This window comes from Equus caballus, chromosome 26, assembly GCF_041296265.1.
Source record: "Equus caballus isolate H_3958 breed thoroughbred chromosome 26, TB-T2T, whole genome shotgun sequence".
Lineage (NCBI taxonomy): Eukaryota > Metazoa > Chordata > Mammalia > Perissodactyla > Equidae > Equus > Equus caballus.
Window position 1 is genome coordinate 3,773,816 of NC_091709.1, and position 72,089 is coordinate 3,845,904.

The window sequence follows — 72,089 nt, forward strand, 5'->3', positions numbered from 1 at the left end:
ACCACGGGCTCGACTCGCCGGAACCATTGCCGGACATGCAAAATCACCTGCCGGCTACGCCGAACCACTTGTCGAACACTCCGGTATCACGTGCCGGGCATGCCGGAACCACCTCTCAGAGGTGCCAGAACCACATGCCAGACACTCCGGAATCACCTGCCGGGCATGCCGGAACCACCTGCTGGACATGCCGGAACCACCGGCTCGACTCGCCGGAACCCTTGCCGGACATGCAAAATCACCTGCCGGCTACGCCAGAACCACTTGGCGAACACTCCGGAATCACCTGCCGGGCATGGCGGAACCACCTCTCAGACATGCCGGAACCACATGCCAATGACACCGGAAGCACCTGCCGAGCACGCCAGAACCACCTGCTCGACTCGCCAAAACCACCTTCTGGACTGGCCAAAATCACCTGCCGGCTATGCCAGAACCACTCGGCAGACACTCTGGAATCACAGGCCAGGCATTCCGGAACCACCTCTCAGAGCTGCCAGAACCACATGCCGGACACTCCGGAATCACCTGCCGGGCATGCTGGAACCACGTGCTGGACATGCCGGAACCACCTGCCGGACATGCCGGAACCACCTGCCGGACATTCCGGATCCATCGGCTCGACTCGCCGGAACCATTGCCGGACATGCAAAATCACCTGCCGGCTATGCCAGAACCACTTGGCGAACACTCCGGTATCACCTGCCGGGCATGCCGGAACCACCTCTCAGAGGTGCCAGAACCACATGCCGGACACTCCGGAATCACCTGCCGGGCATGCCGGAACCACCTGCCGGACATGCCGGAACCACCGGATCGACTCGCCGGAACCATTGCCGGACATGCAAAATCACCTGCCGGCTACCCCAGAACCACTTGGCGAACACTCCGGTATCACCTGCCGGGCATGCCCGAACCACCTCTCAGAGGTGCCAGAACCACATGCCGGAAACTCCGGAATCACCTGCCAGGCATGCCGGAATCAACTGCCGGGCATGCCGGAACCACCTGATCCACTCCACCAGAGCCACCTGCTGGACATGCCGGAATCACCTGCCGGACATGCGGGCACCACCGGCTCGACTCGACGGAACCATTGCCGGACATGCAAAATCACCTGCCGGCTACACCAGAACCACTTGGCGAACACTCCGGAATCACCTGCCGGGCATGGCGGAACCACCTCTCAGAGGTGCCAGAACCACATGCCGGACACTCCGGAATCACCTGCCGGGCATGCCGGAACCATCGCTCAGAGGTGCCAGAACCACATGCCGGACACTCCGGAATCACATGCCAGGCATTCCGGAACCACCTCTCAGAGGTGCCAGAACCACATGCCGGACACTCCGGAATCACCTGCAGGGCATGCCGGAACCATCTCTCAGACTTGCCAGAACCATGTTCCGGACATGCCGGAACCACCTGCCGAGCTCGCCGGAACCACCTGCTGGACACGCCAAAATCACCTGCCGGCTACGCCAGAACCAATCGGCAGACACTCGGGAATCACATGCCAGGCATTCCGGAACCACCTCTCAGAGGTGCCAGAACCAAAGCCGGACACTCCGGTATCACCTGCCGGGCATGCCGGAACCACCTCTCAGAGGTGCCAGAACCACATGCCGGACACTCCGGAATCACCAGCCGGGCATGCCGGAACCACCTGCTGGACATGCCGGAACCACCGGCTCGACTTGCTGGAACCATTGCCGGACATGCAAAATCACCTGCCGGCTACGCCAGAACCACTTGGCGAACACTCCGGAATCACCTGCCGGGCATGGCGGAACCACCTCTCAGACATGCCGGAACCACATGCCAATGACACCGGAAGCACCTGCCGAGCACGCCAGAACCTCCTGCTCGACTCGCCAAAACCACCCGCTGGACACGCCAAAATCACCTGCCGGCTACGCCAGAACCACTCGGCAGAAACTCCGGAATCACCTGCCGGGCTGGCTGGAACCACCTGCCGGTCACGCCAACATCACCTGCCAGCTACGCCGGAACCACTTGGCGGACGCTCCGGAAACACCTGTCGGGCCGGCCGCAACCACCTCTCAGACGTGACAAAACCATGTGCCTGAGATGCCGGAACCACACCCCGAGCAGACCGAAACCCCCTGCCAGACCCGCCTGAACCACCTGCCGAGCACACCGGAACCACCTACTCGTCTCGCTTGAACCACCTACCTGACACGCTAAAATCACCTGCCGGGAATGCCACAACCACTTGGTGGACACTCCGGAATCATCTGCCGGACATGCCAGAACCAGCTCTCAGACACACCAGAACCACGTGCCAGACTCGCCGGAAGCACCTGCTGAGCATGCCTGAGGCAAATGCTCGACTTGCAAGAAACACCTGCCAGACACGCCAAAATCACCTGCCGGGTACGCCAGAACCACGTGGCGGACACTCCGGAATCACCTGTCGGGCATGCCGGAACCAACTCTCAGACGTGCCAGAACCTCGTGAGGACACGCCAGAACCACCTGCCAGACAGACCGGAAACACCTGCTGGACACGCCAGAACCACTCGGCAGACACTCCGGAATCACATGCCAGGCGTCCCGGAACCACATCTCAGAGGTGCCAGAACCAAATGCCGGACACTCCGGTATCACCTGCCGGGCATGCCAGAACAACCTCTCAGAGGTGCCAGAACCACATGCCGGACACTCCGGAATCACCTGTCAGGCCGGCCGCAACCACCTCTCAGACGTGCCAGAACCAGGTGCCTGAGATGCCGGAACCACTCCCCGAACAGACCGAAACCACCTGCCAGACCCGCCTGAACCCCCTGGCGAGCACGCCTGATCCACCTGCTCAACTAGCCGGAACCACCTTCCTGACACGCCAAAATCACCTGCCAGGTCTACCAGAACCACTTGGTGGACACTCCGGAATCATCTGCCGGACATGCCAGAACCAGCTCTCAGACACACCAGAACCACGTGCCAGAGACGCCGGAAGCACCAGCTGAGAATGCCTCAGCCACCTGCTCGACTCGCAAGAAACACCTGTCGGACATGCCAAAATCACCTGCCAGGTATGCCAGAAACACTTGGCGGACGCTCCGGAATCACCTGTCGGGCGTGCCGGAACCACCTCTCAGACTTGCCAGAACCATGTTCTGGACACGCCGGTACCACCTGCCGAGTATGCCGGAACCAGCTGATCCACTCCCCAGAACCACCTAGTGGACACGCCAAAATCAACTGCCGGCTACGCCAGAACCACTCGGCAGACACTCCGGAATCACAGGCCAGGCATTCCGGAACCACCTCTCAGAGGTGCCAGAACCAAATGCCGGACACTCCGGTATCACCTGCCGGGCATGCCAGAACCACCTCTCAGAGGTGCCAGAACCACATGCCGGACACTCTGGAATCACCTGCCGGGCATGCCGGAACCACCTCTCAGACTTGCCAGAACCATGTTCTGGACACGCGGGTACCACCTGCCGAGTATGCCGGAACCAGCTCATCCACTCCCCAGAACCACCTAGTGGACACGCCAAAATCAACTGCCGGCTACGCCGGAACCACCGGCTCGACTCGCCGGAACCACAGCAGGACATGCAAAATGACCTGCCAGCTACGCCAGAACCACTTGGCGAACACTCCGGAATCACCTGTCGGGCATGCCGGAACCACCTCTCAGACTTGCCAGAACCATGTTCCGGACACGCCGGTACCACCTGCCGAGTATGCCGGAACCACCTGATCCACTCCCCAGAACCACCTGCTGGACACGCCAGAATCACCTGCCAGCTACGCCAGAACCACACGGCAGACACTCCGGAATCACCTGCCGGGCTGGCTGGAACCACCTGCCGGTCACGCCAACATCACCTTTCAGCTACGCCAGAACCACTTGGCGGACACTCCGGAAACACCTCTCGGGCCGGCCGGAACCACCTCTCAGACGTGCCAGAACCATGTGCCTGAGATGCCGGAACCACTCCCCGAACAGACCTAAACCACCTGCCAGACCCGCCTGAACCCCCTGGCAAGCAAGCCTGATCCACCTGCTCAACTAGCTTTAACCACCTTCCTGACACGCCAAAATCACCCGCCGGCTACGCCAAAACCATTTGGTGAGCTCTTCGGAATCACCTGCCAGGCTGGCTCCAGAACCACTTGGCAGACACTCCGGAACCACATACCGGTCAAGCCAGAACCACCTCTCAGACATGCCGGAACCACATGCCAATGACACCGGAAGCACCTGCCGAGCACGCCAGAACCACCTGCTCGACTCGCCAAAACCAACTGCTGGACATGCCAAAATCACCTGACGGCTACGCCACAACCATTTGTTGAACACTTCGGAATCACCTGCCGGGCTGGCTGGAACCACCTGCCGGTCACGCCAACATCACCTGCCAGCTATGCCAGAACCACTTGGCGGACACTCCGGAAACACCTGTCGGGCCGGCCGGAACCACCTCTCAGATGTGCCAGAACCACATGCCGGACACTCCGGAATCACCTGCCGGGCATGCTGGAACCACGCACTGGACATGCCGGAACCACGTGCCGGACATGCCGGAACCACCTGCCGGACATTCCGGAACCACCGGCTCGACTCGCCGGAACCATTGCCGGACATGCAAAATCACCTGCCGGCTACGCCAGAACCACTTGGCGAACACTCCGGTATCACCTGCCGGGCATGCCGGAACCACCTCTCGGAGGTGCCAGAACCACATGCCGGACACTCCGGAATCACCAGCAGGGCATGCTGGAACCACGTGCTGGACATGCCGGAACCACCCGCCGGACATTCTGGAACCACGGGCTCGACTCGCCGGAACCATTGCCGGACATGCAAAATCACCTGCCGGCTACGCCGAACCACTTGTCGAACACTCCGGTATCACGTGCCGGGCATGCCGGAACCACCTCTCAGAGGTGCCAGAACCCCATGCCAGACACTCCGGAATCACCTGCCGGGCATGCCGGAACCACCTGCTGGACATGCCGGAACCACCGGCTCGACTCGCCGGAACCCTTGCCGGACATGCAAAATCACCTGCCGGCTACGCCAGGACCACTTGGCGAACACTCCGGAATCACCTGCCGGGCATGGCGGAACCACCTCTCACACATGCCGGAACCACATGCCAATGACACCGGAAGCACCTGCCGAGCACGCCAGAACCACCTGCTCGACTCGCCAAAACCACCTTCTGGACTGGCCAAAATCACCTGCCGGCTATGCCAGAACCACTCGGCAGACACTCCGGAATCACAGGCCAGGCATTCCGGAACCACCTCTCAGAGCTGCCAGAACCACATGCCGGACACTCCGGAATCACCTGCCGGGCATGCTGGAACCACGTGCTGGACATGCCGGAACCACCTGCTGGACATGCCGGAACCACCTGCCGGACATTCCGGATCCATCGGCTCGACTCGCCGGAACCATTGCCGGACATGCAAAATCACCTGCCGGCTACCCCAGAACCACTTGGCGAACACTCCGGTATCACCTGCCGGGCATGCCCGAACCACCTCTCAGAGGTGCCAGAACCACATGCCGGAAACTCCGGAATCACCTGCCAGGCATGCCGGAATCAACTGCCGGGCATGCCGGAACCACCTGATCCACTCCACCAGAGCCACCTGCTGGACATGCCGGAATCACCTGCCGGACATGCCGGCACCACCGGCTCGACTCGACGGAACCATTGCCGGACATGCAAAATCACCTGCCGGCTACACCAGAACCACTTGGCGAACACTCCGGAATCACCTGCCGGGCATGGCGGAACCACCTCTCAGAGGTGCCAGAACCACATGCCGGACACTCCGGAATCACCTGCCGGGCATGCCGGAACCATCGCTCAGAGGTGCCAGAACCACATGCCGGACACTCCGGAATCACATGCCAGGCATTCCGGAACCACCTCTCAGAGGTGCCAGAACCACATGCCGGACACTCCGGAATCACCTGCAGGGCATGCCGGAACCATCTCTCAGACTTGCCAGAACCATGTTCCGGACATGCCGGAACCACCTGCCGAGCTCGCCGGAACCACCTGCTGGACACGCCAAAATCACCTGCCGGCTACGCCAGAACCAATCGGCAGACACTCGGGAATCACATGCCAGGCATTCCGGAACCACCTCTCAGAGGTGCCAGAACCAAAGCCGGACACTCCGGTATCACCTGCCGGGCATGCCGGAACCACCTCTCAGAGGTGCCAGAACCACATGCCGGACACTCCGGAATCACCAGCCGGGCATGCCGGAACCACCTGCTGGACATGCCGGAACCACCGGCTCGACTCGCTGGAACCATTGCCGGACATGCAAAATCACCTGCCGGCTACGCCAGAACCACTTGGCGAACACTCCGGAATCACCTGCCGGGCATGGCGGAACCACCTCTCAGACATGCCGGAACCACATGCCAATGACACCGGAAGCACCTGCCGAGCACGCCAGAACCTCCTGCTCGACTCGCCAAAACCACCCGCTGGACACGCCAAAATCACCTGCCGGCTACGCCAGAACCACTCGGCAGACACTCCGGAATCACCTGCCGGGCTGGCTGGAACGAACTGCCGGTCACGCCAACATCACCTGCCAGCTACGCCAGAACCACTTGGCGGACGCTCCGGAAACACCTGTCGGGCCGGCCGCAACCACCTCTCAGACGTGACAAAACCATGTGCCTGAGATGCCGGAACCACACCCCGAACAGACCGAAACCACCTGCCAGACCCGCCTGAACCACCTGCCGAGCACACCGGAACCACCTACTCGTCTCGCTTGAACCACCTACCTGACACGCTAAAATCACCTGCCGGGAATGCCACAACCACTTGGTGGACACTCCGGAATCATCTGCCGGACATGCCAGAACCAGCTCTCAGACACACCAGAACCACGTGCCAGACTCGCCGGAAGCACCTGCTGAGCATGCCTGAGGCAAATGCTCGACTTGCAAGAAACACCTGCCAGACACGCCAAAATCACCTGCCGGGTACGCCAGAACCACGTGGCGGACACTCCGGAATCACCTGTCGGGCATGCCGGAACCAACTCTCAGACGTGCCAGAACCTCGTGAGGACACGCCAGAACCACCTGCCAGACAGACCGGAAACACCTGCTGGACACGCCAGAACCACTCGGCAGACACTCCGGAATCACATGCCAGGCGTCCCGGAACCACATCTCAGAGGTGCCAGAACCAAATGCCGGACACTCCGGTATCACCTGCCGGGCATGCCAGAACAACCTCTCAGAGGTGCCAGAACCACATGCCGGACACTCCGAAATCACCTGTCGGGCCGGCCGCAACCACCTCTCAGACGTGCCAGAACCAGGTGCCTGAGATGCCGGAACCACTCCCCGAACAGACCGAAACCACCTGCCAGACCCGCCTGAACCCCCTGGCGAGCACGCCTGATCCACCTGCTCAACTAGCCGGAACCACCTTCCTGACACGCCAAAATCACCTGCCAGGTCTACCAGAACCACTTGGCGGACACTCCGGAAACACCTGTCGGGCCGGTCGGAACCAACTCTCAGACGTGCCAAAACCTCGTGCCGGACACGCCAGAACCACCTGCCGGACAGACCGGAAACACCTGCCGGACACGCCGGAACCACCGGCTTGACTCGCCGGAACCACCACCGGACATGCAAAATGACCTGCCGGCTACGCCAGAACCACTTGGCGAACACTCCGGAATCACCTGTCGGGCATGCCGGAACCGCCTCTCAGACTTGCCAGAACCATGTTCCGGACACGCCGGTACCACCTGCCGAGTATGCCGGGACCACCTGATCCACTCCCCAGAACCACCTGCTGGACACGCCAGAATCACCTGCCAGCTACGCCAGAACCACACGGCAGACACTCCGGAATCACCTGCCGGGCTGGCTGGAACCACCTGCCGGTCACGCCAACATCACCTGCCAGCTATGCCAGAACCACTTGGCGGACACCATGGAAACACCTGTCGGGCCGTCGGAACCACCTATCAGACGTGCCAGAACCATGTGCCTGAGATGCCGGATCCACACCCCGAACTGACCGAAACCACCTGCCAGACCCGCCTGAATCACCTGCCAAGCATGCCGGAACCAACTACTCGACTCGCTGGAACCACCGACCTGACACGGTAAAATCACCTGCCGGGTATGCCAAAACCACTTGGTGGACACTCCGGAATCATCTGCCGGACATGCCAGAATCAGCTCTCAGACACACCAGAGCCACGTGCCAGACACGCCGGAAGCACCTGCTGAGCATGCCTGAGCCAACTGCTCGACTTGCAAGAAACACCTGCCAGACACGCCAAAATCACCTGCCGGCTACGCCAGAACCACTTGGCGAACACTCCGGAATCACCTGCCGCGCATGGCGGAACCACCTCTCAGACTTGCCAGAACCATGTTCCGGACACGCCAGTACCACCTGCCGAGTGTGCCGGAACCACCTGATCGACTCCAGAGAACCACCTGCTGGACACGCCAGAATCACCTGCCGGCTATGCCAGAACCACTCGGCAGAAACTCCGGAACCACCTGCCGGGCATGCCGGAACCACCTCTCAGAGGTGCCAGAACCAAATGCCGGACACTCCGGTATCACCTGCCGGGCATGCCAGAACAACCTCTCAGAGGTGCCAGAACCACATGCCGGACATTCCAGAATCACCTGCCGGGCAAGCCGGAACCACCTGCTGGACATGCCGGAACCACCTGCCGGACATGCCGGAACCACCTGCCGGACAGACCGGAAACACCTGCTGGACGCGCCGGAACCACCGGCTCGACTCGCCGGAAACAACCCCTGACATGCAAAATGACATGCCGGCTACGCCAGACCACTAGGCGAACACTCCGGAATCACCTGTCGGGCATGCCGGAACCACCTCTCAGACTTGCCAGAACCATGTTCCGGACACGCCGGTACCACCTGCCGAGTATGCCGGAACCAGCTGATCCACTCCCCAGAACCACCTGCTGGACACGCCAGAATCACCTGTCGGGTACGCCAGAACTACTCGGCAGACACTCCGGAACCACCTGCCGGGCATGCCGGAACCACCTCTCAGAGGTGCCAGAACCACATGCCGGACACTCCGGAATCACCTGCCGGGCTTGCCAGAACCAGCAGCTGGACATGCGGGAATCACCTGCCTGACATGCCGGAACCACCGGCTCGACTCGCCGGAACCATTGCCGGACATGCAAAATCACCTGCCGGCTACGCCAGAACCACTTGGCGAACACTCCGGAACCACCTCTCAGACATGCCGGAACCACATGCCAATGACACCGGAAGCACCTGCCGAGCACACCAGAACCACCTGCTCGACTCGCCAAAACCACCTGTTGGACACGCCAAAATCACCTTCTGGCTACGCCACAAGCATTTGGTGAACACTTCAGAATCACTGCCGGGCTGGCTGGAACCACCTGCCGCTCACGACAACATCACCTGCCAGCTATGCCACAACCACTTGGCGGACACCTTGGAAACACCTGTCGGGCCGGCCGGAACCACCTATCAGACGTGCCAGAACCATGTGCCTGAGATGCCGGAACCACACCCCGAACAGACCGAAACCACCTGCCAGACCCGCCTGAACCACCTGTCGAGCACGCCGGAACCACCTACTCGACTCGCTGGAACCACCTACCTGACACGCTAAAATCACCTGCCGGGTATGCCACAAGCACTTGGTGGACACTCCGGAATCATCTGCCGGACATGCCAGAACCAGCTCTCAGACACACCAGAACCACGTGCCGGACACGCCGGAGGCACCTGCTGATCATGCCTGAGCCAAATGCTCGACTTGCAAGAAACACCTGCCAGACACGCCAAAATCACCTGCCGGGTACGCCAGAACCACGTGGCGGACACTCCGGAATCACCTGTCGGGCATGCCGGAACCAACTCTAAGACGTGCCAGAACCTTGTGCCGGACACGCCAGAACCACCTGCCGGACAGACCGGAAACATCTGCTGGACGCGCCGGAACCACCGGCTCGACTCGCCGGAAACAACGCCGGACATGTAAAATGACCCGCCGGCTACGCCAGACCACTTGGCGAACACTCCGGAATCACCTGTCGGGCATGCCGGAACCACCTATCAGACTTGCCAGAATCATGTTCCGGACACGCCGGTACCACCTACCGAGTATTCCGGAACTACCTGACACACTCCCCAGAACCACCTGCTGGATACGCCAGAATCACCTGCCGGATACTCCAGAACCACTCGGCAGACACTCCGTAACCAACTGCCGGGCATGCCGGAACCACCTCTCAGAGGTGCCAGAACCAAATGCCGGACACTGCGGAATCACCCGCCGGGCATGCCGGAACCATCTCTCAGAAGTGCCAGAACCATGTTCCGAACATGCCGGAACCACGTGCTGAGCTCGCCGGAACCACCTTCTGGACACGCCAAAATCACCTGCCGGCTACGCCAGAACCACTCGGCAGACACTCCGGAATCACATGCCAGGCATTCCGGAACCACCTCTCAGAGGTGCCAGAACCAAATGCCGGACACTCCAGTATCACCTGCCGGGCATGCCGGAACCACCTCTCAGAGGTGCCAGAACCACATGCCGGACACTCCGGTATCACCTGCCGGGCGTGCCGGAACCACCGGCTGTACATGCCGGAACCACCGGCTCGACTCGCCGGAACCATTGCCTGACATGCAAAATCACCTGCCGGCTACGTCAGAACCACTCAGCAGACACTCCGGAATCACCTGCCGGGCTGGCTGGAACCACCTCCCGGTCACGCCAACATCACCTTTCAGCTGCGCCGGAACCACTTGGCGAACACTCCGGAAACACATGTCGGGCCGGCCAGAACCACCTATCAGACGTGCCAGAACCATGTGCCTGAGATGCCGGAACCACACCCCGAAAAGACCGAAACCACCTGCCAGACCCGCCTGAAACCCCTGGCGAGCACGTCTGATCCACCTGCTCAACTAGCCGGAACCACCTTCCAGACACTCCAAAATCACCTGCCAGGTGTACCAGAACCACTTGGTGGACACTCCGGAATCATCTGCCGGAAATGCCAGAACCAGCCCTCTGACACACCAGAAGCAGGTGCCGGACACGCCGGAAGCACCTGCTGATCATGCCTGAGCCACATGCTCGACTTGCAAGAAACACCTGCCAGACACGCCAAAATCACCTGCCGGATACGCCAGAAACACGTGGCGGACACTCGGAATCACCTGTCGGGCATGCCGGAACCAACTCTAAGACGTGCCAGAACCTCGTGCCGGACACGCCAGAACCACCTGCCGGACAGACCGGAAACAAATGCCGGAACAGCCGGAACCACCGGCTTGACTCGCCGGAACCAACGCTGGACATGCAAAATGACCTGCAGGCTACGCCAGAAACACTTGCCGAACACTCCGCAATCACCTGTCGGGCATGCCGGAACCACCTCTCAGACTTGCCAGAACCAAAGGCCGGACACTCTGGTATCACCTGCCGGGCATGCCAGAACCACCTCTCAGAGGTGCCAGAACCACATGCCGGACACTCCGGAATCACCTGTCGGGCATGCCGGAACCACATGACGGACATGCCGGAACCACCGGCTCAACTCGCCTGAACCTTGCCGGCCATGCAAAATCACCTGCCAGCTACGCCAGAACCACTTGGCGAACACTACGGAATCTCCTGCCGGGCATGGCGGAACCACCTCTCAGACATGCCGGAACCAAATGCCAATGACACCGGAAGCACCTGCCGAGCACGCCAGAACCACCTGCTCGACTCTCCAAAACCACCTGCTGGACACGCCAAAATCACCTGCCAGCTACGCCACAACCATTTGGTGAACTCTTCGGAATCACCAGCCTGGCTTGCTGGAACCACCTGCCCGTCACGCCAACATCACCTGCCAGCTATGCCAGAACCACTTGGCGGACACCATGGAAACACCTGTCGGGCCGGCCGGAACCACCACTCAGACGTGCCAGAACCATGTGCCTGAGATGCCTGAACCACTCCCCGAACAGGCCAAAACCACCTGCCAGACCCGCCTGAACCCCCTGGCGAGCACGCCTGATCCACCTGCTCAACTAGCCGGAACCAACTTCCTGACCCGCCAAAATCACCTGCCAGGTATACCAGAACCACTTGGTGGACACTCCGGAATCATCTGCCGGACATGCCAGAACCAGCTCTCAGACACACCAGAACCACGTGCCAGAGACGCCGGAAGCACCAGCTGAGCATGCCTGAGCCACCTGCTCGACTCGCAAGAAACACCTGTCGGACATGCCAAAATCACCTGCCGGGTACGCCAGAACCACTTGGCGAACACTCCGGAATCACCTGTCGGGCATGCCGGAACCGCCTCTCAGACTTGCCAGAACCATGTTCCGGACACGCCGGTACCACCTGCCGAGTATGCCGGGACCACCTGATCCACTCCCCAGAACCACCTGCTGGACACGCCAGAATCACCTGCCAGCTACGCCAGAACCACACGGCAGACACTCCGGAATCACCTGCCGGGCTGGCTGGAACCACCTGCCGGTCACGCCAACATCACCTGCCAGCTATGCCAGAACCACTTGGCGGACACCATGGAAACACCTGTCGGGCCGTCGGAACCACCTATCAGACGTGCCAGAACCATGTGCCTGAGATGCCGGATCCACACCCCGAACTGACCGAAACCACCTGCCAGACCCGCCTGAATCACCTGCCAAGCATGCCGGAACCAACTACTCGACTCGCTGGAACCACCGACCTGACACGGTAAAATCACCTGCCGGGTATGCCACAACCACTTGGTGGACACTCCGGAATCATCTGCCGGACATGCCAGAACCAGCTCTCAGACACACCAGAGCCACGTGCCAGACACGCCGGAAGCACCTGCTGAGCATGCCTGAGCCAACTGCTCGACTTGCAAGAAACACCTGCCAGACACGCCAAAATCACCTGCCGGCTACGCCAGAACCACTTGGCGAACACTCCGGAATCACCTGCCGCGCATGGCGGAACCACCTCTCAGACTTGCCAGAACCATGTTCCGGACACGCCAGTACCACCTGCCGAGTGTGCCGGAACCACCTGATCGACTCCAGAGAACCACCTGCTGGACACGCCAGAATCACCTGCCGGCTATGCCAGAACCACTCGGCAGAAACTCCGGAACCACCTGCCGGGCATGCCGGAACCACCTCTCAGAGGTGCCAGAACCAAATGCCGGACACTCCGGTATCACCTGCCGGGCATGCCAGAACAACCTCTCAGAGGTGCCAGAACCACATGCCGGACATTCCAGAATCACCTGCCGGGCAAGCCGGAACCACCTGCTGGACATGCCGGAACCACCTGCCGGACATGCCGGAACCACCTGCCGGACAGACCGGAAACACCTGCTGGACGCGCCGGAACCACCGGCTCGACTCGCCGGAAACAACCCCTGACATGCAAAATGACATGCCGGCTACGCCAGACCACTAGGCGAACACTCCGGAATCACCTGTCGGGCATGCCGGAACCACCTCTCAGACTTGCCAGAACCATGTTCCGGACACGCCGGTACCACCTGCCGAGTATGCCGGAACCAGCTGATCCACTCCCCAGAACCACCTGCTGGACACGCCAGAATCACCTGTCGGGTACGCCAGAACTACTCGGCAGACACTCCGGAACCACCTGCCGGGCATGCCGGAACCACCTCTCAGAGGTGCCAGAACCACATGCCGGACACTCCGGAATCACCTGCCGGGCTTGCCAGAACCAGCAGCTGGACATGCGGGAATCACCTGCCTGACATGCCGGAACCACCGGCTCGACTCGCCGGAACCATTGCCGGACATGCAAAATCACCTGCCGGCTACGCCAGAACCACTTGGCGAACACTCCGGAACCACCTCTCAGACATGCCGGAACCACATGCCAATGACACCGGAAGCACCTGCCGAGCACACCAGAACCACCTGCTCGACTCGCCAAAACCACCTGTTGGACACGCCAAAATCACCTTCTGGCTACGCCACAAGCATTTGGTGAACACTTCAGAATCACTGCCGGGCTGGCTGGAACCACCTGCCGCTCACGACAACATCACCTGCCAGCTATGCCACAACCACTTGGCGGACACCTTGGAAACACCTGTCGGGCCGGCCGGAACCACCTATCAGACGTGCCAGAACCATGTGCCTGAGATGCCGGAACCACACCCCGAACAGACCGAAACCACCTGCCAGACCCGCCTGAACCACCTGTCGAGCACGCCGGAACCACCTACTCGACTCGCTGGAACCACCTACCTGACACGCTAAAATCACCTGCCGGGTATGCCACAAGCACTTGGTGGACACTCCGGAATCATCTGCCGGACATGCCAGAACCAGCTCTCAGACACACCAGAACCACGTGCCGGACACGCCGGAGGCACCTGCTGATCATGCCTGAGCCAAATGCTCGACTTGCAAGAAACACCTGCCAGACACGCCAAAATCACCTGCCGGGTACGCCAGAACCACGTGGCGGACACTCCGGAATCACCTGTCGGGCATGCCGGAACCAACTCTAAGACGTGCCAGAACCTTGTGCCGGACACGCCAGAACCACCTGCCGGACAGACCGGAAACATCTGCTGGACGCGCCGGAACCACCGGCTCGACTCGCCGGAAACAACGCCGGACATGTAAAATGACCCGCCGGCTACACCAGACCACTTGGCGAACACTCCGGAATCACCTGTCGGGCATGCCGGAACCACCTATCAGACTTGCCAGAATCATGTTCCGGACACGCCGGTACCACCTACCGAGTATTCCGGAACTACCTGACACACTCCCCAGAACCACCTGCTGGATACGCCAGAATCACCTGCCGGATACTCCAGAACCACTCGGCAGACACTCCGTAACCAACTGCCGGGCATGCCGGAACCACCTCTCAGAGGTGCCAGAACCAAATGCCGGACACTGCGGAATCACCCGCCGGGCATGCCGGAACCATCTCTCAGAAGTGCCAGAACCATGTTCCGAACATGCCGGAACCACGTGCTGAGCTCGCCGGAACCACCTGCTGGACACGCCAAAATCACCTGCCGGCTACGCCAGAACCACTCGGCAGACACTCCGGAATCACATGCCAGGCATTCCGGAACCACCTCTCAGAGGTGCCAGAACCAAATGCCGGACACTCCAGTATCACCTGCCGGGCATGCCGGAACCACCTCTCAGAGGTGCCAGAACCACATGCCGGACACTCCGGTATCACCTGCCGGGCGTGCCGGAACCACCGGCTGTACATGCCGGAACCACCGGCTCGACTCGCCGGAACCATTGCCTGACATGCAAAATCACCTGCCGGCTACGTCAGAACCACTCAGCAGACACTCCGGAATCACCTGCCGGGCTGGCTGGAACCACCTCCCGGTCACGCCAACATCACCTTTCAGCTGCGCCGGAACCACTTGGCGAACACTCCGGAAACACATGTCGGGCCGGCCAGAACCACCTATCAGACGTGCCAGAACCATGTGCCTGAGATGCCGGAACCACACCCCGAAAAGACCGAAACCACCTGCCAGACCCGCCTGAAACCCCTGGCGAGCACGTCTGATCCACCTGCTCAACTAGCCGGAACCACCTTCCAGACACTCCAAAATCACCTGCCAGGTGTACCAGAACCACTTGGTGGACACTCCGGAATCATCTGCCGGAAATGCCAGAACCAGCCCTCTGACACACCAGAAGCAGGTGCCGGACACGCCGGAAGCACCTGCTGATCATGCCTGAGCCACATGCTCGACTTGCAAGAAACACCTGCCAGACACGCCAAAATCACCTGCCGGATACGCCAGAAACACGTGGCGGACACTCGGAATCACCTGTCGGGCATGCCGGAACCAACTCTAAGACGTGCCAGAACCTCGTGCCGGACACGCCAGAACCACCTGCCGGACAGACCGGAAACAAATGCCGGAACAGCCGGAACCACCGGCTTGACTCGCCGGAACCAACGCTGGACATGCAAAATGACCTGCAGGCTACGCCAGAAACACTTGCCGAACACTCCGCAATCACCTGTCGGGCATGCCGGAACCACCTCTCAGACTTGCCAGAACCAAAGGCCGGACACTCTGGTATCACCTGCCGGGCATGCCAGAACCACCTCTCAGAGGTGCCAGAACCACATGCCGGACACTCCGGAATCACCTGTCGGGCATGCCGGAACCACATGACGGACATGCCGGAACCACCGGCTCAACTCGCCTGAACCTTGCCGGCCATGCAAAATCACCTGCCGGCTACGCCAGAACCACTTGGCGAACACTACGGAATCTCCTGCCGGGCATGGCGGAACCACCTCTCAGACATGCCGGAACCAAATGCCAATGACACCGGAAGCACCTGCCGAGCACGCCAGAACCACCTGCTCGACTCTCCAAAACCACCTGCTGGACACGCCAAAATCACCTGCCAGCTACGCCACAACCATTTGGTGAACTCTTCGGAATCACCAGCCTGGCTTGCTGGAACCACCTGCCCGTCACGCCAACATCACCTGCCAGCTATGCCAGAACCACTTGGCGGACACCATGGAAACACCTGTCGGGCCGGCCGGAACCACCACTCAGACGTGCCAGAACCATGTGCCTGAGATGCCTGAACCACTCCCCGAACAGGCCAAAACCACCTGCCAGACCCGCCTGAACCCCCTGGCGAGCACGCCTGATCCACCTGCTCAACTAGCCGGAACCAACTTCCTGACCCGCCAAAATCACCTGCCAGGTATACCAGAACCACTTGGTGGACACTCCGGAATCATCTGCCGGACATGCCAGAACCAGCTCTCAGACACACCAGAACCACGTGCCAGAGACGCCGGAAGCACCAGCTGAGCATGCCTGAGCCACCTGCTCGACTCGCAAGAAACACCTGTCGGACATGCCAAAATCACCTGCCGGGTACGCCAGAAACACTTGGCGGACGCTCCGGAATCACCTCTCGGGCGTGCCGGAACCGCCTCTCAGACTTGCCAGAACCATGTTCCGGACACGCCGGTACCACCTGCCGAGTATGCCGGGACCACCTGATCCACTCCCCAGAACCACATAGTGGACACGCCAAAATCAATTGCTGGCTACGCCAGAACAACTCGGCAGACACTCCGGAATCACATGCCAGGCATTCCGGAACCACCTCTCAGAGGTGCCAGAACCAAATGCCGGACACTCCGGTATCACTTGCCGGGCATGCCGGAACCACCTCTCAGAGGTGCCAGAACCACATGCCGGACACTCCGGAAACACCTGCCGGGCTTGCCAGAACCAGCAGCTGGACATGCGGGAATCACCTGCCTGACATGCCGGAACCACCGGCTCGACTCGCCGGAACCATTGCCGGACATGCAAAATCACCTGCCGGCTACACCAGAACCACTTGGCGAACACTCCGGAACCACCTCTCAGACATGCCGGAACCACATGCCAATGACACCGGAAGCACGTGCCGAGCACGCCAGAACCACCTGCTCGACTCGCCAAAACCACCTGTTGGACACGCCAAAATCACCTTCCGGCTACGCCACAAGCATTTGGTGAACACTTCAGAATCACCTGCCGGGCTGGCTGGAACCACCTGCCGCTCACGCCAACATCACCTGCCAGCTATGCCAGAACCACTTGGCGGACACCTTGGAAACACCTGTCGGGCCGGCCGGAACCACCTATCAGACGTGCCAGAACCATGTGCCTGAGATGCCGGAACCACACCCCGAACAGACCGAAACCACCTGCCAGACCCGCCTGAACCACCTGGCGAGCACGCCGGAACCACCTACTCGACTCGCTGGAACCACCTACCTGACACGCTAAAATCACCTGCCGGGTATGCCACAACCACTTGGTGGACACTCCGGAATCATCTGCCGGACATGCCAGAACCAGCTCTCAGACTCACCAGAACCACGTGCCAGACACGCCGGAAGCACCTGCTGAGCATGCCTGAGCCAAATGCTCCACTTGAAAGAAACACCTGCCAGACACGCCAAAATCACCTGCCGGGTACGCCAGAACCACGTGGCAGACACTCCGGAATCACCAGTCGGGCATGCCGGAACCAACTCTCAGACATGCCAGAACCTCGTGCGGGTCACGCCAGAACCACCTGCCGGACACGCTGGAACCACCGGCTCGACTCGCCGGAACCACCGCCGGACATGCAAAATGACCTGCCGGCTACGCCAGAACCACTTGGCGAACACTCCGGAATCACCTGTCGGGCATGCCGGAACCACCTCTCAGACTTGCCAGAACCATGTTCTGGACACGCCGGTACCACCTGCAGAGTATGCCGGAACCACCTGATCCACTCCCCAGAACCACCTGCTGGACACGCCAGAATCACCTGCCGACTACTCCAGAACCACTCGGCAGACACTCCGGAACCACCTGCCTGGCATGCCGGAACCACCTCTCAGAGGTGCCAGAACCACATGCCGGACACTCCGGAATCACCTGCCGGGCATGTCGGAACCATCTCTCAGACGTGCCAGAACCATGCTCCGGACACGCTGCTACCACCTGCCGAGCTCGCCGGAACCACCTGCTGGACACGCCAAAATCACCTGCCAGCTACGCCAGAACCACACGGCAGACACTCCGGAATCACCTGCCGGGCTGGCTGGAACCACCTGCCGGTCACGCCAACATCACCTTTCAGCTACGCCAGAACCTCTTGGCAGACACTCCGGAAACACGTCTCCGGCCGGCCGGAAACACCTCTCAGACGTGCCAGAACCATGTGCCTAAGATGCTGGACCACTCCCCGAACAGACCGAAACCACCTGCCAGACCCGCCTGAACCCACTGGCAAGCACGCCTGATCCACCTGCTCAACTAGCCGGAACCACCTTCCTGACACGCCAAAATAATCTGCCGGCTGCGCCACAACCATTTGGTGCACTCTTTGGAATCACCTGCCGGGCTGGCTCCAGAACAACTCGGCAGACTCTCCGGAACCACCTGCCGGGCATGTCGGAACCACCTCTCAGACATGCCGGAACCACATGCCAATGACACCGGAAGCACCTGCCGAGCACGCCAGAACCACCTGCTTGACTCGCCAAAACCACCTGCTGGACACGCCAAAATCACCTGCCGGCTACGCCACAACCATTGGGTGAACTCTTCGGAATCACCTGCCGGGCTGGCTGGAACCACCTGCCGGTCACGCCAACATCACCTGCCAGCTATGCCAGAACCACTTGGCGGACACCATGGAAACACCTGTCGGGCGTGCCGGAACCACCTGTCAGACTTGCCAGAACCATGTTCTGGACACGCCGGTACCACCTGCCGAGTATGCCGGAACCTGCTGATCCACTCCCTAGAACCACCTAGTGGACACGCCAAAATCAACTGCCGGCTACGCCAGAACCACTCGGCAGACACTCCGGAATCACATGCCAGGCATTCCGGAACCACCTCTCAGAGGTGCCAGAACCAAATGCCGGACACTCCGGTATCACCTGCCTGGCATGCCGGAACCACCTCTCAGAGGTGCCAGAACCACATGCCGGACACTCCGGAATCACCTGCCGGGCATGCCAGAACCAGCAGCTGGACATGCGGGAATCACATGCCTGACATGCCGGAACCACCGGCTCGACTCGCCGGAACCATTGCCGGACATGCAAAATCACCTGCCGGCTACGCCAGAACCACTTGGCGAACACTCCGGAACCACATCTCAGACATGCCGGAACCACATGCCAATGACACTGGAAGCACCTGCCGAGCACGCCAGAAACACCTGCTCGCATCGCCAAAACCACCTGTTGGACACTCCAAAATCACCTTCCGGCTACGCCACAAGCATTTGGTGAACACTTCAGAATCACCTGCCGGGCTGGCTGGAACCACCTGCCGCTCACGCCAAAATCACCTGCCAGCTATGCCAGAACCACTTGGCTGACACCTTGGAAACACCTGTCGGGCTGGCCGGAACCACCTATCAGACGTGCCAGAACCATGTGCCTGAGATGCCGGAACCACACCCCGAACAGACCGAAACCACCTGCCAGACCCGCCTGAACCACCTGCCGAGCACGCCGGAACCACCTACTCGACTCGCTGGAACCACCTACCTGACACGCTAAAATCACCTGCCGGGTATGCCACAACCACTTGGTGGACACTCCGGAATCATCTGCCGGACATGCCAGAACCAGCTCTCAGACACACCAGAACCACGTGCTGGACACGCCGGAATCACCTGCCGGGCATGTCAGAACCACCTGATCCACTCCCCAGAACCACCTGGTGGACATGCCGGAATCACCTGCCGGACATGCCGGAACCACCGGCTCGACTCGCCGGAACCATTGCTGGACATTCAAAATCACCTGCCGGCTATGCCAGAACCACTTGGCGAACACTCCGGTATCACCTGCCGGGCATGCCGGAACCACCTCTCAGAGGTGCCAGAACCACATGCCGGACACTCCGGAATCACCTGCCGGTCATGCCGGAACCACCTGCCGGACATGCCGGAACCACCGGCTCGACTCGCCGGAACCATTGCCGGACATGCAAAATCACCTGCCGGCTAAGCCAGAAGCACTTGGCGAACACTCCGGAATCACCTGCCGGGCATGGCGGAACCACCTCTCAGACATGCCGGAACCACATGCCAATGACACCAGAAGCACCTGCCGAGCATGCCAGAACCACCTGCTCGACTCGCCAAAACCACCTGCTGGACACGCCAAAATCACATGCCGGCTACGCCAGAACCACGTGGCAGACACTCCGGAATCACCTGCCGGGCATGCCGGAACCAACTCTCAGACGTGCCAGAACCTCGTGCGGGTCACGCCAGAACCACCTGCCGGACACGCTGGAACCACCGGCTCGACTCGCCGGAACCACCGCCGGACATGCAAAATGACCTGCCGGCTACGCCAGAACCACTTGGCGAACACTCCGGAATCACCTGTCGGGCATGCCGGAACCACCTCTCAGACTTGCCAGAACCATGTTCTGGACACGCCGGTACCACCTGCAGAGTATGCCGGAACCACCTGATCCACTCCCCTGAACCACCTGCTGGACACGCCAGAATCACCTGCCGACTACTCCAGAACCACTCGGCAGACACTCCGGAACCACCTGCCTGGCATGCCGGAACCACCTCTCAGAGGTGCCAGAACCACATGCCGGACACTCCAGAATCACCTGCCGGGCATGTCGGAACCATCTCTCAGACGTGCCAGAACCATGTTCCGGACACGCTGCTACCACCTGCCGAGCTCGCCGGAACCACCTGCTGGACACGCCAAAATCACCTGCCAGCTACGCCAGAACCACACGGCAGACACTCCGGAATCACCTGCCGGGCTGGCTGGAACCACCTGCCGGTCACGCCAACATCACCTTTCAGCTACGCCAGAACCACTTGGCAGACACTCCGGAAACACGTCTCCGGCTGGCCGGAAACACCTCTCAGACGTGCCAGAACCATGTGCCTAAGATGCTGGAACCACTCCCTGAACAGACCGAAACCACCTGCCAGACCCGCCTGAACCCACTGGCAAGCACGCCTGATCCACCTGCTCAACTAGCCGGAACCACCTTCCTGACACGCCAAAATAATCTGCCGGCTACGCCACAACCATTTGGTGCACTCTTCGGAATCACCTGCCGGGCTGGCTCCAGAACAACTCGGCAGACTCTCCGGAACCACCTGCCGGGCATGTCGGAACCACCTCTCAGACATGCCGGAACCACATGCCAATGACACCGGAAGCACCTGCCGAGCACGCCAGAACCACCTGCTTGACTCGCCAAAACCACCTGCTGGACACGCCAAAATCACCTGCCGGCTACGCCACAACCATTGGGTGAACTCTTCGGAATCACCTGCCGGGCTGGCTGGAACCACCTGCCGGTCACGCCAACATCACCTGCCAGCTATGCCAGAACCACTTGGCGGACACCATGGAAACACCTGTCGGGCGTGCCGGAACCACCTGTCAGACTTGCCAGAACCATGTTCTGGACACGCCGGTACCACCTGCCGAGTATGCCGGAACCTGCTGATCCACTCCCTAGAACCACCTAGTGGACACGCCAAAATCAACTGCCGGCTACGCCAGAACCACTCGGCAGACACTCCGGAATCACATGCCAGGCATTCCGGAACCACCTCTCAGAGGTGCCAGAACCAAATGCCGGACACTCCGGTATCACCTGCCTGGCATGCCGGAACCACCTCTCAGAGGTGCCAGAACCACATGCCGGACACTCCGGAATCACCAACCGGGCATGCCGGAACCACCTGCCGGACATGCCGGAACCACCGTCTCGACTCGCCAGAACCATTGACGGACATGCAAAATCACCTGCCGGCTACGCCAGAACCACTTGGGGAACACTCCGGAATCACCTGCCGGGGATGCTGCAACCAGGTGCTGGACATGTCGGAACCACCTGACGGAAATGCAGGAACCACCTGCCGGATATTCCGGAACCACCGGCTCGACTCGCCGGAATCATTGACGGACATGCAAAATCACCTGCCGGCTACGCCAGAACCACTTGGCAAACACTCCGGTATCACCTGCCGGGCATGCCGGAACCACCTCTCAAAGGTGCCAGAACCACATGCCGGAAACTCCGGAATCACCTGCCGGGCATGCCGGAACCACCTGCCGGACATGCTGGAACCACCGGCTCGACTCGCGTGAACCATTGCCGGACATGCAAAATCACCTGCCGGCTACGCCAGAACCACTTGGGGAACACTTCGGAATCACCTGCCGGGCATGGCGGAACCACCTCTCAGACATGCCGGAACCACATGCCAATGACACCAGAAGCACCTGCCGAGCACGCCACAACCACCTGCTCGACTCGCCAAAGCCACCTGATGGACACGCCAAAATCACCTGCCGGCTACGCCACAACCATTTGGTGAACACTTCGGAATCACCTGCCGGGCTGGCTGGAACCACCTGCCGGTCACGCCAACATCACCTGCCAGCTATGCCAGAACCACTTGGCGGACACCATGGAAACACCTGTCGGGCCGGCCGGAATCACCTCTCAGACGTGCCAGAACCATGTGCCTGAGATGCCTGAACCACTCCCCGAACAGACCAAAACCACCTGCCAGACCCGCCTGAACCCCCTGGCGAGCACGCCTGATCCACCTGCTCAACTAGCCGGAACCAACTTCCTGACCCGCCAAAATCACCTTCCAGGTATACCAGAACCACTTGGTGGACACTCCGGAATCATCTGCCGGACATGCCAGAACCAGCTCTCAGACACACCAGAACCACGTGCCAGAGACGCCGGAAGCACCAGCTGAGCATGCCTGAGCCACCTGCTCGACTCGCAAGAAACACCTGTCGGACATGCCAAAATCACCTGCCGGGTACGCCAGAAACACTTGGCGGACACTCCGGAATCACCTCTCGGGCGTGCCGGAACCACCTCTCAGAATTGCCAGAACCATGTTCTGGACACGCCGGTACCACCTGCCGAGTATGCCGGAACCAGCTGATCCACTCCCAAGAACCACATAGTGGACACGCCAAAATCAATTGCTGGCTATGCCAGAACAACTCGGCAGACACTCCGGAATCACATGCCAGGCATTCCGGAACCACCTCTCAGAGGTGCCAGAACCAAATGCCGGACACTCCGGTATCACCTGCCGGGCATGCCGTAACCACCTCTCAGAGGTGCCAGAACCACATGCCGGACACTCCGGAATCACCTGCCGGGCATGCCAGAACCAGCAGCTGGACATGCGGGAATCACCTGCCTGACATGCCGGAACCACCGGCTCGACTCGCCGGAACCATTGCCGGACATGCAAAATCACCTGCCGGCTACGCCAGAACCACTTGGCGAACACTCCGGAACCACATCTCAGACATGCCGGAACCACATGCCAATGACACTGGAAGCACCTGCCGAGCACGCCAGAAACACCTGCTCGCATCGCCAAAACCACCTGTTGGACACGCCAAAATCACCTTCCGGCTACGCCACAAGCATTTGGTGAACACTTCAGAATCACCTGCCGGGCTGGCTGGAACCACCTGCCGCTCACGCCAAAATCACCTGCCAGCTATGCCAGAACCACTTGGCTGACACCTTGGAAACACCTGTCGGGCTGGCCGGAACCACCTATCAGACGTGCCAGAACCATGTGCCTGAGATGCCGGAACCACACCCCGAACAGACCGAAACCACCTGCCAGACCCGCCTGAACCACCTGCCGAGCACGCCGGAACCACCTACTCGACTCGCTGGAACCACCTACCTGACACGCTAAAATCACCTGCCGGGTATGCCACAACCACTTGGTGGACACTCCGGAATCATCTGCCGGACATGCCAGAACCAGCTCTCAGACACACCAGAACCACGTGCTGGACACGCCGGAATCACCTGCCGGGCATGTCAGAACCACCTGATCCACTCCCCAGAACCACCTGGTGGACATGCCGGAATCACCTGCCGGACATGCCGGAACCACCGGCTCGACTCGCCGGAACCATTGCTGGACATTCAAAATCACCTGCCGCCTACGCCAGAACCACTTGGCGAACACTCCGGAATCACCTGCCGGGCATGGCGGAACCACCTCTCAGAGGTGCCAGAACCACATGCCAGGAACTCCGGAATCACATGCCGGGCATGCAGGAACCACGTGCTGGACATGCCGGAACCACCTGCCGGACATGCCGGAACCACCTGCCGGACATTCTGGAACAACCGGCTCGACTAGCCGGAACCATTGCCGGACATGCCAAATCACCTGCCGGCTACGCCAGAACCACTTGGCGAACACTCCGGTATCACCTGCCGGGCATGCCGGAACCACCTCTCAGAGGTGCCAGAACCACATGCCGGACACTCCGGAATCACCTGCCGGGCATGCCGGAACCACCTGCCGGACATGCCGGAACCACCGGCTCGACTCGCCGGAACCATTGCCGGACATGCAAAATCACCTGCCGGCTAAGCCAGAAGCACTTGGCGAACACTCCGGAATCACCTGCCGGGCATGGCGGAACCACCTCTCAGACATGCCGGAACCACATGCCAATGACACCGGAAGCACCTGCCGAGCATGCCAGAACCACCTGCTCGACTCGCCAAAACCACCTGCTGGACACGCCAAAATCACATGCCGGCTACGCCAGAACCACGTGGCAGACACTCCGGAATCACCTGCCGGGCTGGCTGGAAGCACCTGCCGGTCACGCCAACATCACCTTTCAGCTACACCAGAACCACTTGGCGGACACTCCGGAAACACCTGTCGGGCCTGCCGCAACCACCTCTCAGACGTGCCAGAACCATGTGCCTGAGATGCCGGAACCACTCCCCGAACAGACCAAAAACACCTGCCAGACCCGCCTGAACCCCCTGGCGAGCACGCCTGATCCACATGCTCAACTAGCCGGAACCACCTTCCTGACACGCCAAAATCACCTGCCAGGTATACCAGAACCACTTGGTGGACACTCCGGAATCATATGCCGCACATGCCAGAACCAGCTCTCAGACACACCAGAACCACGTGCCAGAGACGCAGGAAGCACCAGCTGAGCATGGCTGAGCCACTTGCTTGACTCGCAAGAAACACCTGTCGGACAAGCCAAAATCACCTGCCGGGTATGCCAGAAACACTTGGCGGACGCTCCGGAATCACCTGTCGGGCGTGCCACAACCACCTCTCAGACTTGCCAGAACCATGTTCTGGACACGCCGGTACCACCTGCCGAGTATGCCGGAACCAGCTGATCCACTCCCCAGAACCACCTAGTGGACACGCCAAAATCAACTGCCGGCTACGCCAGACAACTCAGCAGACACTCCGGAATCACCTGCCGGGCATGCCGGAACCACCTCTCAGAGGTGCCAGAACCACATGCTGGACACTCCGGTATCACCTGCCGGGCATGCCGGAACCACCTCTCAGAGGTGCCAGAACCACATGCCGGACACTCCGGAATAACCTGCCGGGCATGCCGGATCCACCTGCCGGACCTGCCGGAACCACCGGCTCGACGTGCCTGAACCATTGCCGGACATGCAAAATCACCTGCTGGCTACGCCAGAACCACTTGGCGAACACTCCGGAATCACCTGCCGGGCATGGCGGAACCACCTCTCAGACATGCTGGAACCACATGCCAATGACACCGGAAGCACCTGCCGAGCACGCCAGAACCACCTGGTCGACTCGCCAAAACCACCTGCTGGACACGCCAAAATCACCTGCCGGCTACGCCACAACCATTTGGTGAACACTTCGGAATCACCTGCCGGGCTGGCTGGAACCATCTGCCGGTCACGCCAACATCACCTGCCAGCTATGCCAGAACCACTTGAAGGACACCATGGAAACACCTGTCGGGCCGGCCGGAACCACCTATCAGACGTGCCAGAACCATGTGCCTGAGATGCCGGAACCACACCCCGAACAGACCAAAACCACCTGCCAGACCCGCCTGAACCACCTGCCGAGCACGCCGGAACCACCTACTCGACTCGCTGGAACCACCTACCTGACACGCTAAAATCACCTGCCGGGTATGCCACAACCACTTGGTGGACACTCCGGAATCATCTGCCGGACATGCCAGAACCAGCTCTCAGACACACCAGAACCACGTGCCAGACATGCCGGAAGCACCTGCTGAGCATGCCTGAGCCAAATGCTCGACTTGCAAGAAACACCTGCCAGACAAGCCAAAATCACCTGCCGGGTACGCCAGAACCACGTGGCAGACACTCCGGAATCACCTGTTGGGCATGCCGGAACCAACTCTCAGACGTGCCAGAACCTCGTCCCGGTCACGCCAGAACCACCTGCCGGACACGCCGGAATCATCGGCTCGACTCGCAGGAACCACCGCCGGACATGCAATATGACCTGCCGGCTACGCCAGAACCACTTGGCGAACACTCCGGAATCACCTGTCGGGCATGCCGGAACCGCCTCTCAGACTTGCCAGAACCATGTTCCGGACACGACGGTACCACCTGCCGAGTATTCTGGAACCACCTGATCCGCTCCCCAGAACCACCTGCTGGACACGCCAGAATGACCTGCCGTCTACGCCAGAACCACTCGGCAGGACCTCCGGAACCACCTGCCAGGCATGCCGGACCCACCTCTCAGAGGTGCCAGAACCACATGCCGGACACTCCGGAATCACCTGCCAGGCATGCCGGAACCACCTCTCAGAGGTGCCAGAACCACATGCCGGACACTCCGGAATCACCTGCCGGGCATGCCGGAACCATCTCTCAGACGTGCCAGAACCATGTTCCGGACACGCCGGTACCACCTGCCGAGCTCGCCGGAACCACCTGCTGGACATGCCAAAATCACCTGCCGGCTACGCCAGAACCACGTGGCAGACACTCCAGAATCACCTGCGGGGCTGGATGGAACCACCTGCCGGTCACGCCAACATCACCTTTCAGCTACGCCAGAATCACTTGGCGGACACTGCGGAAACACCTGTCGGGCCGGCCCCAACCACCTCTCAGACGCGCCAGAACCATGTGCCTGAGATGCCGGAACCACTCCCCGAACAGACCGAAAACACCTGCCAGACCCACCTGAACCCCCTGGCGAGCACGCCTGATCCACCTGCTCAACTAGCCGGAACCAACTTCCTGACACGCCAAAATCACCTGCCAGGTATACCAGAACCACTTGGTGGACACTCCGGAATCATTTGCCAGACATGCCAGAACCAGCTCTCAGACACACCAGAACCACGTGCCAGAGACGCCGGAAGCACCAGCTGAGCATGCCTGAGCCACCTGCTCGACTCGCAAGAAACACCTGTCGGACATGCCAAAATCACCTGCCGGGTACGCCAGAAACACTTGGCGGATGCTCCGGAATCACCTGTCGGGCGTGCCGGAACCACCTCTCAGACTTGCCAGAACCATGTTCTGGACACGCCGGTACCACCTGCCGAGTATGCCGGAACCAGCTGATCCACTCCCCAGAACCACCTAGTGGACACGCCAAAATCAACTGCCGGCTACGCCAGAACCACTCGGCAGACACTCCGGAATCACATGCCAGGCATTCCGTAACCACCTCTCAGAGGTGCCAGAACCAAATGCCGGACACTCCGGTATCACCTGCCTGGCATGCCGGAACCACCTCTCAGAGGTGCCAGAACCACATGCCGGACACTCCGGTATCACCTGCCGGGCATGCCGGAACCACCTCTCAGAGGTGCCAGAACCACATGCCGGACACTCCGGAATCACCTACCGGGCATGCCGGAACCACCTGCTGGACATGCCGGAATCACCTGCGGGACATGCCGGAACCACCGGCTCGACTCGCCCGAACCATTGCCGGACATGCAAAATCACCTGCCGGCTATGCCAGAACCACTTGGGGAACAATCCGGAATCACCTGCCGGGCATGGCGGACCCACCTCTAAGACATGCCGGAAACAGATGGCAATGACACTGGAAGCACCTGCTGAGCACGCCAGAACCACCTGCTCGACTCGCCAAAACCACCTGCTGGACACGCCAAAATCACCTTCCGGCTACGCCACAACCATTTGGTGAACACTTCGGAATCACCTGCCGGGCTGGCTGGAAACACCTGCCGGTCACGCCAACATCACCTGCCAGCTATGCCAGAACCACTTGACGGACACCATGGAAACACCTGTCGGGCCGGCCGGAACCACCTATCAGACGTGCCAGAACCATGTGCCTGAGATGCCGGAACCACACCCCGAACAGACCGAAACCACCTGCCAGACCCGCCTGAACCACCTGCCGAGCACGCCGGAACCACCTACTCGACTCGCTGGAACCACCTACCTGACACGCTAAAATCACCTGCCGGGTATGCCACAACCACTTGGTGGACACTCCGGAATCATCTGCCGGACATGCGAGAACCAGCTCTCAGACACACCAGAACCACGTGCTGGACACGCCGGAATCACCTGCCGGGCATGTCAGAACCACCTGATCCACTCCCCAGAACCACCTGGTGGACATGCCGGAATCACCTGCCGGACATGCCGGAACCACCGGCTCGACTCGCCGGAACCATTGCTGGACATTCAAAATCACCTGCCGGCTATGCCAGAACCACTTGGCGAACACTCCGGTATCACCTGCCGGGCATGCCGGAACCACCTCTCAGAGGTGCCAGAACCACATGCCGGACACTCCGGAATCACCTGCCGGTCATGCCGGAACCACCTGCCGGACATGCCGGAACCACCGGCTCGACTCGCCGGAACCATTGCCGGACATGCAAAATCACCTGCCGGCTAAGCCAGAAGCACTTGGCGAACACTCCGGAATCACCTGCCGGGCATGGCGGAACCACCTCTCAGACATGCCGGAACCACATGCCAATGACACCAGAAGCACCTGCCGAGCATGCCAGAACCACCTGCTCGACTCGCCAAAACCACCTGCTGGACACGCCAAAATCACATGCCGGCTACGCCAGAACCACGTGGCAGACACTCCGGAATCACCTGCCGGGCATGCCGGAACCAACTCTCAGACGTGCCAGAACCTCGTGCGGGTCACGCCAGAACCACCTGCCGGACACGCTGGAACCACCGGCTCGACTCGCCGGAACCACCGCCGGACATGCAAAATGACCTGCCGGCTACGCCAGAACCACTTGGCGAACACTCCGGAATCACCTGTCGGGCATGCCGGAACCACCTCTCAGACTTGCCAGAACCATGTTCTGGACACGCCGGTACCACCTGCAGAGTATGCCGGAACCACCTGATCCACTCCCCTGAACCACCTGCTGGACACGCCAGAATCACCTGCCGACTACTCCAGAACCACTCGGCAGACACTCCGGAACCACCTGCCTGGCATGCCGGAACCACCTCTCAGAGGTGCCAGAACCACATGCCGGACACTCCAGAATCACCTGCCGGGCATGTCGGAACCATCTCTCAGACGTGCCAGAACCATGTTCCGGACACGCTGCTACCACCTGCCGAGCTCGCCGGAACCACCTGCTGGACACGCCAAAATCACCTGCCAGCTACGCCAGAACCACACGGCAGACACTCCGGAATCACCTGCCGGGCTGGCTGGAACCACCTGCCGGTCACGCCAACATCACCTTTCAGCTACGCCAGAACCACTTGGCAGACACTCCGGAAACACGTCTCCGGCTGGCCGGAAACACCTCTCAGACGTGCCAGAACCATGTGCCTAAGATGCTGGAACCACTCCCCGAACAGACCGAAACCACCTGCCAGACCCGCCTGAACCCACTGGCAAGCACGCCTGATCCACCTGCTCAACTAGCCGGAACCACCTTCCTGACACGCCAAAATAATCTGCCGGCTACGCCACAACCATTTGGTGCACTCTTCGGAATCACCTGCCGGGCTGGCTCCAGAACAACTCGGCAGACTCTCCGGAACCACCTGCCGGGCATGTCGGAACCACCTCTCAGACATGCCGGAACCACATGCCAATGACACCGGAAGCACCTGCCGAGCACGCCAGAACCACCTGCTTGACTCGCCAAAACCACCTGCTGGACACGCCAAAATCACCTGCCGGCTACGCCACAACCATTGGGTGAACTCTTCGGAATCACCTGCCGGGCTGGCTGGAACCACCTGCCGGTCACGCCAACATCACCTGCCAGCTATGCCAGAACCACTTGGCGGACACCATGGAAACACCTGTCGGGCGTGCCGGAACCACCTGTCAGACTTGCCAGAACCATGTTCTGGACACGCCGGTACCACCTGCCGAGTATGCCGGAACCTGCTGATCCACTCCCTAGAACCACCTAGTGGACACGCCAAAATCAACTGCCGGCTACGCCAGAACCACTCGGCAGACACTCCGGAATCACATGCCAGGCATTCCGGAACCACCTCTCAGAGGTGCCAGAACCAAATGCCGGACACTCCGGTATCACCTGCCTGGCATGCCGGAACCACCTCTCAGAGGTGCCAGAACCACATGCCGGACACTCCGGAATCACCAACCGGGCATGCCGGAACCACCTGCCGGACATGCCGGAACCACCGTCTCGACTCGCCAGAACCATTGACGGACATGCAAAATCACCTGCCGGCTACGCCAGAACCACTTGGGGAACACTCCGGAATCACCTGCCGGGGATGCTGCAACCAGGTGCTGGACATGTCGGAACCACCTGACGGAAATGCAGGAACCACCTGCCGGATATTCCGGAACCACCGGCTCGACTCGCCGGAATCATTGACGGACATGCAAAATCACCTGCCGGCTACGCCAGAACCACTTGGCAAACACTCCGGTATCACCTGCCGGGCATGCCGGAACCACCTCTCAAAGGTGCCAGAACCACATGCCGGAAACTCCGGAATCACCTGCCGGGCATGCCGGAACCACCTGCCGGACATGCTGGAACCACCGGCTCGACTCGCGTGAACCATTGCCGGACATGCAAAATCACCTGCCGGCTACGCCAGAACCACTTGGGGAACACTTCGGAATCACCTGCCGGGCATGGCGGAACCACCTCTCAGACATGCCGGAACCACATGCCAATGACACCAGAAGCACCTGCCGAGCACGCCACAACCACCTGCTCGACTCGCCAAAGCCACCTGATGGACACGCCAAAATCACCTGCCGGCTACGCCACAACCATTTGGTGAACACTTCGGAATCACCTGCCGGGCTGGCTGGAACCACCTGCCGGTCACGCCAACATCACCTGCCAGCTATGCCAGAACCACTTGGCGGACACCATGGAAACACCTGTCGGGCCGGCCGGAATCACCTCTCAGACGTGCCAGAACCATGTGCCTGAGATGCCTGAACCACTCCCCGAACAGACCAAAACCACCTGCCAGACCCGCCTGAACCCCCTGGCGAGCACGCCTGATCCACCTGCTCAACTAGCCGGAACCAACTTCCTGACCCGCCAAAATCACCTGCCAGGTATACCAGAACCACTTGGTGGACACTCCGGAATCATCTGCCGGACATGCCAGAACCAGCTCTCAGACACACCAGAACCACGTGCCAGAGACGCCGGAAGCACCAGCTGAGCATGCCTGAGCCACCTGCTCGACTCGCAAGAAACACCTGTCGGACATGCCAAAATCACCTGCCGGGTACGCCAGAAACACTTGGCGGACACTCCGGAATCACCTCTCGGGCGTGCCGGAACCACCTCTCAGAATTGCCAGAACCATGTTCTGGACACGCCGGTACCACCTGCCGAGTATGCCGGAACCAGCTGATCCACTCCCAAGAACCACATAGTGGACACGCCAAAATCAATTGCTGGCTATGCCAGAACAACTCGGCAGACACTCCGGAATCACATGCCAGGCATTCCGGAACCACCTCTCAGAGGTGCCAGAACCAAATGCCGGACACTCCGGTATCACCTGCCGGGCATGCCGTAACCACCTCTCAGAGGTGCCAGAACCACATGCCGGACACTCCGGAATCACCTGCCGGGCATGCCAGAACCAGCAGCTGGACATGCGGGAATCACATGCCTGACATGCCGGAACCACCGGCTCGACTCGCCGGAACCATTGCCGGACATGCAAAATCACCTGCCGGCTACGCCAGAACCACTTGGCGAACACTCCGGAACCACATCTCAGACATGCCGGAACCACATGCCAATGACACTGGAAGCACCTGCCGAGCACGCCAGAAACACCTGCTCGCATCGCCAAAACCACCTGTTGGACACGCCAAAATCACCTTCCGGCTACGCCACAAGCATTTGGTGAACACTTCAGAATCACCTGCCGGGCTGGCTGGAACCACCTGCCGCTCACGCCAAAATCACCTGCCAGCTATGCCAGAACCACTTGGCTGACACCTTGGAAACACCTGTCGGGCTGGCCGGAACCACCTATCAGACGTGCCAGAACCATGTGCCTGAGATGCCGGAACCACACCCCGAACAGACCGAAACCACCTGCCAGACCCGCCTGAACCACCTGCCGAGCACGCCGGAACCACCTACTCGACTCGCTGGAACCACCTACCTGACACGCTAAAATCACCTGCCGGGTATGCCACAACCACTTGGTGGACACTCCGGAATCATCTGCCGGACATGCCAGAACCAGCTCTCAGACACACCAGAACCACGTGCTGGACACGCCGGAATCACCTGCCGGGCATGTCAGAACCACCTGATCCACTCCCCAGAACCACCTGGTGGACATGCCGGAATCACCTGCCGGACATGCCGGAACCACCGGCTCGACTCGCCGGAACCATTGCTGGACATTCAAAATCACCTGCCGCCTACGCCAGAACCACTTGGCGAACACTCCGGAATCACCTGCCGGGCATGGCGGAACCACCTCTCAGAGGTGCCAGAACCACATGCCAGGAACTCCGGAATCACATGCCGGGCATGCAGGAACCACGTGCTGGACATGCCGGAACCACCTGCCGGACATGCCGGAACCACCTGCCGGACATTCTGGAACAACCGGCTCGACTAGCCGGAACCATTGCCGGACATGCCAAATCACCTGCCGGCTACGCCAGAACCACTTGGCGAACACTCCGGTATCACCTGCCGGGCATGCCGGAACCACCTCTCAGAGGTGCCAGAACCACATGCCGGACACTCCGGAATCACCTGCCGGGCATGCCGGAACCACCTGCCGGACATGCCGGAACCACCGGCTCGACTCGCCGGAACCATTGCCGGACATGCAAAATCACCTGCCGGCTAAGCCAGAAGCACTTGGCGAACACTCCGGAATCACCTGCCGGGCATGGCGGAACCACCTCTCAGACATGCCGGAACCACATGCCAATGACACCGGAAGCACCTGCCGAGCATGCCAGAACCACCTGCTCGACTCGCCAAAACCACCTGCTGGACACGCCAAAATCACATGCCGGCTACGCCAGAACCACGTGGCAGACACTCCGGAATCACCTGCCGGGCTGGCTGGAAGCACCTGCCGGTCACGCCAACATCACCTTTCAGCTACACCAGAACCACTTGGCGGACACTCCGGAAACACCTGTCGGGCCTGCCGCAACCACCTCTCAGACGTGCCAGAACCATGTGCCTGAGATGCCGGAACCACTCCCCGAACAGACCAAAACACCTGCCAGACCCGCCTGAACCCCCTGGCGAGCACGCCTGATCCACATGCTCAACTAGCCGGAACCACCTTCCTGACACGCCAAAATCACCTGCCAGGTATACCAGAACCACTTGGTGGACACTCCGGAATCATATGCCGCACATGCCAGAACCAGCTCTCAGACACACCAGAACCACGTGCCAGAGACGCAGGAAGCACCAGCTGAGCATGGCTGAGCCACTTGCTTGACTCGCAAGAAACACCTGTCGGACAAGCCAAAATCACCTGCCGGGTATGCCAGAAACACTTGGCGGACGCTCCGGAATCACCTGTCGGGCGTGCCACAACCACCTCTCAGACTTGCCAGAACCATGTTCTGGACACGCCGGTACCACCTGCCGAGTATGCCGGAACCAGCTGATCCACTCCCCAGAACCACCTAGTGGACACGCCAAAATCAACTGCCGGCTACGCCAGACAACTCAGCAGACACTCCGGAATCACCTGCCGGGCATGCCGGAACCACCTCTCAGAGGTGCCAGAACCACATGCTGGACACTCCGGTATCACCTGCCGGGCATGCCGGAACCACCTCTCAGAGGTGCCAGAACCACATGCCGGACACTCCGGAATAACCTGCCGGGCATGCCGGATCCACCTGCCGGACCTGCCGGAACCACCGGCTCGACGTGCCTGAACCATTGCCGGACATGCAAAATCACCTGCTGGCTACGCCAGAACCACTTGGCGAACACTCCGGAATCACCTGCCGGGCATGGCGGAACCACCTCTCAGACATGCTGGAACCACATGCCAATGACACCGGAAGCACCTGCCGAGCACGCCAGAACCACCTGGTCGACTCGCCAAAACCACCTGCTGGACACGCCAAAATCACCTGCCGGCTACGCCACAACCATTTGGTGAACACTTCGGAATCACCTGCCGGGCTGGCTGGAACCATCTGCCGGTCACGCCAACATCACCTGCCAGCTATGCCAGAACCACTTGAAGGACACCATGGAAACACCTGTCGGGCCGGCCGGAACCACCTATCAGACGTGCCAGAACCATGTGCCTGAGATGCCGGAACCACACCCCGAACAGACCAAAACCACCTGCCAGACCCGCCTGAACCACCTGCCGAGCACGCCGGAACCACCTACTCGACTCGCTGGAACCACCTACCTGACACGCTAAAATCACCTGCCGGGTATGCCACAACCACTTGGTGGACACTCCGGAATCATCTGCCGGACATGCCAGAACCAGCTCTCAGACACACCAGAACCACGTGCCAGACATGCCGGAAGCACCTGCTGAGCATGCCTGAGCCAAATGCTCGACTTGCAAGAAACACCTGCCAGACAAGCCAAAATCACCTGCCGGGTACGCCAGAACCACGTGGCAGACACTCCGGAATCACCTGTTGGGCATGCCGGAACCAACTCTCAGACGTGCCAGAACCTCGTCCCGGTCACGCCAGAACCACCTGCCGGACACGCCGGAATCATCGGCTCGACTCGCAGGAACCACCGCCGGACATGCAATATGACCTGCCGGCTACGCCAGAACCACTTGGCGAACACTCCGGAATCACCTGTCGGGCATGCCGGAACCGCCTCTCAGACTTGCCAGAACCATGTTCCGGACACGACGGTACCACCTGCCGAGTATTCTGGAACCACCTGATCCGCTCCCCAGAACCACCTGCTGGACACGCCAGAATGACCTGCCGTCTACGCCAGAACCACTCGGCAGGACCTCCGGAACCACCTGCCAGGCATGCCGGACCCACCTCTCAGAGGTGCCAGAACCACATGCCGGACACTCCGGAATCACCTGCCAGGCATGCCGGAACCACCTCTCAGAGGTGCCAGAACCACATGCCGGACACTCCGGAATCACCTGCCGGGCATGCCGGAACCATCTCTCAGACGTGCCAGAACCATGTTCCGGACACGCCGGTACCACCTGCCGAGCTCGCCGGAACCACCTGCTGGACATGCCAAAATCACCTGCCGGCTACGCCAGAACCACGTGGCAGACACTCCAGAATCACCTGCGGGGCTGGATGGAACCACCTGCCGGTCACGCCAACATCACCTTTCAGCTACGCCAGAATCACTTGGCGGACACTGCGGAAACACCTGTCGGGCCGGCCCCAACCACCTCTCAGACGCGCCAGAACCATGTGCCTGAGATGCCGGAACCACTCCCCGAACAGACCGAAAACACCTGCCAGACCCACCTGAACCCCCTGGCGAGCACGCCTGATCCACCTGCTCAACTAGCCGGAACCAACTTCCTGACACGCCAAAATCACCTGCCAGGTATACCAGAACCACTTGGTGGACACTCCGGAATCATTTGCCAGACATGCCAGAACCAGCTCTCAGACACACCAGAACCACGTGCCAGAGACGCCGGAAGCACCAGCTGAGCATGCCTGAGCCACCTGCTCGACTCGCAAGAAACACCTGTCGGACATGCCAAAATCACCTGCCGGGTACGCCAGAAACACTTGGCGGACGCTCCGGAATCACCTGTCGGGCGTGCCGGAACCACCTCTCAGACTTGCCAGAACCATGTTCTGGACACGCCGGTACCACCTGCCGAGTATGCCGGAACCAGCTGATCCACTCCCCAGAACCACCTAGTGGACACGCCAAAATCAACTGCCGGCTACGCCAGAACCACTCGGCAGACACTCCGGAATCACATGCCAGGCATTCCGTAACCACCTCTCAGAGGTGCCAGAACCAAATGCCGGACACTCCGGTATCACCTGCCTGGCATGCCGGAACCACCTCTCAGAGGTGCCAGAACCACATGCCGGACACTCCGGTATCACCTGCCGGGCATGCCGGAACCACCTCTCAGAGGTGCCAGAACCACATGCCGGACACTCCGGAATCACCTACCGGGCATGCCGGAACCACCTGCTGGACATGCCGGAATCACCTGCGGGACATGCCGGAACCACCGGCTCGACTCGCCCGAACCATTGCCGGACATGCAAAATCACCTGCCGGCTATGCCAGAACCACTTGGGGAACAATCCGGAATCACCTGCCGGGCATGGCGGACCCACCTCTAAGACATGCCGGAAACAGATGGCAATGACACTGGAAGCACCTGCTGAGCACGCCAGAACCACCTGCTCGACTCGCCAAAACCACCTGCTGGACACGCCAAAATCACCTTCCGGCTACGCCACAACCATTTGGTGAACACTTCGGAATCACCTGCCGGGCTGGCTGGAAACACCTGCCGGTCACGCCAACATCACCTGCCAGCTATGCCAGAACCACTTGACGGACACCATGGAAACACCTGTCGGGCCGGCCGGAACCACCTATCAGACGTGCCAGAACCATGTGCCTGAGATGCCGGAACCACACCCCGAACAGACCGAAACCACCTGCCAGACCCGCCTGAACCACCTGCCGAGCACGCCGGAACCACCTACTCGACTCGCTGGAACCACCTACCTGACACGCTAAAATCACCTGCCGGGTATGCCACAACCACTTGGTGGACACTCCGGAATCATCTGCCGGACATGCCAGAACCAGCTCTCAGACACACCAGAACCACGTGCTGGACACGCCGGAATCACCTGCCGGGCATGTCAGAACCACCTGATCCACTCCCCAGAACCACCTGGTGGACATGCCGGAATCACCTGCCGGACATGCCGGAACCACCGGCTCGACTCGCCGGAACCATTGCTGGACATTCAAAATCACCTGCCGGCTATGCCAGAACCACTTGGCGAACACTCCGGTATCACCTGCCGGGCATGCCGGAACCACCTCTCAGAGGTGCCAGAACCACATGCCGGACACTCCGGAATCACCTGCCGGTCATGCCGGAACCACCTGCCGGACATGCCGGAACCACCGGCTCGACTCGCCGGAACCATTGCCGGACATGCAAAATCACCTGCCGGCTAAGCCAGAAGCACTTGGCGAACACTCCGGAATCACCTGCCGGGCATGGCGGAACCACCTCTCAGACATGCCGGAACCACATGCCAATGACACCAGAAGCACCTGCCGAGCATGCCAGAACCACCTGCTCGACTCGCCAAAACCACCTGCTGGACACGCCAAAATCACATGCCGGCTACGCCAGAACCACGTGGCAGACACTCCGGAATCACCTGCCGGGCATGCCGGAACCAACTCTCAGACGTGCCAGAACCTCGTGCGGGTCACGCCAGAACCACCTGCCGGACACGCTGGAACCACCGGCTCGACTCGCCGGAACCACCGCCGGACATGCAAAATGACCTGCCGGCTACGCCAGAACCACTTGGCGAACACTCCGGAATCACCTGTCGGGCATGCCGGAACCACCTCTCAGACTTGCCAGAACCATGTTCTGGACACGCCGGTACCACCTGCAGAGTATGCCGGAACCACCTGATCCACTCCCCTGAACCACCTGCTGGACACGCCAGAATCACCTGCCGACTACTCCAGAACCACTCGGCAGACACTCCGGAACCACCTGCCTGGCATGCCGGAACCACCTCTCAGAGGTGCCAGAACCACATGCCGGACACTCCAGAATCACCTGCCGGGCATGTCGGAACCATCTCTCAGACGTGCCAGAACCATGTTCCGGACACGCTGCTACCACCTGCCGAGCTCGCCGGAACCACCTGCTGGACACGCCAAAATCACCTGCCAGCTACGCCAGAACCACACGGCAGACACTCCGGAATCACCTGCCGGGCTGGCTGGAACCACCTGCCGGTCACGCCAACATCACCTTTCAGCTACGCCAGAACCTCTTGGCAGACACTCCGGAAACACGTCTCCGGCCGGCCGGAAACACCTCTCAGACGTGCCAGAACCATGTGCCTAAGATGCTGGACCACTCCCCGAACAGACCGAAACCACCTGCCAGACCCGCCTGAACCCACTGGCAAGCACGCCTGATCCACCTGCTCAACTAGCCGGAACCACCTTCCTGACACGCCAAAATAATCTGCCGGCTGCGCCACAACCATTTGGTGCACTCTTTGGAATCACCTGCCGGGCTGGCTCCAGAACAACTCGGCAGACTCTCCGGAACCACCTGCCGGGCATGTCGGAACCACCTCTCAGACATGCCGGAACCACATGCCAATGACACCGGAAGCACCTGCCGAGCACGCCAGAACCACCTGCTTGACTCGCCAAAACCACCTGCTGGACACGCCAAAATCACCTGCCGGCTACGCCACAACCATTGGGTGAACTCTTCGGAATCACCTGCCGGGCTGGCTGGAACCACCTGCCGGTCACGCCAACATCACCTGCCAGCTATGCCAGAACCACTTGGCGGACACCATGGAAACACCTGTCGGGCGTGCCGGAACCACCTGTCAGACTTGCCAGAACCATGTTCTGGACACGCCGGTACCACCTGCCGAGTATGCCGGAACCTGCTGATCCACTCCCTAGAACCACCTAGTGGACACGCCAAAATCAACTGCCGGCTACGCCAGAACCACTCGGCAGACACTCCGGAATCACATGCCAGGCATTCCGGAACCACCTCTCAGAGGTGCCAGAACCAAATGCCGGACACTCCGGTATCACCTGCCTGGCATGCCGGAACCACCTCTCAGAGGTGCCAGAACCACATGCCGGACACTCCGGAATCACCTGCCGGGCATGCCAGAACCAGCAGCTGGACATGCGGGAATCACATGCCTGACATGCCGGAACCACCGGCTCGACTCGCCGGAACCATTGCCGGACATGCAAAATCACCTGCCGGCTACGCCAGAACCACTTGGCGAACACTCCGGAACCACATCTCAGACATGCCGGAACCACATGCCAATGACACTGGAAGCACCTGCCGAGCACGCCAGAAACACCTGCTCGCATCGCCAAAACCACCTGTTGGACACTCCAAAATCACCTTCCGGCTACGCCACAAGCATTTGGTGAACACTTCAGAATCACCTGCCGGGCTGGCTGGAACCACCTGCCGCTCACGCCAAAATCACCTGCCAGCTATGCCAGAACCACTTGGCTGACACCTTGGAAACACCTGTCGGGCTGGCCGGAACCACCTATCAGACGTGCCAGAACCATGTGCCTGAGATGCCGGAACCACACCCCGAACAGACCGAAACCACCTGCCAGACCCGCCTGAACCACCTGCCGAGCACGCCGGAACCACCTACTCGACTCGCTGGAACCACCTACCTGACACGCTAAAATCACCTGCCGGGTATGCCACAACCACTTGGTGGACACTCCGGAATCATCTGCCGGACATGCCAGAACCAGCTCTCAGACACACCAGAACCACGTGCTGGACACGCCGGAATCACCTGCCGGGCATGTCAGAACCACCTGATCCACTCCCCAGAACCACCTGGTGGACATGCCGGAATCACCTGCCGGACATGCCGGAACCACCGGCTCGACTCGCCGGAACCATTGCTGGACATTCAAAATCACCTGCCGGCTATGCCAGAACCACTTGGCGAACACTCCGGTATCACCTGCCGGGCATGCCGGAACCACCTCTCAGAGGTGCCAGAACCACATGCCGGACACTCCGGAATCACCTGCCGGTCATGCCGGAACCACCTGCCGGACATGCCGGAACCACCGGCTCGACTCGCCGGAACCATTGCCGGACATGCAAAATCACCTGCCGGCTAAGCCAGAAGCACTTGGCGAACACTCCGGAATCACCTGCCGGGCATGGCGGAACCACCTCTCAGACATGCCGGAACCACATGCCAATGACACCAGAAGCACCTGCCGAGCATGCCAGAACCACCTGCTCGACTCGCCAAAACCACCTGCTGGACACGCCAAAATCACATGCCGGCTACGCCAGAACCACGTGGCAGACACTCCGGAATCACCTGCCGGGCATGCCGGAACCAACTCTCAGACGTGCCAGAACCTCGTGCGGGTCACGCCAGAACCACCTGCCGGACACGCTGGAACCACCGGCTCGACTCGCCGGAACCACCGCCGGACATGCAAAATGACCTGCCGGCTACGCCAGAACCACTTGGCGAACACTCCGGAATCACCTGTCGGGCATGCCGGAACCACCTCTCAGACTTGCCAGAACCATGTTCTGGACACGCCGGTACCACCTGCAGAGTATGCCGGAACCACCTGATCCACTCCCCTGAACCACCTGCTGGACACGCCAGAATCACCTGCCGACTACTCCAGAACCACTCGGCAGACACTCCGGAACCACCTGCCTGGCATGCCGGAACCACCTCTCAGAGGTGCCAGAACCACATGCCGGACACTCCAGAATCACCTGCCGGGCATGTCGGAACCATCTCTCAGACGTGCCAGAACCATGTTCCGGACACGCTGCTACCACCTGCCGAGCTCGCCGGAACCACCTGCTGGACACGCCAAAATCACCTGCCAGCTACGCCAGAACCACACGGCAGACACTCCGGAATCACCTGCCGGGCTGGCTGGAACCACCTGCCGGTCACGCCAACATCACCTTTCAGCTACGCCAGAACCACTTGGCAGACACTCCGGAAACACGTCTCCGGCTGGCCGGAAACACCTCTCAGACGTGCCAGAACCATGTGCCTAAGATGCTGGAACCACTCCCTGAACAGACCGAAACCACCTGCCAGACCCGCCTGAACCCACTGGCAAGCACGCCTGATCCACCTGCTCAACTAGCCGGAACCACCTTCCTGACACGCCAAAATAATCTGCCGGCTACGCCACAACCATTTGGTGCACTCTTCGGAATCACCTGCCGGGCTGGCTCCAGAACAACTCGGCAGACTCTCCGGAACCACCTGCCGGGCATGTCGGAACCACCTCTCAGACATGCCGGAACCACATGCCAATGACACCGGAAGCACCTGCCGAGCACGCCAGAACCACCTGCTTGACTCGCCAAAACCACCTGCTGGACACGCCAAAATCACCTGCCGGCTACGCCACAACCATTGGGTGAACTCTTCGGAATCACCTGCCGGGCTGGCTGGAACCACCTGCCGGTCACGCCAACATCACCTGCCAGCTATGCCAGAACCACTTGGCGGACACCATGGAAACACCTGTCGGGCGTGCCGGAACCACCTGTCAGACTTGCCAGAACCATGTTCTGGACACGCCGGTACCACCTGCCGAGTATGCCGGAACCTGCTGATCCACTCCCTAGAACCACCTAGTGGACACGCCAAAATCAACTGCCGGCTACGCCAGAACCACTCGGCAGACACTCCGGAATCACATGCCAGGCATTCCGGAACCACCTCTCAGAGGTGCCAGAACCAAATGCCGGACACTCCGGTATCACCTGCCTGGCATGCCGGAACCACCTCTCAGAGGTGCCAGAACCACATGCCGGACACTCCGGAATCACCAACCGGGCATGCCGGAACCACCTGCCGGACATGCCGGAACCACCGTCTCGACTCGCCAGAACCATTGACGGACATGCAAAATCACCTGCCGGCTACGCCAGAACCACTTGGGGAACACTCCGGAATCACCTGCCGGGGATGCTGCAACCAGGTGCTGGACATGTCGGAACCACCTGACGGAAATGCAGGAACCACCTGCCGGATATTCCGGAACCACCGGCTCGACTCGCCGGAATCATTGACGGACATGCAAAATCACCTGCCGGCTACGCCAGAACCACTTGGCAAACACTCCGGTATCACCTGCCGGGCATGCCGGAACCACCTCTCAAAGGTGCCAGAACCACATGCCGGAAACTCCGGAATCACCTGCCGGGCATGCCGGAACCACCTGCCGGACATGCTGGAACCACCGGCTCGACTCGCGTGAACCATTGCCGGACATGCAAAATCACCTGCCGGCTACGCCAGAACCACTTGGGGAACACTTCGGAATCACCTGCCGGGCATGGCGGAACCACCTCTCAGACATGCCGGAACCACATGCCAATGACACCAGAAGCACCTGCCGAGCACGCCACAACCACCTGCTCGACTCGCCAAAGCCACCTGATGGACACGCCAAAATCACCTGCCGGCTACGCCACAACCATTTGGTGAACACTTCGGAATCACCTGCCGGGCTGGCTGGAACCACCTGCCGGTCACGCCAACATCACCTGCCAGCTATGCCAGAACCACTTGGCGGACACCATGGAAACACCTGTCGGGCCGGCCGGAACCACCTCTCAGACGTGCCAGAACCATGTGCCTGAGATGCCTGAACCACTCCCCGAACAGACCAAAACCACCTGCCAGACCCGCCTGAACCCCCTGGCGAGCACGCCTGATCCACCTGCTCAACTAGCCGGAACCAACTTCCTGACCCGCCAAAATCACCTTCCAGGTATACCAGAACCACTTGGTGGACACTCCGGAATCATCTGCCGGACATGCCAGAACCAGCTCTCAGACACACCAGAACCACGTGCCAGAGACGCCGGAAGCACCAGCTGAGCATGCCTGAGCCACCTGCTCGACTCGCAAGAAACACCTGTCGGACATGCCAAAATCACCTGCCGGGTACGCCAGAAACACTTGGCGGACACTCCGGAATCACCTCTCGGGCGTGCCGGAACCACCTCTCAGAATTGCCAGAACCATGTTCTGGACACGCCGGTACCACCTGCCGAGTATGCCGGAACCAGCTGATCCACTCCCAAGAACCACATAGTGGACACGCCAAAATCAATTGCTGGCTATGCCAGAACAACTCGGCAGACACTCCGGAATCACATGCCAGGCATTCCGGAACCACCTCTCAGAGGTGCCAGAACCAAATGCCGGACACTCCGGTATCACCTGCCGGGCATGCCGTAACCACCTCTCAGAGGTGCCAGAACCACATGCCGGACACTCCGGAATCACCTGCCGGGCATGCCAGAACCAGCAGCTGGACATGCGGGAATCACCTGCCTGACATGCCGGAACCACCGGCTCGACTCGCCGGAACCATTGCCGGACATGCAAAATCACCTGCCGGCTACGCCAGAACCACTTGGCGAACACTCCGGAACCACATCTCAGACATGCCGGAACCACATGCCAATGACACTGGAAGCACCTGCCGAGCACGCCAGAAACACCTGCTCGCATCGCCAAAACCACCTGTTGGACACGCCAAAATCACCTTCCGGCTACGCCACAAGCATTTGGTGAACACTTCAGAATCACCTGCCGGGCTGGCTGGAACCACCTGCCGCTCACGCCAAAATCACCTGCCAGCTATGCCAGAACCACTTGGCTGACACCTTGGAAACACCTGTCGGGCTGGCCGGAACCACCTATCAGACGTGCCAGAACCATGTGCCTGAGATGCCGGAACCACACCCCGAACAGACCGAAACCACCTGCCAGACCCGCCTGAACCACCTGCCGAGCACGCCGGAACCACCTACTCGACTCGCTGGAACCACCTACCTGACACGCTAAAATCACCTGCCGGGTATGCCACAACCACTTGGTGGACACTCCGGAATCATCTGCCGGACATGCCAGAACCAGCTCTCAGACACACCAGAACCACGTGCTGGACACGCCGGAATCACCTGCCGGGCATGTCAGAACCACCTGATCCACTCCCCAGAACCACCTGGTGGACATGCCGGAATCACCTGCCGGACATGCCGGAACCACCGGCTCGACTCGCCGGAACCATTGCTGGACATTCAAAATCACCTGCCGCCTACGCCAGAACCACTTGGCGAACACTCCGGAATCACCTGCCGGGCATGGCGGAACCACCTCTCAGAGGTGCCAGAACCACATGCCAGGAACTCCGGAATCACATGCCGGGCATGCAGGAACCACGTGCTGGACATGCCGGAACCACCTGCCGGACATGCCGGAACCACCTGCCGGACATTCTGGAACAACCGGCTCGACTAGCCGGAACCATTGCCGGACATGCCAAATCACCTGCCGGCTACGCCAGAACCACTTGGCGAACACTCCGGTATCACCTGCCGGGCATGCCGGAACCACCTCTCAGAGGTGCCAGAACCACATGCCGGACACTCCGGAATCACCTGCCGGGCATGCCGGAACCACCTGCCGGACATGCCGGAACCACCGGCTCGACTCGCCGGAACCATTGCCGGACATGCAAAATCACCTGCCGGCTAAGCCAGAAGCACTTGGCGAACACTCCGGAATCACCTGCCGGGCATGGCGGAACCACCTCTCAGACATGCCGGAACCACATGCCAATGACACCGGAAGCACCTGCCGAGCATGCCAGAACCACCTGCTCGACTCGCCAAAACCACCTGCTGGACACGCCAAAATCACATGCCGGCTACGCCAGAACCACGTGGCAGACACTCCGGAATCACCTGCCGGGCTGGCTGGAAGCACCTGCCGGTCACGCCAACATCACCTTTCAGCTACACCAGAACCACTTGGCGGACACTCCGGAAACACCTGTCGGGCCTGCCGCAACCACCTCTCAGACGTGCCAGAACCATGTGCCTGAGATGCCGGAACCACTCCCCGAACAGACCAAAAACACCTGCCAGACCCGCCTGAACCCCCTGGCGAGCACGCCTGATCCACATGCTCAACTAGCCGGAACCACCTTCCTGACACGCCAAAATCACCTGCCAGGTATACCAGAACCACTTGGTGGACACTCCGGAATCATATGCCGCACATGCCAGAACCAGCTCTCAGACACACCAGAACCACGTGCCAGAGACGCAGGAAGCACCAGCTGAGCATGGCTGAGCCACTTGCTTGACTCGCAAGAAACACCTGTCGGACAAGCCAAAATCACCTGCCGGGTATGCCAGAAACACTTGGCGGACGCTCCGGAATCACCTGTCGGGCGTGCCACAACCACCTCTCAGACTTGCCAGAACCATGTTCTGGACACGCCGGTACCACCTGCCGAGTATGCCGGAACCAGCTGATCCACTCCCCAGAACCACCTAGTGGACACGCCAAAATCAACTGCCGGCTACGCCAGACAACTCAGCAGACACTCCGGAATCACCTGCCGGGCATGCCGGAACCACCTCTCAGAGGTGCCAGAACCACATGCTGGACACTCCGGTATCACCTGCCGGGCATGCCGGAACCACCTCTCAGAGGTGCCAGAACCACATGCCGGACACTCCGGAATAACCTGCCGGGCATGCCGGATCCACCTGCCGGACCTGCCGGAACCACCGGCTCGACGTGCCTGAACCATTGCCGGACATGCAAAATCACCTGCTGGCTACGCCAGAACCACTTGGCGAACACTCCGGAATCACCTGCCGGGCATGGCGGAACCACCTCTCAGACATGCTGGAACCACATGCCAATGACACCGGAAGCACCTGCCGAGCACGCCAGAACCACCTGGTCGACTCGCCAAAACCACCTGCTGGACACGCCAAAATCACCTGCCGGCTACGCCACAACCATTTGGTGAACACTTCGGAATCACCTGCCGGGCTGGCTGGAACCATCTGCCGGTCACGCCAACATCACCTGCCAGCTATGCCAGAACCACTTGAAGGACACCATGGAAACACCTGTCGGGCCGGCCGGAACCACCTATCAGACGTGCCAGAACCATGTGCCTGAGATGCCGGAACCACACCCCGAACAGACCAAAACCACCTGCCAGACCCGCCTGAACCACCTGCCGAGCACGCCGGAACCACCTACTCGACTCGCTGGAACCACCTACCTGACACGCTAAAATCACCTGCCGGGTATGCCACAACCACTTGGTGGACACTCCGGAATCATCTGCCGGACATGCCAGAACCAGCTCTCAGACACACCAGAACCACGTGCCAGACATGCCGGAAGCACCTGCTGAGCATGCCTGAGCCAAATGCTCGACTTGCAAGAAACACCTGCCAGACAAGCCAAAATCACCTGCCGGGTACGCCAGAACCACGTGGCAGACACTCCGGAATCACCTGTTGGGCATGCCGGAACCAACTCTCAGACGTGCCAGAACCTCGTCCCGGTCACGCCAGAACCACCTGCCGGACACGCCGGAATCATCGGCTCGACTCGCAGGAACCACCGCCGGACATGCAATATGACCTGCCGGCTACGCCAGAACCACTTGGCGAACACTCCGGAATCACCTGTCGGGCATGCCGGAACCGCCTCTCAGACTTGCCAGAACCATGTTCCGGACACGACGGTACCACCTGCCGAGTATTCTGGAACCACCTGATCCGCTCCCCAGAACCACCTGCTGGACACGCCAGAATGACCTGCCGTCTACGCCAGAACCACTCGGCAGGACCTCCGGAACCACCTGCCAGGCATGCCGGACCCACCTCTCAGAGGTGCCAGAACCACATGCCGGACACTCCGGAATCACCTGCCAGGCATGCCGGAACCACCTCTCAGAGGTGCCAGAACCACATGCCGGACACTCCGGAATCACCTGCCGGGCATGCCGGAACCATCTCTCAGACGTGCCAGAACCATGTTCCGGACACGCTGGTACCACCTGCCGAGCTCGCCGGAACCACCTGCTGGACATGCCAAAATCACCTGCCGGCTACGCCAGAACCACGTGGCAGACACTCCAGAATCACCTGCGGGGCTGGATGGAACCACCTGCCGGTCACGCCAACATCACCTTTCAGCTACGCCAGAATCACTTGGCGGACACTGCGGAAACACCTGTCGGGCCGGCCCCAACCACCTCTCAGACGCGCCAGAACCATGTGCCTGAGATGCCGGAACCACTCCCCGAACAGACCGAAAACACCTGCCAGACCCACCTGAACCCCCTGGCGAGCACGCCTGATCCACCTGCTCAACTAGCCGGAACCAACTTCCTGACACGCCAAAATCACCTGCCAGGTATACCAGAACCACTTGGTGGACACTCCGGAATCATTTGCCAGACATGCCAGAACCAGCTCTCAGACACACCAGAACCACGTGCCAGAGACGCCGGAAGCACCAGCTGAGCATGCCTGAGCCACCTGCTCGACTCGCAAGAAACACCTGTCGGACATGCCAAAATCACCTGCCGGGTACGCCAGAAACACTTGGCGGACGCTCCGGAATCACCTGTCGGGCGTGCCGGAACCACCTCTCAGACTTGCCAGAACCATGTTCTGGACACGCCGGTACCACCTGCCGAGTATGCCGGAACCAGCTGATCCACTCCCCAGAACCACCTAGTGGACACGCCAAAATCAACTGCCGGCTACGCCAGAACCACTCGGCAGACACTCCGGAATCACATGCCAGGCATTCCGTAACCACCTCTCAGAGGTGCCAGAACCAAATGCCGGACACTCCGGTATCACCTGCCTGGCATGCCGGAACCACCTCTCAGAGGTGCCAGAACCACATGCCGGACACTCCGGTATCACCTGCCGGGCATGCCGGAACCACCTCTCAGAGGTGCCAGAACCACATGCCGGACACTCCGGAATCACCTACCGGGCATGCCGGAACCACCTGCTGGACATGCCGGAATCACCTGCGGGACATGCCGGAACCACCGGCTCGACTCGCCCGAACCATTGCCGGACATGCAAAATCACCTGCCGGCTATGCCAGAACCACTTGGGGAACAATCCGGAATCACCTGCCGGGCATGGCGGACCCACCTCTAAGACATGCCGGAAACAGATGGCAATGACACTGGAAGCACCTGCTGAGCACGCCAGAACCACCTGCTCGACTCGCCAAAACCACCTGCTGGACACGCCAAAATCACCTTCCGGCTACGCCACAACCATTTGGTGAACACTTCGGAATCACCTGCCGGGCTGGCTGGAAACACCTGCCGGTCACGCCAACATCACCTGCCAGCTATGCCAGAACCACTTGACGGACACCATGGAAACACCTGTCGGGCCGGCCGGAACCACCTATCAGACGTGCCAGAACCATGTGCCTGAGATGCCGGAACCACACCCCGAACAGACCGAAACCACCTGCCAGACCCGCCTGAACCACCTGCCGAGCACGCCGGAACCACCTACTCGACTCGCTGGAACCACCTACCTGACACGCTAAAATCACCTGCCGGGTATGCCACAACCACTTGGTGGACACTCCGGAATCATCTGCCGGACATGCCAGAACCAGCTCTCAGACACACCAGAACCACGTGCTGGACACGCCGGAATCACCTGCCGGGCATGTCAGAACCACCTGATCCACTCCCCAGAACCACCTGGTGGACATGCCGGAATCACCTGCCGGACATGCCGGAACCACCGGCTCGACTCGCCGGAACCATTGCTGGACATTCAAAATCACCTGCCGGCTATGCCAGAACCACTTGGCGAACACTCCGGTATCACCTGCCGGGCATGCCGGAACCACCTCTCAGAGGTGCCAGAACCACATGCCGGACACTCCGGAATCACCTGCCGGTCATGCCGGAACCACCTGCCGGACATGCCGGAACCACCGGCTCGACTCGCCGGAACCATTGCCGGACATGCAAAATCACCTGCCGGCTAAGCCAGAAGCACTTGGCGAACACTCCGGAATCACCTGCCGGGCATGGCGGAACCACCTCTCAGACATGCCGGAACCACATGCCAATGACACCAGAAGCACCTGCCGAGCATGCCAGAACCACCTGCTCGACTCGCCAAAACCACCTGCTGGACACGCCAAAATCACATGCCGGCTACGCCAGAACCACGTGGCAGACACTCCGGAATCACCTGCCGGGCATGCCGGAACCAACTCTCAGACGTGCCAGAACCTCGTGCGGGTCACGCCAGAACCACCTGCCGGACACGCTGGAACCACCGGCTCGACTCGCCGGAACCACCGCCGGACATGCAAAATGACCTGCCGGCTACGCCAGAACCACTTGGCGAACACTCCGGAATCACCTGTCGGGCATGCCGGAACCACCTCTCAGACTTGCCAGAACCATGTTCTGGACACGCCGGTACCACCTGCAGAGTATGCCGGAACCACCTGATCCACTCCCCTGAACCACCTGCTGGACACGCCAGAATCACCTGCCGACTACTCCAGAACCACTCGGCAGACACTCCGGAACCACCTGCCTGGCATGCCGGAACCACCTCTCAGAGGTGCCAGAACCACATGCCGGACACTCCAGAATCACCTGCCGGGCATGTCGGAACCATCTCTCAGACGTGCCAGAACCATGTTCCGGACACGCTGCTACCACCTGCCGAGCTCGCCGGAACCACCTGCTGGACACGCCAAAATCACCTGCCAGCTACGCCAGAACCACACGGCAGACACTCCGGAATCACCTGCCGGGCTGGCTGGAACCACCTGCCGGTCACGCCAACATCACCTTTCAGCTACGCCAGAACCACTTGGCAGACACTCCGGAAACACGTCTCCGGCTGGCCGGAAACACCTCTCAGACGTGCCAGAACCATGTGCCTAAGATGCTGGAACCACTCCCCGAACAGACCGAAACCACCTGCCAGACCCGCCTGAACCCACTGGCAAGCACGCCTGATCCACCTGCTCAACTAGCCGGAACCACCTTCCTGACACGCCAAAATAATCTGCCGGCTACGCCACAACCATTTGGTGCACTCTTCGGAATCACCTGCCGGGCTGGCTCCAGAACAACTCGGCAGACTCTCCGGAACCACCTGCCGGGCATGTCGGAACCACCTCTCAGACATGCCGGAACCACATGCCAATGACACCGGAAGCACCTGCCGAGCACGCCAGAACCACCTGCTTGACTCGCCAAAACCACCTGCTGGACACGCCAAAATCACCTGCCGGCTACGCCACAACCATTGGGTGAACTCTTCGGAATCACCTGCCGGGCTGGCTGGAACCACCTGCCGGTCACGCCAACATCACCTGCCAGCTATGCCAGAACCACTTGGCGGACACCATGGAAACACCTGTCGGGCGTGCCGGAACCACCTGTCAGACTTGCCAGAACCATGTTCTGGACACGCCGGTACCACCTGCCGAGTATGCCGGAACCTGCTGATCCACTCCCTAGAACCACCTAGTGGACACGCCAAAATCAACTGCCGGCTACGCCAGAACCACTCGGCAGACACTCCGGAATCACATGCCAGGCATTCCGGAACCACCTCTCAGAGGTGCCAGAACCAAATGCCGGACACTCCGGTATCACCTGCCTGGCATGCCGGAACCACCTCTCAGAGGTGCCAGAACCACATGCCGGACACTCCGGAATCACCAACCGGGCATGCCGGAACCACCTGCCGGACATGCCGGAACCACCGTCTCGACTCGCCAGAACCATTGACGGACATGCAAAATCACCTGCCGGCTACGCCAGAACCACTTGGGGAACACTCCGGAATCACCTGCCGGGGATGCTGCAACCAGGTGCTGGACATGTCGGAACCACCTGACGGAAATGCAGGAACCACCTGCCGGATATTCCGGAACCACCGGCTCGACTCGCCGGAATCATTGACGGACATGCAAAATCACCTGCCGGCTACGCCAGAACCACTTGGCAAACACTCCGGTATCACCTGCCGGGCATGCCGGAACCACCTCTCAAAGGTGCCAGAACCACATGCCGGAAACTCCGGAATCACCTGCCGGGCATGCCGGAACCACCTGCCGGACATGCTGGAACCACCGGCTCGACTCGCGTGAACCATTGCCGGACATGCAAAATCACCTGCCGGCTACGCCAGAACCACTTGGGGAACACTTCGGAATCACCTGCCGGGCATGGCGGAACCACCTCTCAGACATGCCGGAACCACATGCCAATGACACCAGAAGCACCTGCCGAGCACGCCACAACCACCTGCTCGACTCGCCAAAGCCACCTGATGGACACGCCAAAATCACCTGCAGGCTACGCCACAACCATTTGGTGAACACTTCGGAATCACCTGCCGGGCTGGCTGGAACCACCTGCCGGTCACGCCAACATCACCTGCCAGCTATGCCAGAACCACTTGGCGGACACCATGGAAACACCTGTCGGGCCGGCCGGAACCACCTCTCAGACGTGCCAGAACCATGTGCCTGAGATGCCTGAACCACTCCCCGAACAGACCAAAACCACCTGCCAGACCCGCCTGAACCCCCTGGCGAGCACGCCTGATCCACCTGCTCAACTAGCCGGAACCAACTTCCTGACCCGCCAAAATCACCTTCCAGGTATACCAGAACCACTTGGTGGACACTCCGGAATCATCTGCCGGACATGCCAGAACCAGCTCTCAGACACACCAGAACCACGTGCCAGAGACGCCGGAAGCACCAGCTGAGCATGCCTGAGCCACCTGCTCGACTCGCAAGAAACACCTGTCGGACATGCCAAAATCACCTGCCGGGTACGCCAGAAACACTTGGCGGACACTCCGGAATCACCTCTCGGGCGTGCCGGAACCACCTCTCAGAATTGCCAGAACCATGTTCTGGACACGCCGGTACCACCTGCCGAGTATGCCGGAACCAGCTGATCCACTCCCAAGAACCACATAGTGGACACGCCAAAATCAATTGCTGGCTATGCCAGAACAACTCGGCAGACACTCCGGAATCACATGCCAGGCATTCCGGAACCACCTCTCAGAGGTGCCAGAACCAAATGCCGGACACTCCGGTATCACCTGCCGGGCATGCCGTAACCACCTCTCAGAGGTGCCAGAACCACATGCCGGACACTCCGGAATCACCTGCCGGGCATGCCAGAACCAGCAGCTGGACATGCGGGAATCACCTGCCTGACATGCCGGAACCACCGGCTCGACTCGCCGGAACCATTGCCGGACATGCAAAATCACCTGCCGGCTACGCCAGAACCACTTGGCGAACACTCCGGAACCACATCTCAGACATGCCGGAACCACATGCCAATGACACTGGAAGCACCTGCCGAGCACGCCAGAAACACCTGCTCGCATCGCCAAAACCACCTGTTGGACACGCCAAAATCACCTTCCGGCTACGCCACAAGCATTTGGTGAACACTTCAGAATCACCTGCCGGGCTGGCTGGAACCACCTGCCGCTCACGCCAAAATCACCTGCCAGCTATGCCAGAACCACTTGGCTGACACCTTGGAAACACCTGTCGGGCTGGCCGGAACCACCTATCAGACGTGCCAGAACCATGTGCCTGAGATGCCGGAACCACACCCCGAACAGACCGAAACCACCTGCCAGACCCGCCTGAACCACCTGCCGAGCACGCCGGAACCACCTACTCGACTCGCTGGAACCACCTACCTGACACGCTAAAATCACCTGCCGGGTATGCCACAACCACTTGGTGGACACTCCGGAATCATCTGCCGGACATGCCAGAACCAGCTCTCAGACACACCAGAACCACGTGCTGGACACGCCGGAATCACCTGCCGGGCATGTCAGAACCACCTGATCCACTCCCCAGAACCACCTGGTGGACATGCCGGAATCACCTGCCGGACATGCCGGAACCACCGGCTCGACTCGCCGGAACCATTGCTGGACATTCAAAATCACCTGCCGCCTACGCCAGAACCACTTGGCGAAAACTCCGGAATCACCTGCCGGGCATGGCGGAACCACCTCTCAGAGGTGCCAGAACCACATGCCAGGAACTCCGGAATCACATGCCGGGCATGCAGGAACCACGTGCTGGACATGCCGGAACCACCTGCCGGACATGCCGGAACCACCTGCCGGACATTCTGGAACAACCGGCTCGACTAGCCGGAACCATTGCCGGACATGCCAAATCACCTGCCGGCTACGCCAGAACCACTTGGCGAACACTCCGGTATCACCTGCCGGGCATGCCGGAACCACCTCTCAGAGGTGCCAGAACCACATGCCGGACACTCCGGAATCACCTGCCGGGCATGCCGGAACCACCTGCCGGACATGCCGGAACCACCGGCTCGACTCGCCGGAACCATTGCCGGACATGCAAAATCACCTGCCGGCTAAGCCAGAAGCACTTGGCGAACACTCCGGAATCACCTGCCGGGCATGGCGGAACCACCTCTCAGACATGCCGGAACCACATGCCAATGACACCGGAAGCACCTGCCGAGCATGCCAGAACCACCTGCTCGACTCGCCAAAACCACCTGCTGGACACGCCAAAATCACATGCCGGCTACGCCAGAACCACGTGGCAGACACTCCGGAATCACCTGCCGGGCTGGCTGGAAGCACCTGCCGGTCACGCCAACATCACCTTTCAGCTACACCAGAACCACTTGGCGGACACTCCGGAAACACCTGTCGGGCCTGCCGCAACCACCTCTCAGACGTGCCAGAACCATGTGCCTGAGATGCCGGAACCACTCCCCGAACAGACCAAAAACACCTGCCAGACCCGCCTGAACCCCCTGGCGAGCACGCCTGATCCACATGCTCAACTAGCCGGAACCACCTTCCTGACACGCCAAAATCACCTGCCAGGTATACCAGAACCACTTGGTGGACACTCCGGAATCATATGCCGCACATGCCAGAACCAGCTCTCAGACACACCAGAACCACGTGCCAGAGACGCAGGAAGCACCAGCTGAGCATGGCTGAGCCACTTGCTTGACTCGCAAGAAACACCTGTCGGACATGCCAAAATCACCTGCCGGGTATGCCAGAAACACTTGGCGGACGCTCCGGAATCACCTGTCGGGCGTGCCACAACCACCTCTCAGACTTGCCAGAACCATGTTCTGGACACGCCGGTACCACCTGCCGAGTATGCCGGAACCAGCTGATCCACTCCCCAGAACCACCTAGTGGACACGCCAAAATCAACTGCCGGCTACGCCAGACAACTCAGCAGACACTCCGGAATCACCTGCCGGGCATGCCGGAACCACCTCTCAGAGGTGCCAGAACCACATGCTGGACACTCCGGTATCACCTGCCGGGCATGCCGGAACCACCTCTCAGAGGTGCCAGAACCACATGCCGGACACTCCGGAATAACCTGCCGGGCATGCCGGATCCACCTGCCGGACCTGCCGGAACCACCGGCTCGACGTGCCTGAACCATTGCCGGACATGCAAAATCACCTGCTGGCTACGCCAGAACCACTTGGCGAACACTCCGGAATCACCTGCCGGGCATGGCGGAACCACCTCTCAGACATGCTGGAACCACATGCCAATGACACCGGAAGCACCTGCCGAGCACGCCAGAACCACCTGGTCGACTCGCCAAAACCACCTGCTGGACACGCCAAAATCACCTGCCGGCTACGCCACAACCATTTGGTGAACACTTCGGAATCACCTGCCGGGCTGGCTGGAACCATCTGCCGGTCACGCCAACATCACCTGCCAGCTATGCCAGAACCACTTGAAGGACACCATGGAAACACCTGTCGGGCCGGCCGGAACCACCTATCAGACGTGCCAGAACCATGTGCCTGAGATGCCGGAACCACACCCCGAACAGACCAAAACCACCTGCCAGACCCGCCTGAACCACCTGCCGAGCACGCCGGAACCACCTACTCGACTCGCTGGAACCACCTACCTGACACGCTAAAATCACCTGCCGGGTATGCCACAACCACTTGGTGGACACTCCGGAATCATCTGCCGGACATGCCAGAACCAGCTCTCAGACACACCAGAACCACGTGCCAGACATGCCGGAAGCACCTGCTGAGCATGCCTGAGCCAAATGCTCGACTTGCAAGAAACACCTGCCAGACAAGCCAAAATCACCTGCCGGGTACGCCAGAACCACGTGGCAGACACTCCGGAATCACCTGTTGGGCATGCCGGAACCAACTCTCAGACGTGCCAGAACCTCGTCCCGGTCACGCCAGAACCACCTGCCGGACACGCCGGAATCATCGGCTCGACTCGCAGGAACCACCGCCGGACATGCAATATGACCTGCCGGCTACGCCAGAACCACTTGGCGAACACTCCGGAATCACCTGTCGGGCATGCCGGAACCGCCTCTCAGACTTGCCAGAACCATGTTCCGGACACGACGGTACCACCTGCCGAGTATTCTGGAACCACCTGATCCGCTCCCCAGAACCACCTGCTGGACACGCCAGAATGACCTGCCGTCTACGCCAGAACCACTCGGCAGGACCTCCGGAACCACCTGCCAGGCATGCCGGACCCACCTCTCAGAGGTGCCAGAACCACATGCCGGACACTCCGGAATCACCTGCCAGGCATGCCGGAACCACCTCTCAGAGGTGCCAGAACCACATGCCGGACACTCCGGAATCACCTGCCGGGCATGCCGGAACCATCTCTCAGACGTGCCAGAACCATGTTCCGGACACGCCGGTACCACCTGCCGAGCTCGCCGGAACCACCTGCTGGACATGCCAAAATCACCTGCCGGCTACGCCAGAACCACGTGGCAGACACTCCAGAATCACCTGCGGGGCTGGATGGAACCACCTGCCGGTCACGCCAACATCACCTTTCAGCTACGCCAGAATCACTTGGCGGACACTGCGGAAACACCTGTCGGGCCGGCCCCAACCACCTCTCAGACGCGCCAGAACCATGTGCCTGAGATGCCGGAACCACTCCCCGAACAGACCGAAAACACCTGCCAGACCCACCTGAACCCCCTGGCGAGCACGCCTGATCCACCTGCTCAACTAGCCGGAACCAACTTCCTGACACGCCAAAATCACCTGCCAGGTATACCAGAACCACTTGGTGGACACTCCGGAATCATTTGCCAGACATGCCAGAACCAGCTCTCAGACACACCAGAACCACGTGCCAGAGACGCCGGAAGCACCAGCTGAGCATGCCTGAGCCACCTGCTCGACTCGCAAGAAACACCTGTCGGACATGCCAAAATCACCTGCCGGGTACGCCAGAAACACTTGGCGGACGCTCCGGAATCACCTGTCGGGCGTGCCGGAACCACCTCTCAGACTTGCCAGAACCATGTTCTGGACACGCCGGTACCACCTGCCGAGTATGCCGGAACCAGCTGATCCACTCCCCAGAACCACCTAGTGGACACGCCAAAATCAACTGCCGGCTACGCCAGAACCACTCGGCAGACACTCCGGAATCACATGCCAGGCATTCCGTAACCACCTCTCAGAGGTGCCAGAACCAAATGCCGGACACTCCGGTATCACCTGCCGGGCATGCCGGAACCACCTCTCAGAGGTGCCAGAACCACATGCCGGACACTCCGGTATCACCTGCCGGGCATGCCGGAACCACCTCTCAGAGGTGCCAGAACCACATGCCGGACACTCCGGAATCACCTACCGGGCATGCCGGAACCACCTGCTGGACATGCCGGAATCACCTGCGGGACATGCCAGAACCACCGGCTCGACTCGCCCGAACCATTGCCGGACATGCAAAATCACCTGCCGGCTATGCCAGAACCACTTGGGGAACAATCCGGAATCACCTGCCGGGCATGGCGGACCCACCTCTAAGACATGCCGGAAACAGATGGCAATGACACTGGAAGCACCTGCTGAGCACGCCAGAACCACCTGCTCGACTCGCCAAAACCACCTGCTGGACACGCCAAAATCACCTTCCGGCTACGCCACAACCATTTGGTGAACACTTCGGAATCACCTGCCGGGCTGGCTGGAAACACCTGCCGGTCACGCCAACATCACCTGCCAGCTATGCCAGAACCACTTGACGGACACCATGGAAACACCTGTCGGGCCGGCCGGAACCACCTATCAGACGTGCCAGAACCATGTGCCTGAGATGCCGGAACCACACCCCGAACAGACCGAAACCACCTGCCAGACCCGCCTGAACCACCTGGCGAGCACGCCGGAACCACCTACTCGACTCGCTGGAACCACCTACCTGACACGCTAAAATCACCTGCCGGGTATGCCACAACCACTTGGTGGACACTCCGGAATCATCTGCCGGACATGCCAGAACCAGCTCTCAGACTCACCAGCACCACGTGCCAGACACGCCGGAAGCACCTGCTGAGCATGCCTGAGCCAAATGCTCCACTTGAAAGAAACACCTGCCAGACACGCCAAAATCACCTGCCGGGTACGCCAGAACCACGTGGCAGACACTCCGGAATCACCTGTCGGGCATGCCGGAACCAACTCTCAGACGTGCCAGAACCTCGTGCGGGTCACGCCAGAACCACCTGCCGGACACGCTGGAACCACCGGCTCGACTCGCCGGAACCACCGCCGGACATGCAAAATGACCTGCCGGCTACGCCAGAACCACTTGGCGAACACTCCGGAATCACCTGTCGGGCATGCCGGAACCACCTCTCAGACTTGCCAGAACCATGTTCTGGACACGCCGGTACCACCTGCAGAGTATGCCGGAACCACCTGATCCACTCCCCAGAACCACCTGCTGGACACGCCAGAATCACCTGCCGACTACTCCAGAACCACTCGGCAGACACTCCGGAACCACCTGCCTGGCATGCCGGAACCACCTCTCAGAGGTGCCAGAACCACATGCCGGACACTCCAGAATCACCTGCCGGGCATGTCGGAACCATCTCTCAGACGTGCCAGAACCATGTTCCGGACACGCTGCTACCACCTGCCGAGCTCGCCAGAACCACCTGCTGGACACGCCAAAATCACCTGCCAGCTACGCCAGAACCACACGGCAGACACTCCGGAATCACCTGCCGGGCTGGCTGGAACCACCTGCCGGTCACGCCAACATCACCTTTCAGCTACGCCAGAACCACTTGGCAGACACTCCGGAAACACGTCTCCGGCCGGCCGGAAACACCTCTCAGACGTGCCAGAACCATGTGCCTAAGATGCTGGAACCACTCCCCGAACAGACCGAAACCACCTGCCAGACCCGCCTGAACCCACTGGCAAGCACGCCTGATCCACCTGCTCAACTAGCCGGAACCACCTTCCTGACACGCCAAAATAATCTGCCGGCTACGCCACAACCATTTGGTGCACTCTTCGGAATCACCTGCCGGGCTGGCTCCAGAACAACTCGGCAGACTCTCCGGAACCACCTGCCGGGCATGTCGGAACCACCTCTCAGACATGCCGGAACCACATGCCAATGACACCGGAAGCACCTGCCGAGCACGCCAGAACCACCTGCTTGACTCGCCAAAACCACCTGCTGGACACGCCAAAATCACCTGCCGGCTACGCCACAACCATTGGGTGAACTCTTCGGAATCACCTGCCGGGCTGGCTGGAACCACCTGCCGGTCACGCCAACATCACCTGCCAGCTATGCCAGAACCACTTGGCGGACACCATGGAAACACCTGTCGGGCGTGCCGGAACCACCTGTCAGACTTGCCAGAACCATGTTCTGGACACGCCGGTACCACCTGCCGAGTATGCCGGAACCTGCTGATCCACTCCCTAGAACCACCTAGTGGACACGCCAAAATCAACTGCCGGCTACGCCAGAACCACTCGGCAGACACTCCGGAATCACATGCCAGGCATTCCAGAACCACCTCTCAGAGGTGCCAGAACCAAATGACGGACACTCCGGTATCACCTGCCTGGCATGCCGGAACCACCTCTCAGAGGTGCCAGAACCACATGCCGGACACTCCGGAATCACCAACCGGGCATGCCGGAACCACCTGCCGGACATGCCGGAACCACCGTCTCGACTCGCCAGAACCATTGACGGACATGCAAAATCACCTGCCGGCTACGCCAGAACCACTTGGGGAACACTCCGGAATCACCTGCCGGGGATGCTGGAACCAGGTGCTGGACCAGTCGGAACCACCTGACGGAAATGCAGGAACCACCTGCCGGACATTCCGGAACCACCGGCTCGACTCGCCGGAATCATTGACGGACATGCAAAATCACCTGCCGGCTACGCCAGAACCACTTGGCGAACACTCCGGTATCACCTGCCGGGCATGCCGGAACCACCTCTCAAAGGTGCCAGAACCACATGCCGGAAACTCCGGAATCACCTGCCGGGCATGCCGGAACCACCTGCCGGACATGCTGGAACCACCGGCTCGACTCGCGTGAACCATTGCCGGACATGCAAAATCACCTGCCGGCTACGCCAGAACCACTTGGGGAACACTCCGGAATCACCTGCCGGGCATGGCGGAACCACCTCTCAGACATGCCAGAACCACATGCCAATGACACCAGAAGCACCTGCCGAGCACGCCAGAACCACCTGCTCGACTCGCCAAAGCCACCTGATGGACAGGCCAAAATCACCTGCCGGCTACGCCACAACCATTTGGTGAACACTTCGGAATCACCTGCCGGGCTGGCTGGAACCACCTGCCGGTCACGCCAAAATCACCTGCCAGCTATGCCAGAACCACTTGGCTGACACCTTGGAAACACCTGTCGGGCTGGCCGGAACCACCTATCAGACGTGCCAGAACCATGTGCCTGAGATGCCGGAACCACACCCCGAACAGACCGAAACCACCTGCCAGACCCGCCTGAACCACCTGCCGAGCACGCCGGAACCACCTACTCGACTCGCTGGAACCACCTACCTGACACGCTAAAATCACCTGCCGGGTATGCCACAACCACTTGGTGGACACTCCGGAATCATCTGCCGGACATGCCAGAACCAGATCTCAGACACACCAGAACCACGTGCTGGACACGCCGGAATCACCTGCCGGGCATGTCAGAACCACCTGATCCACTCCCCAGAACCACCTGGTGGACATGCCGGAATCACCTGCCGGACATGCCGGAACCACCGGCTCGACTCGCCGGAACCATTGCTGGACATTCAAAATCACCTGCCGCCTACGCCAGAACCACTTGGCGAACACTCCGGAATCACCTGCCGGGCATGGCGGAACCACCTCTCAGAGGTGCCAGAACCACATGCCAGGAACTCCGGAATCACATGCCGGGCATGCAGGAACCACGTGCTGGACATGCCGGAACCACCTGCCGGACATGCCGGAACCACCTGCCGGACATTCTGGAACCACCGGCTCGACTAGCCGGAACCATTGCCGGACATGCCAAATCACCTGCCGGCTACGCCAGAACCACTTGGCGAACACTCCGGTATCACCTGCCGGGCATGCCGGAACCACCTCTCAGAGGTGCCAGAACCACATGCCGGACACTCCGGAATCACCTGCCGGGCATGCCGGAACCACCTGCCGGACATGCCGGAACCACCGGCTCGACTCGCCGGAACCATTGCCGGACATGCAAAATCACCTGCCGGCTAAGCCAGAAGCACTTGGCGAACACTCCGGAATCACCTGCCGGGCATGGCGGAACCACCTCTCAGACATGCCGGAACCACATGCCAATGACACCGGAAGCACCTGCCGAGCATGCCAGAACCACCTGCTCGACTCGCCAAAACCACCTGCTGGACACGCCAAAATCACATGCCGGCTACGCCAGAACCACGTGGCAGACACTCCGGAATCACCTGCCGGGCTGGCTGGAAGCACCTGCCGGTCACGCCAACATCACCTTTCAGCTACACCAGAACCACTTGGCGGACACTCCGGAAACACCTGTCGGGCCTGCCGCAACCACCTCTCAGACGTGCCAGAACCATGTGCCTGAGATGCCGGAACCACTCCCCGAACAGACCAAAAACACCTGCCAGACCCGCCTGAACCCCCTGGCGAGCACGCCTGATCCACATGCTCAACTAGCCGGAACCACCTTCCTGACACGCCAAAATCACCTGCCAGGTATACCAGAACCACTTGGTGGACACTCCGGAATCATATGCCGCACATGCCAGAACCAGCTCTCAGACACACCAGAACCACGTGCCAGAGACGCAGGAAGCACCAGCTGAGCATGGCTGAGCCACTTGCTTGACTCGCAAGAAACACCTGTCGGACAAGCCAAAATCACCTGCCGGGTATGCCAGAAACACTTGGCGGACGCTCCGGAATCACCTGTCGGGCGTGCCACAACCACCTCTCAGACTTGCCAGAACCATGTTCTGGACACGCCGGTACCACCTGCCGAGTATGCCGGAACCAGCTGATCCACTCCCCAGAACCACCTAGTGGACACGCCAAAATCAACTGCCGGCTACGCCAGACAACTCAGCAGACACTCCGGAATCACCTGCCGGGCATGCCGGAACCACCTCTCAGAGGTGCCAGAACCACATGCTGGACACTCCGGTATCACCTGCCGGGCATGCCGGAACCACCTCTCAGAGGTGCCAGAACCACATGCCGGACACTCCGGAATAACCTGCCGGGCATGCCGGATCCACCTGCCGGACCTGCCGGAACCACCGGCTCGACGTGCCTGAACCATTGCCGGACATGCAAAATCACCTGCTGGCTACGCCAGAACCACTTGGCGAACACTCCGGAATCACCTGCCGGGCATGGCGGAACCACCTCTCAGACATGCTGGAACCACATGCCAATGACACCGGAAGCACCTGCCGAGCACGCCAGAACCACCTGGTCGACTCGCCAAAACCACCTGCTGGACACGCCAAAATCACCTGCCGGCTACGCCACAACCATTTGGTGAACACTTCGGAATCACCTGCCGGGCTGGCTGGAACCATCTGCCGGTCACGCCAACATCACCTGCCAGCTATGCCAGAACCACTTGAAGGACACCATGGAAACACCTGTCGGGCCGGCCGGAACCACCTATCAGACGTGCCAGAACCATGTGCCTGAGATGCCGGAACCACACCCCGAACAGACCAAAACCACCTGCCAGACCCGCCTGAACCACCTGCCGAGCACGCCGGAACCACCTACTCGACTCGCTGGAACCACCTACCTGACACGCTAAAATCACCTGCCGGGTATGCCACAACCACTTGGTGGACACTCCGGAATCATCTGCCGGACATGCCAGAACCAGCTCTCAGACACACCAGAACCACGTGCCAGACATGCCGGAAGCACCTGCTGAGCATGCCTGAGCCAAATGCTCGACTTGCAAGAAACACCTGCCAGACAAGCCAAAATCACCTGCCGGGTACGCCAGAACCACGTGGCAGACACTCCGGAATCACCTGTTGGGCATGCCGGAACCAACTCTCAGACGTGCCAGAACCTCGTCCCGGTCACGCCAGAACCACCTGCCGGACACGCCGGAATCATCGGCTCGACTCGCAGGAACCACCGCCGGACATGCAATATGACCTGCCGGCTACGCCAGAACCACTTGGCGAACACTCCGGAATCACCTGTCGGGCATGCCGGAACCGCCTCTCAGACTTGCCAGAACCATGTTCCGGACACGACGGTACCACCTGCCGAGTATTCTGGAACCACCTGATCCGCTCCCCAGAACCACCTGCTGGACACGCCAGAATGACCTGCCGTCTACGCCAGAACCACTCGGCAGGACCTCCGGAACCACCTGCCAGGCATGCCGGACCCACCTCTCAGAGGTGCCAGAACCACATGCCGGACACTCCGGAATCACCTGCCAGGCATGCCGGAACCACCTCTCAGAGGTGCCAGAACCACATGCCGGACACTCCGGAATCACCTGCCGGGCATGCCGGAACCATCTCTCAGACGTGCCAGAACCATGTTCCGGACACGCCGGTACCACCTGCCGAGCTCGCCGGAACCACCTGCTGGACATGCCAAAATCACCTGCCGGCTACGCCAGAACCACGTGGCAGACACTCCAGAATCACCTGCGGGGCTGGATGGAACCACCTGCCGGTCACGCCAACATCACCTTTCAGCTACGCCAGAATCACTTGGCGGACACTGCGGAAACACCTGTCGGGCCGGCCCCAACCACCTCTCAGACGCGCCAGAACCATGTGCCTGAGATGCCGGAACCACTCCCCGAACAGACCGAAAACACCTGCCAGACCCACCTGAACCCCCTGGCGAGCACGCCTGATCCACCTGCTCAACTAGCCGGAACCAACTTCCTGACACGCCAAAATCACCTGCCAGGTATACCAGAACCACTTGGTGGACACTCCGGAATCATTTGCCAGACATGCCAGAACCAGCTCTCAGACACACCAGAACCACGTGCCAGAGACGCCGGAAGCACCAGCTGAGCATGCCTGAGCCACCTGCTCGACTCGCAAGAAACACCTGTCGGACATGCCAAAATCACCTGCCGGGTACGCCAGAAACACTTGGCGGACGCTCCGGAATCACCTGTCGGGCGTGCCGGAACCACCTCTCAGACTTGCCAGAACCATGTTCTGGACCCGCCGGTACCACCTGCCGAGTATGCCGGAACCAGCTGATCCACTCCCCAGAACCACCTAGTGGACACGCCAAAATCAACTGCCGGCTACGCCAGAACCACTCGGCAGACACTCCGGAATCACATGCCAGGCATTCCGTAACCACCTCTCAGAGGTGCCAGAACCAAATGCCGGACACTCCGGTATCACCTGCCGGGCATGCCGGAACCACCTCTCAGAGGTGCCAGAACCACATGCCGGACACTCCGGTATCACCTGCCGGGCATGCCGGAACCACCTCTCAGAGGTGCCAGAACCACATGCCGGACACTCCGGAATCACCTACCGGGCATGCCGGAACCACCTGCTGGACATGCCGGAATCACCTGCGGGACATGCCGGAACCACCGGCTCGACTCGCCCGAACCATTGCCGGACATGCAAAATCACCTGCCGGCTATGCCAGAACCACTTGGGGAACAATCCGGAATCACCTGCCGGGCATGGCGGACCCACCTCTAAGACATGCCGGAAACAGATGGCAATGACACTGGAAGCACCTGCTGAGCACGCCAGAACCACCTGCTCGACTCGCCAAAACCACCTGCTGGACACGCCAAAATCACCTTCCGGCTACGCCACAACCATTTGGTGAACACTTCGGAATCACCTGCCGGGCTGGCTGGAAACACCTGCCGGTCACGCCAACATCACCTGCCAGCTATGCCAGAACCACTTGACGGACACCATGGAAACACCTGTCGGGCCGGCCGGAACCACCTATCAGACGTGCCAGAACCATGTGCCTGAGATGCCGGAACCACACCCCGAACAGACCGAAACCACCTGCCAGACCCGCCTGAACCACCTGGCGAGCACGCCGGAACCACCTACTCGACTCGCTGGAACCACCTACCTGACACGCTAAAATCACCTGCCGGGTATGCCACAACCACTTGGTGGACACTCCGGAATCATCTGCCGGACATGCCAGAACCAGCTCTCAGACACACCAGAACCACGTGCTGGACACGCCGGAATCACCTGCCGGGCATGTCAGAACCACCTGATCCACTCCCCAGAACCACCTGGTGGACATGCCGGAATCACCTGCCGGACATGCCGGAACCACCGGCTCGACTCGCCGGAACCATTGCTGGACATTCAAAATCACCTGCCGCCTACGCCAGAACCACTTGGCGAACACTCCGGAATCACCTGCCGGGCATGGCGGAACCACCTCTCAGAGGTGCCAGAACCACATGCCAGGAACTCCGGAATCACATGCCGGGCATGCAGGAACCACGTGCTGGACATGCCGGAACCACCTGCCGGACATGCCGGAACCACCTGCCGGACATTCTGGAACCACCGGCTCGACTAGCCGGAACCATTGCCGGACATGCCAAATCACCTGCCGGCTACGCCAGAACCACTTGGCGAACACTCCGGTATCACCTGCCGGGCATGCCGGAACCACCTCTCAGAGGTGCCAGAACCACATGCCGGACACTCCGGAATCACCTGCCGGGCATGCCGGAACCACCTGCCGGACATGCCGGAACCACCGGCTCGACTCGCCGGAACCATTGCCGGACATGCAAAATCACCTGCCGGCTAAGCCAGAAGCACTTGGCGAACACTCCGGAATCACCTGCCGGGCATGGCGGAACCACCTCTCAGACATGCCGGAACCACATGCCAATGACACCGGAAGCACCTGCCGAGCATGCCAGAACCACCTGCTCGACTCGCCAAAACCACCTGCTGGACACGCCAAAATCACATGCCGGCTACGCCAGAACCACGTGGCAGACACTCCGGAATCACCTGCCGGGCTGGCTGGAAGCACCTGCCGGTCACGCCAACATCACCTTTCAGCTACACCAGAACCACTTGGCGGACACTCCGGAAACACCTGTCGGGCCTGCCGCAACCACCTCTCAGACGTGCCAGAACCATGTGCCTGAGATGCCGGAACCACTCCCCGAACAGACCAAAAACACCTGCCAGACCCGCCTGAACCCCCTGGCGAGCACGCCTGATCCACATGCTCAACTAGCCGGAACCACCTTCCTGACACGCCAAAATCACCTGCCAGGTATACCAGAACCACTTGGTGGACACTCCGGAATCATATGCCGCACATGCCAGAACCAGCTCTCAGACACACCAGAACCACGTGCCAGAGACGCAGGAAGCACCAGCTGAGCATGGCTGAGCCACTTGCTTGACTCGCAAGAAACACCTGTCGGACAAGCCAAAATCACCTGCCGGGTATGCCAGAAACACTTGGCGGACGCTCCGGAATCACCTGTCGGGCGTGCCACAACCACCTCTCAGACTTGCCAGAACCATGTTCTGGACACGCCGGTACCACCTGCCGAGTATGCCGGAACCAGCTGATCCACTCCCCAGAACCACCTAGTGGACACGCCAAAATCAACTGCCGGCTACGCCAGACAACTCAGCAGACACTCCGGAATCACCTGCCGGGCATGCCGGAACCACCTCTCAGAGGTGCCAGAACCACATGCTGGACACTCCGGTATCACCTGCCGGGCATGCCGGAACCACCTCTCAGAGGTGCCAGAACCACATGCCGGACACTCCGGAATAACCTGCCGGGCATGCCGGATCCACCTGCCGGACCTGCCGGAACCACCGGCTCGACGTGCCTGAACCATTGCCGGACATGCAAAATCACCTGCTGGTTACGCCAGAACCACTTGGCGAACACTCCGGAATCACCTGCCGGGCATGGCGGAACCACCTCTCAGACATGCTGGAACCACATGCCAATGACACCGGAAGCACCTGCCGAGCACGCCAGAACCACCTGGTCGACTCGCCAAAACCACCTGCTGGACACGCCAAAATCACCTGCCGGCTACGCCACAACCATTTGGTGAACACTTCGGAATCACCTGCCGGGCTGGCTGGAACCATCTGCCGGTCACGCCAACATCACCTGCCAGCTATGCCAGAACCACTTGAAGGACACCATGGAAACACCTGTCGGGCCGGCCGGAACCACCTATCAGACGTGCCAGAACCATGTGCCTGAGATGCCGGAACCACACCCCGAACAGACCAAAACCACCTGCCAGACCCGCCTGAACCACCTGCCGAGCACGCCGGAACCACCTACTCGACTCGCTGGAACCACCTACCTGACACGCTAAAATCACCTGCCGGGTATGCCACAACCACTTGGTGGACACTCCGGAATCATCTGCCGGACATGCCAGAACCAGCTCTCAGACACACCAGAACCACGTGCCAGACATGCCGGAAGCACCTGCTGAGCATGCCTGAGCCAAATGCTCGACTTGCAAGAAACACCTGCCAGACAAGCCAAAATCACCTGCCGGGTACGCCAGAACCACGTGGCAGACACTCCGGAATCACCTGTTGGGCATGCCGGAACCAACTCTCAGACGTGCCAGAACCTCGTCCCGGTCACGCCAGAACCACCTGCCGGACACGCCGGAATCATCGGCTCGACTCGCAGGAACCACCGCCGGACATGCAATATGACCTGCCGGCTACGCCAGAACCACTTGGCGAACACTCCGGAATCACCTGTCGGGCATGCCGGAACCGCCTCTCAGACTTGCCAGAACCATGTTCCGGACACGACGGTACCACCTGCCGAGTATTCTGGAACCACCTGATCCGCTCCCCAGAACCACCTGCTGGACACGCCAGAATGACCTGCCGTCTACGCCAGAACCACTCGGCAGGACCTCCGGAACCACCTGCCAGGCATGCCGGACCCACCTCTCAGAGGTGCCAGAACCACATGCCGGACACTCCGGAATCACCTGCCAGGCATGCCGGAACCACCTCTCAGAGGTGCCAGAACCACATGCCGGACACTCCGGAATCACCTGCCGGGCATGCCGGAACCATCTCTCAGACGTGCCAGAACCATGTTCCGGACACGCCGGTACCACCTGCCGAGCTCGCCGGAACCACCTGCTGGACATGCCAAAATCACCTGCCGGCTACGCCAGAACCACGTGGCAGACACTCCAGAATCACCTGCGGGGCTGGATGGAACCACCTGCCGGTCACGCCAACATCACCTTTCAGCTACGCCAGAATCACTTGGCGGACACTGCGGAAACACCTGTCGGGCCGGCCCCAACCACCTCTCAGACGCGCCAGAACCATGTGCCTGAGATGCCGGAACCACTCCCCGAACAGACCGAAAACACCTGCCAGACCCACCTGAACCCCCTGGCGAGCACGCCTGATCCACCTGCTCAACTAGCCGGAACCAACTTCCTGACACGCCAAAATCACCTGCCAGGTATACCAGAACCACTTGGTGGACACTCCGGAATCATTTGCCAGACATGCCAGAACCAGCTCTCAGACACACCAGAACCACGTGCCAGAGACGCCGGAAGCACCAGCTGAGCATGCCTGAGCCACCTGCTCGACTCGCAAGAAACACCTGTCGGACATGCCAAAATCACCTGCCGGGTACGCCAGAAACACTTGGCGGACGCTCCGGAATCACCTGTCGGGCGTGCCGGAACCACCTCTCAGACTTGCCAGAACCATGTTCTGGACACGCCGGTACCACCTGCCGAGTATGCCGGAACCAGCTGATCCACTCCCCAGAACCACCTAGTGGACACGCCAAAATCAACTGCCGGCTACGCCAGAACCACTCGGCAGACACTCCGGAATCACATGCCAGGCATTCCGTAACCACCTCTCAGAGGTGCCAGAACCAAATGCCGGACACTCCGGTATCACCTGCCGGGCATGCCGGAACCACCTCTCAGAGGTGCCAGAACCACATGCCGGACACTCCGGTATCACCTGCCGGGCATGCCGGAACCACCTCTCAGAGGTGCCAGAACCACATGCCGGACACTCCGGAATCACCTACCGGGCATGCCGGAACCACCTGCTGGACATGCCGGAATCACCTGCGGGACATGCCGGAACCACCGGCTCGACTCGCCCGAACCATTGCCGGACATGCAAAATCACCTGCCGGCTATGCCAGAACCACTTGGGGAACAATCCGGAATCACCTGCCGGGCATGGCGGACCCACCTCTAAGACATGCCGGAAACAGATGGCAATGACACTGGAAGCACCTGCTGAGCACGCCAGAACCACCTGCTCGACTCGCCAAAACCACCTGCTGGACACGCCAAAATCACCTTCCGGCTACGCCACAACCATTTGGTGAACACTTCGGAATCACCTGCCGGGCTGGCTGGAAACACCTGCCGGTCACGCCAACATCACCTGCCAGCTATGCCAGAACCACTTGACGGACACCATGGAAACACCTGTCGGGCCGGCCGGAACCACCTATCAGACGTGCCAGAACCATGTGCCTGAGATGCCGGAACCACACCCCGAACAGACCGAAACCACCTGCCAGACCCGCCTGAACCACCTGGCGAGCACGCCGGAACCACCTACTCGACTCGCTGGAACCACCTACCTGACACGCTAAAATCACCTGCCGGGTATGCCACAACCACTTGGTGGACACTCCGGAATCATCTGCCGGACATGCCAGAACCAGCTCTCAGACACACCAGAACCACGTGCTGGACACGCCGGAATCACCTGCCGGGCATGTCAGAACCACCTGATCCACTCCCCAGAACCACCTGGTGGACATGCCGGAATCACCTGCCGGACATGCCGGAACCACCGGCTCGACTCGCCGGAACCATTGCTGGACATTCAAAATCACCTGCCGCCTACGCCAGAACCACTTGGCGAACACTCCGGAATCACCTGCCGGGCATGGCGGAACCACCTCTCAGAGGTGCCAGAACCACATGCCAGGAACTCCGGAATCACATGCCGGGCATGCAGGAACCACGTGCTGGACATGCCGGAACCACCTGCCGGACATGCCGGAACCACCTGCCGGACATTCTGGAACCACCGGCTCGACTAGCCGGAACCATTGCCGGACATGCCAAATCACCTGCCGGCTACGCCAGAACCACTTGGCGAACACTCCGGTATCACCTGCCGGGCATGCCGGAACCACCTCTCAGAGGTGCCAGAACCACATGCCGGACACTCCGGAATCACCTGCCGGGCATGCCGGAACCACCTGCCGGACATGCCGGAACCACCGGCTCGACTCGCCGGAACCATTGCCGGACATGCAAAATCACCTGCCGGCTAAGCCAGAAGCACTTGGCGAACACTCCGGAATCACCTGCCGGGCATGGCGGAACCACCTCTCAGACATGCCGGAACCACATGCCAATGACACCGGAAGCACCTGCCGAGCATGCCAGAACCACCTGCTCGACTCGCCAAAACCACCTGCTGGACACGCCAAAATCACATGCCGGCTACGCCAGAACCACGTGGCAGACACTCCGGAATCACCTGCCGGGCTGGCTGGAAGCACCTGCCGGTCACGCCAACATCACCTTTCAGCTACACCAGAACCACTTGGCGGACACTCCGGAAACACCTGTCGGGCCTGCCGCAACCACCTCTCAGACGTGCCAGAACCATGTGCCTGAGATGCCGGAACCACTCCCCGAACAGACCAAAAACACCTGCCAGACCCGCCTGAACCCCCTGGCGAGCACGCCTGATCCACATGCTCAACTAGCCGGAACCACCTTCCTGACACGCCAAAATCACCTGCCAGGTATACCAGAACCACTTGGTGGACACTCCGGAATCATATGCCGCACATGCCAGAACCAGCTCTCAGACACACCAGAACCACGTGCCAGAGACGCAGGAAGCACCAGCTGAGCATGGCTGAGCCACTTGCTTGACTCGCAAGAAACACCTGTCGGACAAGCCAAAATCACCTGCCGGGTATGCCAGAAACACTTGGCGGACGCTCCGGAATCACCTGTCGGGCGTGCCACAACCACCTCTCAGACTTGCCAGAACCATGTTCTGGACACGCCGGTACCACCTGCCGAGTATGCCGGAACCAGCTGATCCACTCCCCAGAACCACCTAGTGGACACGCCAAAATCAACTGCCGGCTACGCCAGACAACTCAGCAGACACTCCGGAATCACCTGCCGGGCATGCCGGAACCACCTCTCAGAGGTGCCAGAACCACATGCTGGACACTCCGGTATCACCTGCCGGGCATGCCGGAACCACCTCTCAGAGGTGCCAGAACCACATGCCGGACACTCCGGAATAACCTGCCGGGCATGCCGGATCCACCTGCCGGACCTGCCGGAACCACCGGCTCGACGTGCCTGAACCATTGCCGGACATGCAAAATCACCTGCTGGCTACGCCAGAACCACTTGGCGAACACTCCGGAATCACCTGCCGGGCATGGCGGAACCACCTCTCAGACATGCTGGAACCACATGCCAATGACACCGGAAGCACCTGCCGAGCACGCCAGAACCACCTGGTCGACTCGCCAAAACCACCTGCTGGACACGCCAAAATCACCTGCCGGCTACGCCACAACCATTTGGTGAACACTTCGGAATCACCTGCCGGGCTGGCTGGAACCATCTGCCGGTCACGCCAACATCACCTGCCAGCTATGCCAGAACCACTTGAAGGACACCATGGAAACACCTGTCGGGCCGGCCGGAACCACCTATCAGACGTGCCAGAACCATGTGCCTGAGATGCCGGAACCACACCCCGAACAGACCAAAACCACCTGCCAGACCCGCCTGAACCACCTGCCGAGCACGCCGGAACCACCTACTCGACTCGCTGGAACCACCTACCTGACACGCTAAAATCACCTGCCGGGTATGCCACAACCACTTGGTGGACACTCCGGAATCATCTGCCGGACATGCCAGAACCAGCTCTCAGACACACCAGAACCACGTGCCAGACATGCCGGAAGCACCTGCTGAGCATGCCTGAGCCAAATGCTCGACTTG